Source organism: Melanostigma gelatinosum (assembly GCF_949748355.1).
Source record: "Melanostigma gelatinosum genome assembly, chromosome: 12".
NCBI classification, from domain to species: domain Eukaryota; kingdom Metazoa; phylum Chordata; class Actinopteri; order Perciformes; family Zoarcidae; genus Melanostigma; species Melanostigma gelatinosum.
Window position 1 is genome coordinate 14840097 of NC_136645.1, and position 72089 is coordinate 14912185.

Sequence of the window (72089 nt, forward strand, 5' to 3'; positions counted from 1 at the left end):
TTAGTCGGACCTCTTCGTCATTCACGCTAAAACAAAGAGCGGGCAGTGAGGGACGGTACACACTGTTGGCAACATCTGAAAGAGGAAAGTAAACCTCGGAGAAGTTGCTTACATGATCTGCCTTTCCAGGAAGTCCACTCCGATGGTCTTCTTGTAGTCCTTGGTGAAGACGCCCTTGCAGTACCGTTGGATCATACTGGACTTGCAAACAGCCCCGTTGCCGACCACGACCACCTTGATGGCCACTTCCATGTCCTCCTCCAACATGGTGGTGACGTGTGGCTGCTGTACTCACTTCCACTGCCTGGGTAGTTTCAGTGATGTGACACAAACACATAAACCAACTGAAAGTGTAAAATAAACCAAACATTAATGTACGGCACATGTTTAGATGCTGGAAGTCAAACACACTCTTGTCTGGTTTACATTTGAAGCTTTGTGTCAGTGACAGGAAGCAGATGTGCTCATCTTTGAGTGTAACGGTTAGTCATGTAGCTGATTTACTGAAACTGATGGTTAAATTTGGTTTATAATCAGAAACGTCCCGCACTCTGTTTGTAAAAAAATACTTACTGAAAAGCTTTAATTTTCAATCAGACCCTATAATTAAACAAAAACAAAAAACAAAGAGTTCAGACACAGAAAACACTCAAAGATGTGACTTTGGCCACAATGAATGTTGAGCTTGTATTACAGTGTGAGCTCTCTTTTCTCCATGAACTAACATGACTTCTACAAGTTATAAGAGAAACAGTTACAATCACACTCCGTCCTTTCATCTCGACGCTTCAGCTTTAACTAGACACCAAACTGAACCAAGTCAACAGCAAACTGATTCAGATTAAATTGGTTAGATAAAGGTGGTAATTAAGTAATCAACTTTTATTAGGAAACATATTAGCAGACAAATCAGTCGGATGAGTCAATAACATGAAACCTAAGCTATTTCTTGCCCAAAATGTAGAAGATACATTTACATTACAAGTTAACTGTTTTTTAAAAATGTATCGATGTTTTTCAATTATTCTTTTTGTATACATTATGACAAAATCTCAAATAACCAGAGCTCAGCAAATGCTTCTTATGTTTGGTCAACAGTCAAAACTCTGAAAGCATAAACACAACGATATGATTGGAGAGGTAGTTCCCTCTAGTGAAGGGCTTTACATACACGATGACTGGACTCATCCTTTAAACTCTTAACTGTTGTAAATGTGACTAGTTATGCGTCTGCAGCGACTGTGCGACGTGTTTACCCTTCCATTAGCGCCGAGAGCAGCAGACTCCACATAGCAACTGGGTCTTCCACAGTTATGTGTGTGTGTGTGTGTGTGTGTGTGTGTGTCTGTAGCTGCTGAGTGCGATGCTAAACAGTATTGTGGGAAAGCTGTTCCCGGTGGATACTGGCAGCCTACTGTGTGACAGCCTGTCTGGATTTGAGTCACAATATGTATTGCAGTCAAGAGCCAACCACATTGTTCATCAACTTTGAGCTGTATGACGCAGCAGTTGTTTTAATATGCAGGGCTGGAAATAAAAACGGCCTGCTCTTCACAAAAGGTTTGATGTCTACTTGTTAATGAGTTAACAGCTAAATTTCACCTGGAAGTCTCTTCAATTGATCTGATTTATGTTTAGTGAGGACTCAAGACCATTTCTATAAAGGTTGAAAAAAATCAGATTTCTCACACAATAAATTGTAAAATACCTGAGAGTGCCAGCTGTCCATTACCATCAACTCCAGTATAATAAACATCAATCAAACATTTAAACAAGTAGTTTTCCATACCTGCACAGAGAACTATTCTCTTTAGTGCGTGTCTTCTGGTTATCATATTCATACCTGAGACTATTACCCCTTTCATACTACATGTCTTGAAGACATGACAGAGTATCTGAAACACACTTAGCATGGCAGCAGAGTATCCTATGCATTAAACTACACGTATAAATGACCTCTGTTAAGTATGTGGAAGGTAATACACCTCCCCTCTGGAACAGTGAGTCATCTTCACAGACACTAAACTCGGGCCTAAAGGCGGGGGCACCGTTAAAGCCATAGAGAGGATACAATTACTGTAGTGCCATTAAGATGTAACTGCTCCTTTCTGTTGAGGGTTACTGCTACTGCAGGTGGTGTTTACAAAGTCTGTGAGGAGAGTTAAGTCTGCAGTCTGCTTTTAATTCTGCTTCATTCCCTCAAATCAGAATCCCTTGGTCGTGATATGACTTGTTGAATAGCTGACAGGAGAGTCTCCAGGTACCAAGCAGCTGCTCGTTAAAGCCTTAAAGCTGAGTGCTGGTGAGTAAGGATGTGAAGCAGAGTAGACAATCGCTTACCTTTAGAACCACTTTCCAACTCATCCGGTGTCCGCCAACATTAGATGAGCTAACCAGACACTTAACCCGCAATCACATATCTCCAGCCTTCCTCCGCTCTTCTCTGTGGTATGTGCTAAGGTTACCTAGCTTAGGTTAGCCACTAAAAGAGAAAATAACCGTCTGCTTATCTATCTTATATCTATCTTATGACTACAGAGACGTGACGTTTAATCAACGTGTACAACTAAATACAATCCGTGACATTTACGGGAAGACAACGCATTGCTATCTATCTATTCGCGAGCCTTCGTTCCAGCTAACTGCGTGCGCAATGAGAGCAGCTAACCAGGCTAGCTGGCTAATATTTGTTGCTAAGCAGCAGTGTCAAGAGTTTCTTCTTCTACTACTTCTTGATGCTTTTTACCGCATGAAAAACAACGAAATATAGCATTACCGCCACCAACTGGTACAAAGTGTGGTTACACCTCTAAACACTGAACGTAAACATGTATAAATAGTATCAATACTGATGCATTAATGCGTAAAACATTGCATTTTGATATCCTAGATGAAGCTAATGTAGTTTTAAGTAATTTATATACTGTTAAGTATCTAAATCAAGCTCATCATGGTTTTTAATCAAACATCTTCATATGAAATATTGATTTCTAATATTTATTGTCGAGTAGAAATTACAGTAATTCCCTCTGAAATGCATGAAGTAGTATAGCAATTACAAAGTATAGTATTAAGTATAAAAATAAAGTACTTGCACTTGAGTAAACGTACATAACGTTATACTGAATATGTGCTCGTAGCTTCACACTCAACTGCAGGACAACCGAGATAATAGTTTTCCAAAGTTTCCATTAACTATTATAATTGATTGCAGAGAGCGTCTGGATAAATAAAGACAGGGTACTAAACCTTCCAATTCACTGAAGTAATATAATAATGTATGCTGGAAAAACAATCTGTCTATGTATGTGTTGTGGGTGCGTTTGTTATGTTGTACAAATGCTCCCGAAAGCTGTTGCACCCAGGTCGAGTCATGAAAATAATGTGATGTACAAACCATGCTTTGTTTCAAACATTTTGACTACACGACTAGTTCACGATGATAGAACATTGTGAAGTTTTTGTCTTTTCTTAACTTTTTATAGAAGTCCTCATTGACCGGGGTGAAATAGCGGGTCACGTGGTACAACTAAACGAGCGCACACACGTGACAGGCCTCTCTTCCTGTGTCGTCATCATTTACCCGCGTATGAACAGTCGACTTTGTTTGGCGGGATTGAGCAGAGAAGAAGAAGCAAACCCCCGTCGTGTGTTCGGTAATAACGACAATAAATACGTTAAATGTTGTTCCAGTACGTGGTGTGTATCGTGTGATAAGTTGCTGAGCTCGTGTTAGACGTTTACCGTCTTCAACCCTTTGAACAAGGTAGTTTGCTGTCTGCTAGCCACAAAGACGTTGCTATTCTTTATTCTGTCGTATGGAAGCAGCTCCTAAGTACCTTACTGAGTTTAGTAAAGCCGTTTCTACACAGGTTTTTGCAGATAAAAGTTAAAGCTAGTTAAATTATGTGTGGTGCTACTTCTGCACGTAGAATGGCACAACGTTAGTAACAGGTTAGGTCATTTATCGATTTTGTTTTTGTAAATAGGATCCTTTGATTTGTCAAAACCAATTAGGGTCAATGGATTGCTAATTGTTGACACCTCAAGTATCCAATATATCATTTTCATTTATTTTCCAAACCGACACCCAGGTGAAGACATTAAAGCTGAAACAGAAATAAAGCACAAGTCGTGCAACTTATTTAATTTCCATGACCATTTGTTGAAGCTCACACTGGAAGTTACTGCAAACATGTCAGCATGCTGACTACTAGTGGCCGACTGTCTTTATTCAAAACACTCTTGTTTTCTCTCTCCATCAGGAACCATGCAGTTTTCCAGCAGAAGAAGGAAGTTCATCACCAACTCTCAGACGGAGCTCTATGGACATCCTCTGCAGTTCTACGGGCAGCCACCTCTGGAAAACATCTGTCTCACTGAATTTGAGGCATTTTCTGTGGATCGGCTGAAACGTAAGACCTGGGTCTCGTGCTCGTCTGATGATATTTTGAACTGTTGGCATTTTCTGTATGTGGTGTTTTCTCTGCTTTTGTGAAATGCATAATGTGTTCAAAATGTGTTCAAATGCCTGATATTTAAAATGTGTTAATTTAATGCCACTGCAGTGTTGAAGACCATTGAGAATTTGGGCGTGAGCTACGTGAAGCGGTCCGATATGTACAAAAAGAAACTGGATTCTGAGTCTAAAGCCCTGAACTTTCCTTACAGACCAGATGCTGTGAGTATGTTTAGCAGTGCTACATCTACTACCTGTCATGAGTCCTAAAGCTTCATCATGAAGAGATTTCGTCATGACAGTTTACCAAATCTTTACTTTCATGCAGGCAGGGCTCAAAGTTAGCACCAGCCAAGTGCCTGGTGCTTCACTCACCAGCCAAATAACACCAAAGCTGCCAACATTGAACATGCACTAACCATTTGGCAGGTGGGCAAAACGTTTGAACCCTGCATGCAGTGTATGTCGGTAGTTATTGCTGGACACTGTACTCCATTGGGTTGGTGGTCGGCTGAAACTGCAATCAGATGCCACTTTATTTGGGTACACTAAGCCAAAACCCATGCAGACTAATACGACTGATCTGTACTGTTAAACAGGCATGTAGTTCAGTTATTTTGACCATCTTGTTCATATCAATGGTGGTAGGCTGAATAACAGAAACACCTGTGACTGTTAGTAAAACACGCCTGTGGCTGGTGCTATGTATTTAGCTTGATCTGCAGCATTGACTTCTACGGCTCCGGTCGATTCTGTAGTACAGCGTCAAACAAGGTAAAATTGACTTGTTAGCACTTTTTCATAACCTCAAATTATTTCATAATCGTTCACCTGGCTGACAGTGAAGATGATAATCCATGAAAATGACGACATCTTCTGTAAAGCGAGTGAATGGCAGTATCAAAACACAAAAGAGCTTATCTCAGAGGCATACAGGTAGCTGCTTACTTTGCAAACTACAAATTAATTACTAGAGCCAAAGTCACTGTAGATAGAGTACAGATAGTGTAAACATGACTGCAGTACCTGTTATGTATACAGAGCCACAAAACTCTATTTAATAAATCTGTTATTTGGATTTGACCTCACAGCTAAGATTATAGTAGTGAATAATGAAAACAACTATCTTTAAACATTGTGTACCTGCTTTCACCCGTTAAGGATGACAGGAAACCTCAGGCTGGACCGAGTGAATATGAGAAACGAAGAAAGGACCACATCTCCCACTTCATCCTCAGACTGGCCTACTGCCAAACGTAAGTTTAGTAGTAAGTGAGTTCGTTGTCAAATCAAATGTAATTAAAAAAAAATAATGCAACTGAATGTTTATTTCCAATTGAATTGTAAAGGGAGGATCTGAGGCGGTGGTTTATACAACAGGAAGTGGATCTTTTCCGCTACCGCTTCAATGAACTGTATCCGCCACAGAAGCTTGAATTTCTTCACAGAAATAATCTGCAGTACGACACTGTGAGTATGTCTGCGGTTACATATTTCAAAAGCCTGTTTTCTAATTGAATTTACTTAACTCAAAAGGTTAATTTTTGCAAAAAAATAAAAATAATACAATATTATTTTCACCTCCGGTGCTTTTATTGGTTCACATCTGGCCACATCTGTGAATGTAAAGGCTTGTGGACTGATCTGAAAGCCTAAAATATGTAATTCTAAAGAAACCGTCAAAATGTATACCGGAAATAGAAACTAACCAAGAAAAGGAAAAGTAACATTTGTGTTGAATTGTATTTCCACTAGATGGAGCTGTTTGATCGATTTAACACACGTGAATCTTAAGGGTTTCCTTCATTGGTGATTTAAAAGTTTAAATGTTGAAAGAGGTTTTTTTTTTGTGCTCTAATTTTGTGGCGAAATAATGTATTTGTGATCAAATGAGATTTCAGAAGTGATAAATGTCGATCAATGCTATTTTTAACAGTCACAGTACTCTTCATCAAATGTGAATAATAAGTGTGTTTAGTTTCTCTTTTCATTTTAAGTGAGTCTTCAGACCCAATTAAGGAAAGAACCGAGCCAGGTTTTCGAAAACGGAGATGCATATTTGAAGGAGGAAAATGAAAAAGCAACTCTTTTAACAATCCATCAACACATTGTGTGTGAAGCAAGGAGGAGAACCACACCTGTATCTGACAAATGATGTTTGGCTCCCACGAGCCTCAGCCGTCACTGTATTAACATGGACGCAGCGAAGCCTCTGCTGCTCTTCACTGACCTTTGTCATCAATAACTCTTCAGATTAGTGTCGAGGAGAAGAAGCCTCTGCGGGATAAACTCGTCAACTCCAGTTACACCGTCAGTGGAATCACTGTGGAGGAGCAGGACTTCTACAAAGTGAGTTTCTCTCTCTCTCTCTCTCTCTCTCTCTCTCTCTTTCTCTTTCTCTTTCTCTTTCATATCATTTCACAGTTGAATGGATTTAAGTCGTCTGTTGTCTATTAAATGAAAGAAGGAGAGGTGAAAATACGATGGCCTTGACTTTGAATTTACTTTGCAGTATTTGTTAAGAGCATGTAAATCATCACACTGCCTTTTATATAACATCAGTAGAATACACACAGCTAAGGGTGGGCCTCAGCATCCTGACATTCACTACGCATTCAGAGTATTAACAGCTATATCTTTTAAATGCATTCGTTATTTCAAATATTTTTTTGTTTTTCTTTAAAGGTCCCATTTCAGGATGCCCTGGATCTCGTGCGAACAAGGAAAGTGTACCTGAAAGCGGGCTACGTGTACATCCCTCACCAGGACATCGTCACCATTGTTCTCAACGATTTCCGCACCCGGCTGTCTAAAGCTCTAGCAGTAAGTGTTTGAAGCTCTTCACTGTTTCAGTTGAAACTGGAGTTTAAATGATGCTCAATTGGTCCTAAGAGGCCCACAGTGTGCCAAGGAAATCTCCCCCTCACCATCACACCTCCTGTCCTATATCTGAAGTTAGAACCGTGGTTGTTGCCTTCAGGGCCTTAGAGGAAAACTGGAGAAATGCGAGGTTCAAATAAGTTTGCACACAAGTCTGCACTGGTCATGCATGTGTCACAGAAAAGATAATTCACTCCTTTTTAACCAACACATAACACAAACAGTCTTGACCCAGATCCCATAGATGCATTTGTTTTAATTATGACTTGTACGTGTCTCTCAAGTGGGAAACGATGTCACGGCGATGATGTTTCGTGTGTGCGTCATGCTTCATCTGGTCCAAAGAGACGCCGGTTTCAATGGCTTTCCAAAGCAGCGCTTTGCGTCTACCGTAGAGCCGGCAGCTCATTGCTTTGTTCTTCGAAAATGATTCGGCAGTTTGAACAAAGGAGCATTTTTTCTTGTTTTGGTTTTGTTGTTTGACCCTTTTTGTATTTAACCGTGTCGTCACTTTCAATCAGTGTGTTGCCCGTGTTCATGACAAAGAGCGGCTTCTGTTTAGCCAGAGATCTAAACAGCCTATCGGAGCTCTCGTTTAAAACTCACTACCTGAATGTGCTCGATTTAATACAATTACACAATCGTGATTTAGTGAGTAGTTCTTAATGTAGCTCACTCATCTTACAATGCATGCAGAGCATCTTGGCCCGCTGCTCTGATGTGTGTTTACCTTCACAGAGAGAAGGTAAACTGTTTATTGTGGGCGAGTTCTGTGAAGAGTGAAGACTCCTCTCAGGACTCCACTGGCTGCAGAACCCGGTCTGGAGTCCAAAGCCTGATTGGATACCAGGTTGTGTGTCCTTGGTGTAGTAGAGAAAGTCGTTGCCGCTGCACTAATGTTTTCATAGTGGGCAACATGCACTTGATTTGCTTCAACACATGTCCTCCATCATGGGACCGACAGCAGGACCATCTTCTCCAAATTGCAACAGGAAAAGCAACTAAAAAAGAGCAACTTGGACCAGTTCTGCCATTCTCCCATTTCCTGCTAATTATCCGGACCACTAACTGTTGGAATGGAATAATGCTCTAAAACAATTTTCCTTGTAACTGTGACTGTTTGTGTTGCTATAATGGTTATTTACGCCCACTGGGGACAGCGCAGAGACTGTGTCATTAAAAAGGCATGAAATTGAAAGCTGCTTCTCCATATCACTCTTGTTATTTGTTGGCTCTTCATTTTAGCAGAAAACAACAGAAATATAGTGGCTGTCTGAAGCGTGTGTGTGTAAGGCAGTCGTAGAAGTGATAGACTGTGGACTTGTGTTTGTTTGCTGATTGGAGTCCATGTTCATAAAGCAATTAAACAAAGTAAAGCTATCTGTTTGGGAGGGATGAACATCCAGTCACACTCTCACACTCTCAGCTGAAAAGTTCACTTCTAACTGAGATAGGAAAACCAAACATCAGGATCAGGGGGGTGTATACAGATGTTCCAGGATGGGGTCATATAATGACATTAAAGAAACAGTAAATTACGTTAATGTAGCTTTATTTACATTTTATCCTGTGAAGTACTTCATCTTTGTACTCACCCTGCAATGTTGGGCTGTCCTTTTGAAAAGCGCTCTCTAGCATTACTCATGTGATGTCCATCTCACCTGCAGCTGACAGCGCGCTCGCTACCAGCAGTGCATTCTGATGAACGGCTCCAACCGCTCCTTAACCACCTCAGGTAAGCAGCGGCAGGATTAATAACTATGCTGGCACTTTGCCAGGACTCCGTTTGGAGAAAAGAAGAAGAAGAGATTTAGCAGGATTGATCTTTGGCACCAAAGAACGGCAGCTTGTGGCTGGCCTGAGTAAACCCAATCTGTCCTTGTGGTGAAGTCCAGATGTTGTGGGTATTTGTGTTGCCTGGCTCCGTGTGCAGCGTCGTCTATTCCTATTGTTACAGTCACTGTTTTTCAATATTTAGGACTAATGCTTCTCATGCACTGTACTGTATTTCTGTGTTGGTTGCGTCTGATTGCGTCTAGTCTTCAATGGCGGCTCTTACTTTGATTACATTGAGTGAACTAATATCTAATCAGATTCCATGGCCCTGATTGCTTCTAAACTGGTTTTATTTGTCACAGTCCTGATCTTTTGTAACAATGCGTTTTTGTTTTAGTCATGCCTATGTGGGACAGGATTACAGCATCCAGAAGAATGTTGGGAAAATCTCCTTGGATCAAATTGATTCAGTAAGTGTCATTGGCCGTCTCCTCCTTAAATGTCAAGTTTAAGTTGCCGTTTAGCCCGAGGAATGTGTGGTGTAAAGCGTATAATACGGTTTGTATTTATTCTCGTGGCACAGAGCTAGGAATGAAAATAAAGTGCATTTAGTGCCACTTTAGAGTCAAAAAGAAGATATGAAATCAAATATAAGAATAGATAGTCACGTGTACAGATGGATTACAGTGGTATTGTTGTCCGCCTCCAGCTTTCGGGAAAGTCCTTCCCGCTCTGTATGAGGCAGCTCCACCAGTCCATCCGAGAGAACCACCATCTCCGCCACGGCGGCCGCATGCAGTACGGCCTCTTCCTCAAAGGGATCGGCCTCTCCCTGGAGCAGGCGCTGCAGTTCTGGAGGTCGGAGTTCATACGAGGCAAAGTGGATGCTGACAAGGTAATGCTGACAACATGAATGCCGTGATGTGTTTTACGGTATTACTTTTGACTGCTGAATGTCCTGTTAAATGTGAAGTCTCTGCCATCAATTACAGAGACTGCGGCGGCTTGACAAAGACTATTTTACCCTGCCATAGTGCCATTCAACGCCTAAATGGCCGGTGCTGGTTCATTCGCGATGACGTGACCCCATCAAAGCTGTATTGAGAAGAATGCATCTCCCTGGTAGCATTATTTGCATGCACTCAGTGCTAATGAAGACTTAAGTGCTTGTGGTCGCAGATGTCGTGTCTCTCAATAGAAGAGCGAGATGCAGTAAAGACATTACGGTTTGTTTTGCATGAAGATAATCACTTCTCTTTATGTGAATAGGAGACGAAAGTGACAGGATACTCCACCTGATGGAACAGTTCACATAGAACAGATAGAATTTCATCCTGTGCATTGTTATCATGCTTTAAATATTCATATTTATCTATTTCTATTATATATATTATTTCTATTCTAAACGAGCCTGGACTGCACCAGCATTTATTTAACAGTTGTGAACTATGGTATCAAGCCACGCTGTCAAGAGAATAACTGTTCTATCGATAATTAGGCTTGTATCAGTTTGCCTTCACAGACGTGACTTTACCGTGAACACTACAGAGCAGGGGTGTCAAACTCATTTCCACTCTGGGCCACATCAGCATCACGGTCGCCCTCAAAGGGCCGGTTGTAACTGTAAGACTGTATAACTAACTTCTCCCGAACATATTGTTAAATAACTCTCTGCATTTGATTGTTGTTTATTTAAGTGTAAAAATATTGTACATGTAGTTTTATGAATGAAAAATTATATTTAAACACATTTCTGTTATTATAACATAAATCATTTTAATTGAGGGTTAAGAAACCCACATGACTCTATCAAAGATCAAACTATTAAAGAAAATAACAAAGACAAATATCAAACACAAGTTATTACATTAACTTTGTTCAAAGCTGTTTGTGTCACCTCTCTGCATCACTAATGTTCCTCCCTGTCGTCGTCCTGTGCATGGCAGCTACATCCAAGAGCTGCTCACTGAGAGTCAGGTCTGATGAACATGGATAGATGCTCTGTATCCGTGTTGTCTGTGCTTTCATCAACAGTTCATTAAAAACACAAGTACCTGCTCGTCTCTTAGCTGCTGTGTTGTTAGATTGCTGCTAGTTCATGAACTCGGTCTGCGATGGTGTTTCTTCACAAACTGACATTTGTAAAAGTCTGTATCTGGTCGGAGCTCTGCTCACATACCTTTAGCATGCACTGGGCTGTAGCTGTGTAAATATATTCTGCTGTGATTGCAGTCTGCCTTTTAATTCTTGGACAGTTTGATGTTTTTCTTGGAGGCTAAATTTAGCTCCGTGTTTGGTGTCAAAATGCCGTCGTGAATTGTATCCTTCATCACCGACACGCCTCATAACACAGAAGACAGACCCGTTTCTCTCCTTGAAGCACAAACATGTATTCGCTTTCCCATCTTTCATTACATTTTCTTCCCTCTGCATCAATTTTTCAAGATCAATGAATTCAAATGAAAATGATCCTTAGTTTCAGCAGTCAAACCATTCAGGACGTCTATTTGGCTAACATACACGTACATCATGACGGCTATCAAGCTAGAGGCTGTAAAATGTGCCATCATTCACCAACCCTGCAGCTCCCCGTCTGTTTCTATTACGCTTTATATCCAAATGAATGTTGGACGTTTCAACACAGATGTGTCTGGCTATCGTTAGCTAAACAAAGTGTAAATGCTGACTCGGTTCATTGACGAACAAACAACTACCGGTACAAAGGTCCTGATTTAGAGAGGCATAACGGCTGACAATAACAGAGAAAGCTGTCTAACGTTAGCCCTCCTGACTATTATTAAATATCAATAACTCTTGAATGCATGCAGAATACCACCGGCTTGGCACCAACGTGAGTTCAGTGATGTAACGACCCTTCCTCCTTCTATATTCAGTATTTCTTGCACTGCAACAGGAAATAAACTGACACATTTGGGCTGTTTAACGTTCCACAACTGTGAAATGTTCGATATATTTGTTACAGAACCTTTTGTGTGTGTGTGTGTGTGCCTTGATCCCCGAGCCGTGTTGTCTTTTAGATTATTATTGGGAGTAGTAGTAGAGCTCATGGCTGCCATGTAGCTCCGGGCGGTCTGCACTCTTTCCAGTCCGGCGACATGTGTTGCAGCAGCCAGACAAAGTGGTGGGAGATCTTGAGCCCCCTGTTTACTGCTGGGGCCCCAGTTTCTGTTGTAATCAGAAGATGCATCAAATGGTTCTGACCAGACAAAGACACACAGAGAGTCCTTCATGTATTTAGCTGTTCATCAGATATGTTGTCTCTTTTGTAATGCTTTTCACATCTCTTAGCCTGTGCAAAAGAACACGTTTGTAGACAGAAGGAGGAAAGATACAATAATATGCAGTTGGTAAAAGGCAGAGTTGTCTATACAGAAATGTATCATAACTAATGTGAGTGACGAAGAGGCTAAAGCATTCCCAAAATCCTCAGTGAACATGCTGTGAATAGAAACTAATTTCAAAAATGTATCTCACTGGAAAAACCTTCAAAAGCAAAACATCAAAGTCGAGGAGTAAACAAGTGAAGTGTGTTCATAATATTTAACCTCAATATGGTCTGTCCAGGTTGTCCCAAACCAAAACTCCCTTCATACTTTGAGTATGAAGCATTAAAAGTGACGTGGACTCTCCCTCTAAAAATACACTTTCCTTGTATAATTGTAGAAATGAGTTTCCTGCTGGTGTACCCATTGACTGCAATGACCACCTGTATTCAAGCATTCAACGATAATGAGAACGAACAAGGTTGCTGCGTTACTCATCCGGGATGAAAGTAAACGAAAATACCCCCAGTCATTTGTGGAGCTCTTTGAAAGGGTTTCGCACTGCAGCAGCAGAACATGTTTGACGTCAGGGCAGTTATTTCTGAGTTCTAAAGACTAAATTCAGAAAGAGGGGTTTTTTGTTTGTGTGCAGACATTTAGTCAAACCATCTAAAGATTTCCCGGCACCCCTTTTTGTGCATCTTTGTTACCGACGCCTGTTAAAGATGAAATCAACTTGATCTATCCATTTTTATTTATTTTTTTGCCACATGAAGTTCGCGAGAGTGTCTGTTTGAACCACATTCAACGAGTTAGCGGGTTGCGTTTCCCTCGGGGTAGGACTGCTTGTTTTACAGATGTTAACTTCGGGTTAATTAATTTCCACTCACTGACGCCATTGTTCTTGTTCTGGCTTTGCTTTGCTCTGGGGTCCCTTTTAGCAACGGAGGGTTTTTATTAGATGACACTTTCTATTAACTGCTCTCAAGTGTGGTTACAAATATACACCATGTTGTGTTTTTATGACTGGTATTGTCAGTACATTTGAAAGTAGCCCCCGGCTGCATAAACACAATATCACTTTTCACTTCACTTTTGTTCTTGAAGGCAGACAAGAGAGGCAACGTTAACATTCTTGAATTAGGATTTAGGAATTCATTGGGACGTCTTCACTATTTCAGCGACTTGACATTCATTCAGTAAACCGAATATCGACCAATACGTCACCTTATCTCGTATACAGGTCGGCTAGAGGCGAGGCGACCCATCCGCCAGGACCTCCCCCTCAACCTTTGGTCCCGGCTCTCATTGGCTGTAGTTCCCCGACGTATCCAGATGTGTAGGCTGCCAGATATCTGGAATGCGTCTGAGAGGCAGCCGTGAGCCTCGTGGCTCACATCGTTGAACATCTGAGGCTTTTTGTCCGGAAGCTCCATAACCGCGAGAGAGAGGGGAGAATCAGGGCTAAAGTCATGTCGTGTGAACTATGCCTGAACCGGCATAGTGAGCCAGCATGCACAGGACCAGGACACGAACCTGCAGCTGTCTTGGACTTATTTTAATGGTATTACATGTAAGAGGAATCTGAGCTGCAGGCACATCAGTCACTGTGGACTGACGGCGCCTAAGAAGCCATGCCAAGTTTACACACACATTCGCGTACGTCATCCCCTTGAGTGTGTCCTAGTTCGCCGTCTCCATCGCCTCAGGTTTCTGTGAATGTGTCCTGCAGTGTGGGGGGATGTGTTTCAGTGACGAAGCCCCGTGAGCCAAGATGTGCACCAGAGGAGCGGCGGCTCTGCTGTTCTTTTAATGCCGCTTTGTGCTTGTGTGCAGACTCTAACACGGCTGACCTCCAAACCGAGGGAATTCAGAAACCCACAGTAGATCCAGGATTATCTGAAGTGTGGGCTGGGGTGTAGGAACACGGTGGGAATATTTTTCAGAGGGGTTGCGTTCAATGCGAGTAAAAATAGGACAAGTTGTCAACAAACTGCAGGCTGCATTGTAGCCTGCATTGTCTGTTTTTTAAGGACAAATCGAACGTCTTTTAGAAAACGGCGTAGTTCTTGTGACTTTAATTTCCATTGTTAGCAAAGTAAGAATAAAGTCAGGCCACCTCAGTGAGAGTTCATCATTTCTTAGTGTGTCTTCTTTTTAGACCACATAGGATCTTTTTATGTCCTAATTATTTCACATAATGCATATTAAACACACTTTAGTGCCAGTGGAGTTTTAATAGAGTAGGGGGATCTTAAATCGGGAAACAGCCTCTTGAATCCTCCCGCGCTTCACATAATTAATATTTGATTTAGTGTACTTCATGAAGACTTTATGGATCTGTGGATTGCCGCTGCAGCTTGTCACATTAGCAAGTTCAAGGGTTTTATTGCAACATTTACGTGTTATGATGGGAGCAGTGCTGGTGATCCTGTTCTGCTACTGGCGCAGCACACTGTTGGTGTTTTACTGTTTGATTTTTAGAGGCAGGGTTCCTGTAAATCACGTTTAACTGTTGCACACGAGCTCTGTACGTAGAGAAGAAGCTCACTGTGAAGAGTGTGTCGCATGAGTCCCGATAGGAAGTCTGAAGGGAGTTCTGGTTTGGAACAACCTGGACAGACGATGGTGTGACGGTTTGCAGAGGTCTGGCACTTTAAAGTTTATGAATACACTTTACTCGTGTTTGCTTTTTGAGAGATCATGTAACTTTTTTTTCCCAGCTATTAAATCAGTGACTCGCATAGGTTGACTGTAACCTAGTTAGTTGTCTCTCAACTAAAAGGTCAGGCCCCCTCCAATAATGCTGAGATGGGCAAAGAAGTGAGAACACAAACACCTGGAATGTGTTTCCATTTCTGTCTTTCTTTAGCCACATTGGATAATGTTGTCTTTGGGCCTGGGACAGTTAGTTAAATGAAATGGGAAATATCTTATAACGAGTAACTATAGCTGTCAAATAGATCCAGAGGAGGAACATGTTCAACACTTCCTTCTGGGATGCGTTTTAGTCGTATACGGTAGTTTAAAATGAAGATACTCTAATAAAATTCCTTTTTTAAGTGAGGTAGGAGTAGATACTGCTACGGTGTATTTGGGAGCTCCTTTTCTATTGAAAACACACTGTTCATGTTGTATCAAAGTGCTCTGCAGGATAAGGGTCAAAAGCAATTAAAATGGAAAGAATATCCATAATTCAGCTATCTGGAGTGTGACGACACCTGTACAGCAGGTTCTCTCTAATCGTTCTATATTTCATTGAGGAAAACAGTCAGAAGTGACGTGATGTACGACCGTGTCTCTTTTCACCCCAACCTTGTGCCTCTCGCGCTCTCATCCCCACTAATGCCTCCTGTCTCCTTTCCTGGCTCTCTTCCTCTCTAGTTTGACAAAGCATATGCCTACAGCGTGCGCCACATGTTTGGCAAAGAAGGCAAGCGAACAGACTACACCCCCTACAGTTGCATGAAGGTGATTTTATCAAACCCACCCAGCCAAGGCGACCATCATGGTGAGTTGATGACTGTCGGAAGACGCCATTACCCGTGTGATGAGCCACTCAGCCGCCATTATCAGGCTTTTTACTTCAAGTGCTTTGCCTGGAAACTGACACAACTGATAGTGGAGATTGCATGTGAGGCTCTAAATGCTGGTATTTTTAATGACGGACTATTTCAGCCACCCCCCCCCCCCCATCAGTGAAACAAGTAATGTGCCATGTTAACTGTGAATCTATGTGTTGATGCATTGTAATACATTTGAACTTTGTGTTTCTAGGCTGTCCTTTCCGTCACACTGACCCAGAACTGCTGAAGCAGAAGCTTCAGGCCTACAAAGTGTCTCCCAGTGGGATCAGTCAGGTGGGTGCCGTCCTGTCTAGGCTGGGCCTCAGACTAGCCTCCGCTATCTGCTTCTAACGGGGGACATTTCTCCTCTTATCGCATGGATGTTCATAAAATAATGTTTATCTTAAAGCATTTATTAGTTTCTGATAGATCTCCATACAGTAGAGGTTTATTTCTGCATGAGCTGCAATGTAAAGGCTGTTCTAGAATGATCTAGTGTGGATGTTCGGCATGCTGTTTCTCTAATCCCCTAAGAACCTTCCAGTCCAGGATAAACCCCGCTAATTGGACAGGAAGTGCTAAGTGAAGGGAGGTACCACACCAGTGAGTAAAAATATCACACTGGTGTGGTACTTTTCTCCTTTTGCATGAGAGGAAAAATAACTCCAATCACAACACAGCTGGTGTTTACTCGTTTTAACGTGTGTTTTGTGTGCATCTTTTGCTAAATGTTCCTGGAATTCCAGTGAACAAAATAATAAAAAACTGCATCATTTTGGCATAAAGTAAGAAGTGCTCATCACTGATCTAAAACCAGCCCCGGTGATGAGCGTGCTTGTAGCAGTATCACGCTGAAGGCAGCCTTCAGGGATATAGGGAATAATGAAAGAATGAAACAGCCAAAACCAGGCAGGTTCCACAGAGTCTCTCTCGCGTTCGCGCTCTTTTTTCTTTTTTTTTAACTGTGTGCTGGAGACCTTTGGATTGATATTTTAGCAGGTGAGTTACCCTGAATATGCCGTCGCCAACACTCCAGTGCTTTTAGTGTAGTACCAGATTGTGAGAGGTCTTATGTGAAGCAGCCACGGCCCGGGCTTCAACATATCTGCGCACATCATCTCTTTTCAGCTTTGCAGAGCTTAAGAAAACCAGAAAGTAAAAAAAATAGGAATCAGGGCATTAATATTTAAAGTAGCCCAAATAAGCCTGTGATCTGTTTTCTCTGCGTTTGCAAAGATCTCGTGACATCATCGTGTGTAAATGTACTGTGTCGGTATCTACGGTTTAACAGTTTAGGGAAAGAACATAGTCCCATATAAGCCAGTTTCTTCATTCTTTCTACCGTCTACCTTTTTTTTGTCTCAGATCCTGGAGCTGGTTAAAGGGATGCACTTTCAGCTGGCGTGCCAGAAGTACTTTGAGCTGACTCACAACGTAAGTGCAGATTTAATTAGAAGCCGGGTGTAACTGGGGCTACCTTTTGTCAGAGACGGGGGTTTGGTCCTCAGGAGAGACCCAGAACTGTCATCACCTCCATCATCAGCTGGCTGTCATAGCCACTTAATTTTCACAGGTTTATTATAGCGTTCAGATCTTTTTAGGCCCCCATGGACACTTGTTTAATTTAATCTGTTTTAGTTTGGATGCTTGAGTCATCATCCCTTTCAGTCACACTCAAGCGCCTCATTTTTAGAGAAGCAGCGATTGAAAGAAGGAACCACGGTCTGAAACTCAAAGCATTCTTACTTGTGACTTTAAATGCAAGACATGTTTCAGATGTTTGGTCGTTTCCTATAAATTCACATTCAAACACACCCATTCACCTGGAACGCCATTGTGTAAACTACTGCGACTCTGCTGAACATTTTACAAGATCAACTTCAAAAACTACAAACTGTCTAATACACTATGATGGATGGATGTATGTATGATATTTAAGTACAAGTTTATATGTGTATTGATCAACAACCCTTTAGGCCCAATGCAGATACATTATAATATTTTTCGAGGAAGTAGTAAAACTCCTCCATAATTGCCATTAAAACACATCACAACTATTTTTAGAAAATGATTTTCTTCACTCTAATTGTTCAACAATTAATTTAAAACATTGACTCTCAGTTCATGGTTTTTAAAACATCAATCACAATTGGCCAGTTGTTTTACAAATGGTGTAAAATGTCCCAGGAAGAGCATTTGAGAGAGCTTGAGCGTGTTGATGGATTCATAGGTTTTTACTCCTCATGAGTGATTTTGACATTCTACATCCTGAAAGGGCTTTTCATCTTTTCACTCAATTAGAACGCTAATTTGGCCATGAAAGCCTGCTGTCCTCATCATTGTTAATAAATTCCACATCGTCTCCAATGAAGCAGATGTTACACGACCATCTCATAGCAGATGAGATAACATTGATTCAACCAATCAATCAACCAATCAATATGCCACCAACCTGCCTCTTGTGACGTCTATTCTCCTTCCTCCCCTGTGTTTTCTTTACTTCCTTGAGCAGATTGAGGAAGCCAATTTCTCGCTCAATCACCCCAACCAGTACTTTATAGAGAGTCAGAAAGCTTTGGGAGGAGGCAAGGACGATGACGAGAACAATGTCATTGTATTTGCTGCCAGGAGGATGGATGAATTGTGGCAGGAGGATGGATGCAAATAAACTATTTCCACATTTGTATTATGCCGCCTTGGAATGTTGCCTCATAGTGCACAATGCAGTTTATTCAAAGCATACATGGTCCGCAGATATTTCCTCCTCGAACTTCTGTTTGCAATCATTTGTGAACATTTTTGCACCAGTGTGGCAACATGGGCTGCTCTTTAGGAGGTCTCCACTCTTACTATCTGTTATCTTTAGATCCAATTAGATGCACTGAACATGCAGCCCTGAATTACATGAATACAAATGTGTGAATGAAAACCTTTCTGTAATTTAATGATTGTGCATTTTAAATCAAATTTTTATGTCTGAGGGTTTTGGAGGTAAAAAAAAAGAAAAATTGCAGCACTTACGCACATTTGTTCTGCAGGCGTTTGTTAGACTTCATCACGCTTGTAACGGCGGAGCACTAGAGCTGCACACATAAAATGCAGGCATGGAGCTCGACACAGAGGATGTATCCAGTATAATAAGGCAACTCGATAACTGCGCAGTCAGGCTGCTGTCAGCAAGACGTCCATGTTTAATATTCGGTTGTGCATGACTACGTTTGACAAAGCTGGGCGCGTTCTTAGATTGTGGGCAGGCAGTTGACTGGGACAGTGTTTATCTCTGAATGGATTTACAATCATCAGTCATCAACTTGCTCTCTCTTGTAGTGCGATTTGTTTTCTTCCAGGGCTCATTACATGGGCGAGAGGTGTGCTGGGGGGTGGTGCATTAACAGAAAGGGCAAGGTGCGACATTTGTTCCATCAGCCTGGTATGGAAGCTGACATGCAGGGAGCATCTGTATGCAGAGGCGGGCCCTGTAGCTGGAGTGAAGCTTCGTGAATGTGTTGCAATCTGAAGCTGGTAAATCCTGCAAAACATACCACGCTCAAGTAAAATCTATTCAAATATAAAAGAGAAAGCAGAACTTCAGGTCTAATATAGGAACATAACAGGAATTTGTGATGGCTGCGAACATTCACACACACACACAATGTCACAAACATTTGATCTCTTTAGTAAAATGAAGAATATACTTTGCTTGGACCCACAGCAAACGGGAATAAAAGTGGTGGGGCTAACGGACATTTCATGACATGACCATAGCACCACTGCTGTCTTTTTGACAGCACAGGCCTCGGGCCAATGCCTTCAGGATGGGTTCAGTCCGGTTCATCCTCAAGATGGAGACACGGCCTGTCTGCACCTGGAAGGTTGAGTTTAGGCTGTTGGATGCTGGAGGAAGGCAGACAATTACTCCTCCATGCAAATGAATACAGACAGCTGGAATCAACTCAAACTACATCCAGACATTGGAGTAGCCATTAGAACTCTAGCACACTGAGTTTGTGTTGTGGAGACTTTGTTTAACTAGCGTTAGTTGCTTGGTGTTTGAATTGTGTTTGTTTGCACCGCTCCTGTTTAAATGAGTAAACTATGGCTCTAATTACTTGATTAGAAACCATTTCAAATGAGCGAGGCTTCACTCTGACCGGTTTGTTTGGGAGGTGTCCTGCATGTGATGGTTTAGCTATCCTCCACTCGGCCCTCTTTAATTGCTGCAAAACCTTTCTGACTTCTGTTTCCTTCTTTAGGCAATGTTAATCTTTTGAATCAAATATTCAGGTCTCACTTTTTATTGTCACATCCCACGGCACAGCATATAAAAGGAAGGTTTATGTTTGACGTTGGTCTTGGGCTCAATCATACTAATCTTTATTCGAAAGTTTGGCACGCTTCTCCTCACACAGCGTTGCCAACAGCAGCGTGAAAAATACATCAAAACGTGCGGCCCGATCGGGAATAGTGTGCTGTCTATCGCAGTAGAAGTTTAGATTATTAGAACATCTGTTAACTTCTACTATCACAGTAGAAGTTAACAGATGTCCTAATAATAATAACATTAACAGATGTTCAAATAATAATAAAACTTCTACTGTGATAGAAGTTTTATTATTATTAGGACATCTGTTGAGCAAAACAACTTAGTTACATTGCAAAAGTTTGGAAAATGTGGATGAAACATTTAAACCATGAACAAATTTAAAGTTAGTGAAATCAATAGGAGAATGCTTTAGTCACCTGGGAATGTTAAAAAGAAAAGCAAACAACCACAGTAAACCAGTGGGACACATACTCCATGTTGAGGTACTTGTACATTGCTTGTTTTCACATTTGATCTACTTTATACCTCTGCACCGCTGCAGTACACATGCAGTTATTCACCTAATAGGCCGACACATTTACAGCATACGTGGGTCTCTGCAGCAATGAGCAAATGTGTTTCTATCTTTTTTACTTTACTCATATCAACCTTATAACTGAGCATTGAATGAGTATGTTATAGATAGTTTTATTTACTTCATTGTAATCTCAGCAATACCTTACAGCAGGGGTCACCAACCTTTTTGAAGCCGAGAGCTACTTTAAGGGTACTGAGCAGTACGAATGGCTACTTGTTTGATACAAACTTCCTGAATAACAAAATTGCACAGATCACCTTTTAATAATAATAATATATGTGAAGCGACTGTCTGATCACGTTTATGTTAATTATTCCTCACAATAATTAACAATTATTTCCACAACAATGATGGTAGGAAACAGATATATTTAAACATGCAACATTTATTTGTTAATCTCTTTCAACATTTGAAAGTCAGAGGACTAACATTTTTTAACAAATTGTGAACTCTGTCCCATGTTTATACAAATGATCAGTTATGTAAGATAAAAAAAATCAACTCTCACTTTTTTAAATGAATCCTATCACATTAGTACTACGGTAAATGGTCAAAATGACCTGCAGCCAATAGTAAGGTCAGGGTCAAACGGCCGCTGTTATTGGAACACCACTAGAATAAAAGTGAGGTTACATTTTTGTTTGAGCTAAGGGCACAGGAAAGTATGATATGGTCAACCACGAGAGTTGATGAAGCTCAACCTAATCCAGGTCTTTTATTGCCGACATGACACATACAGGTCCAACACAACCGAGAAGAGAAGTTGACAGAGATTCAGGCCATCAGACTCTTTGCCTGTTGGCGAGCAACATATAGCACACATGCCTGCCGCTGTCCTGATACATCTCTGTGTGGAGGCCAGGTAGCAACGTCACCGCGCCTGAAGAAAGACGCACCTGGATACATGGGTCCACGACGCGAGGAGAACCGAAGGAAACGCAGCCATATGTTAGCGGCTGTCTGTTAGCAGCACTTTACCATTGCGTAGCGTGAGCTGCCTCTACCGTTACACCCAAAGCATGGCCATTTGTAGAAGGTGTATCTTCTTCTTCCCACACTTTATGGAAATGTTCATTACCAAACACAGGAGCCATGCTGTTTCTCTCAGGAAAGGCCCAGTTAGCTCAGCTGCCCTTAAAAGAAGCTCTACAGAAGGTCCAACACAGACATTATTCAATGGTGAGTGAAGCTTCAGCATCTTTTTATTTGACAAGCACTTGCTTTTTTGTGTGCTTGTACAATAATGTATACACTGTCCTGCTTTCCTATGTTTTCTCACTTGAAGTCTCTGTCCATGGTATTTCAGTTGTGGAATGTGAATTGTCACCTTTCCTTATTATCAGGAACTATCGGATTAGTAGTTTGTCTCCATGTTTAATTATAAGGGAGAACCGTATCATGACATTTCTGAGTGAGTGTACTTCCCCTGCATTTGCAATTAGTTTGGACAACATGTCGTGTGTTTTCACATCTCTTTTAAAGAAAGATAAATATTTCAGCTAAAGAGCTGAGAAAAATGATCAGTATTTCGTGCTGTTATTCTGAGATTCAGTACGCTGCTTCCAGTTGTCAATCAATGCCTCCCTCCCTCCCTCCTTTCTGTAGCTCAGCATGGAGTACTTTCAAATATTTAACGCTTGTGAAACGGGGAAGTAGGTTTTTGTGTCACAGAGACTATACACTCACAGCCTTATGCTAAATATATCTGATGTAAAATATGCCGAGTGGGTTTTTCATTCATGTTTGTCGGACAGGGTGAATGGGTAATGTAGATAATACACCTGTTTTTGGAAGAACGTGGCCTGCACAAACCACTGAGTTAGTATATTGCTTAAGTGTTTAAATACTGCAGTGTCTGAATAAATACTTGGTTAGTAATCTGGTCTATTTAGACACTGTAGAATCATGATTTGCCTGTCTTCAATGCCTTTATTTAAATACAATTGTTCACAAGTTAGTGATTGTCCTCTGTTGATAATGCGGTGAAATGAGCCATGTTTGGCTGTCCTGTAGGAACGCGTGTCTCGCTTGTGGCTGTTATTGGTCGGTGAGAACGGCGTCGCGGCCACTTGGAAACAGCCTGTGGCCTCATTCTGGAAAACAATGCAGCGATATGGTGCACTGGAAAAAAAAAGAAGTAAAAACATCCCCCAATCTGGCAGTAAATTCTAAAACTTTTTTTAGATTGGAAAATTCTTTCAAATCCCAGTGAGGCAGCAACGAGATTCAAAGAAGACATTTTAAGCCAGCATGCAACTGGAAAGTCATTATATCTGACCATGGATCTTGGAGGCAGTGCAGAGGACAGGGAAAGGACAGTCCTTTCTTTTTATAAGAGGGCTAATGTTGAGTGGGCTTGCCCCTTGACATGCACACTCAAGGGTAAATTGGTTACACACACAAAACTAAAGATTCTTAGGACTGTTGCTGCTCGATTGTTGGTGGCGGCACTCAAGTACACGATTAAACGACTAAAGCCGTCAATACCACCATGCACAACAATACGCCATCTGAAAAAGTATGAGCACAGATGAATATCAGTACCACTGAAAGTCACTGCTTAACTGTAAACAAATCCAATAGAGAAAGTGTCACTTTCAAAATATAACTGACCTGTGCAGAGCTAGTCTATGCCGCTGGCGATCGGCATGCCCAGGCCTCCCGCCCGACCCACCGCCCGGTCTGCATAGCACCCGACCCCGATGCATGTCCCTGCGGGTGGTGGGTCCACAGGGTGGCTGCTCCATGGTGTTTATTCGGGCTGAGCCTGACCGGGCCCCATGGGCAAAGGCCCGGCCACCAGACGCTCGCCTACGAGCTCCCCTCCTGGGTCTGGCTCCAGGAGGGTGCCCCGGTTTCCCTGGTCCGGGCGATGTGGCTAAAGTCCGTGGGCTAACTATCATAGGGGTCGTTTTGAACCGCTCTTAGTCTGGGCTCTCCCCTGAAACCTGTTTGCTACCAGGGGCTAATGCCCCGGACAACATAGCTCCCAGGATCACTGAGCCACTCAAACTCCTCCACCACGATAAGGTGGCGATTCGCGGAGGAGATTTTTTTTATTTTTTATTTTCTTTTCTTTTATTTCTTTTTTTAATTTTTTTAAAATTTGCCTCAGAGGGTTTTACAATCTGTACACATACGACATCCTCTGTCCCAGAACCCTCGCATCGAAACAGGAAAAACTTCCCCAAAAGCCCCTTTAACGGGGAGAAAAGGGGAAGAAACCTGTGGCTTACTTGGCAAACAGTTAATATTTAGAACAGTTCATGTTTAGAATGAGCTGAAGAATAGACATCTACAAGGAAGTTGGACCTCTGTGAGGGGGAGTGATGCCCATATTAATTACAGGCTCGTCACTTGGTCCAGTTCAGATTTTTTTTTTTTTTAGTAGATTATTAGAACATCTGATAACTTCTACTATCACAGTAGTTATCAGATGTCCCAATAATAATAAAACTTCTACTATCACAGTAGAAGTTTTTAGATTATTAGAACATCTGTTAACTTCTACTATCACAGTAGAAGTTATCAGATGTCCTAATAATAATGCTACTATCACAGTAGACGTTTTTAGATTATTAGAACATCTGATAACTTCTACTATCACAGTAGAAGTTATCAGATGTCCTAATAATAATGCTACTATCACAGTAGACGTTTTTAGATTATTAGAACATCTGTTAACTTCTACTATCACAGTAGAAGTTATCAGATGTCCTAATAATAATGCTACTATCACAGTAGACGTTTTTAGATTATTAGAACATCTGTTAACTTCTACTATCACAGTAGAAGTTATCAGATGTCCTAATAATAATGCTACTATCACAGTAGACGTTTTTAGATTATTAGAACATCTGTTAACTTCTACTATCACAGTAGAAGTTAACAGATGTCCTAATAATAATAATATTAACTGTTTGCCAAGTAAGTCCTTACTTACAAAAGTAGAAGTACCCGTGCAGTAAAATGTATGCTGCATGTTTTTCAACCCCGGCATGAGAAGAGTTTGAACCATTTTTTCTTCTTCTTCTGCATGTTGCTGATCTGGCTCTGAAGATCTTCGGTGGCCTGAAGGAGGTACTTCTCCTGCTGCCAAAGAAGACGCTCATTTTGGAACATATCTTCTGACTTTTTCCGGGCTACTTTGAGCCCGTTTGTCTCCGCTCTCTGCTCCTCCAGCTGGGCTTGGGACGCCCGGTTTCTTTTGGACATCTGTGTAGTTTCCTCTTCCAATGTTTGAAGAGTAGCTAGGTTCTTCAGCTGGGCATGATCGAGGTCCCTGCAGGTTTTTTCCAGGTGTGCATTGCGGGATGCCAGTTCCAGACAATTGAGATGCTCAGCTTCTAACTGATCTGCAGTCTTTTTCAGAACTGCCAAGATCTTGCTGGTCTCTGCTCTCTTTTCGTCCATCTGGGCTTTCTGGGCTTCCTGCAATCTCTGCAGTGTCTGCTTAGCCTCCCTCTCCATTCTTCCAGAATCAGCTGTGATCTTCACCTGTGTCTGATAAAGTTCAGAGGCTTTTTTATTCTGGTTTACGAAGGAAGACTTCTCCTTTTGCCACAGATTCTTCAGCTCATTCTCAGCCTTGATTAAAGCGGCCTTGAGCTTACTGTTCTCATCTAACTGTTGATTAATTGTCATCTGATAGCGGGTCTGAAATACCTTCATCTCCTCCTCAGTGGTAGTTTTAGGCTGAACGTGACGCGCAGTCTCCAGCAGGTCCTGTGTTTCTTTCAGAGCTGCTGCGATCCTGTTTGTCTCCGCTCTCTGTTCGTCCATCTGGGCTTGATAGGAAGACTGGGCTTTTTCCAGATTCTGCTTTGCCGCTTCCTGCTCATGTGCTCGATAGGAAGCCATGATATGCATCTGGGAGTGAGCGTATTGACTGCCTTTTATCTGGTGTGCTATGATGTTAACACGTTCATGTTGCCACAGGAGAAGAACGGTCTCCAGCTCCTTCTTGGCCTTGTCAAGATCCTCCTTGAGCTTACTGCTGACATCTAGCTGTTCATCAACTGTAGCCTGACAGACGTTCTTGAATACCTCCATCTCCTCCTCAGTGATAGTTTTAGGCTGAACGTGACGAGCAGTCTCCAGCAGGTCCTGTGTTTCTTTCAGAGCTGCTGCGATCCTGTTCGTCTCTGCTCTCTGTTCGTCCATCTGGGCTTCATTGAGAGCCTGGGCTTTTTCCAGTGTCTGTTTTACTGCTTCCTTCTCTTGTGCTCGAATGGAAGCGATGACCTGCACCTGGGAGTAAAAGTGGTCACAGTTGTTTTGCTGGCGTGCTTTGAGGAAAGACTTCTCCTGTTGCCATTGTAAACGACCATTTTCCAGCTCCTGCTTGGCGTTATCAAGAGCCTCCTTGAGCTTACTGCTGACATTTAACTGTTCATCAACTGTAGCCTGACAGAGGTTCTTGAATACCTCCATCTCCTCCTCAGTGATAGTTTTAGGCTGAACGTGACGAGCAGTCTCCAGCAGGTCCTGTGTTTCTTTCAGAGCTGCTGCGATCCTGTTCGTCTCTGCTCTCTGTTCGTCCATCTGGGCTTCATTGAGAGCCTGGGCTTTTTCCAGTGTCTGTTTTACTGCTTCCTTCTCTTGTGCTCGAATGGAAGCGATGACCTGCACCTGGGAGTAAAAGTGGTCACAGTTGTTTTGCTGGCGTGCTTTGAGGAAAGACTTCTCCTGTTGCCATTGTAAACGACCATTTTCCAGCTCCTGCTTGGCGTTATCAAGAGCCTCCTTGAGCTTACTGCTGACATTTAACTGTTCATCAACTGTAGCCTGACAGAGGTTCTTGAATACCTCCATCTCCTCCTCGGTGGTTGTTTTATGCTGAACGTGGCGCGCAGTCTGCAGCAGGTCCTGTGTTTCTTTCAGAGCTGCTGCGATCCTGTTTGTCGCCGCGCTCTGTTCGTCCATCTGGGCTTGATAGGAAGACTTCTCCGCTTGCCATTGTCGATGACTATTTTTCAGCTTCATCGTGGAGTTAGCCTGAAAGAATATCTCAGATATCTTCATCTCCTCTTCTGTCTTTTCGTGGACAACATCGAGAAAATGTTGAAGACGGTCTTCATTAATTTCCAGGAGGATTCTGTTCTTAATTTTGGTTTTGGTGATCCTCGCCTCGCTGTCCAACAGTTCACATCTTACTTGTTCCTCCAGGGAACTGATGTAATAATTAGTTGGATGTTCAACCTCTTCAGAAATGACTTCCATTGTTGATTTGGTGTATCTCTGATATACGTTACTCTGTGAGTTCGCCATTGCAATTGTCAAGTGTTTATCAATCTTAATCAATTTGATGTCTGCTCTCAGATGTGAAATGTAGGAAATGTACAGGGACACAAAGCCAAGGGGTACATATAAATCCACGGAATCCATGAGGTCATCAGGACAACATTCTGGAATCCGTGACATCATCATGACAACATTCTGGAATCCGTGACATCATCAGGACACCATTCTGGAGTCCTTGATGGCATCGTTACTATGGATACCAGATTGAATGTTTATCTTTGAATGTATGAATGTAATGATTTCTGATGATACTTAAAATATGGCAAATAAATTAAACGATATGTAACTATATACATATATGTATGTGTATATGTATATGTATATATGTGTATATATATATATATATGTGTATATGTGTATATATATATATGTGTGTATATATATATATATGTGTGTATATATATATATATATATATATGTGTATATATATATATATGTGTATATATATATGTGTATATATATAATAATAATAATAATAACTTTAATTTATATAGCGCCTTTCAGGGAACCCAAGGCCGCTTTACAAGAGTAACAGTTAGACAAAAACAGTTTAGACAAACAGTCAGAAAAACAGAACAAGTGAACTAGGGGCCGAAAGCCTTGGCGAACAGATGGGACTTGAGGGCCCTTTTGAAGGCGTCCAGAGTGGAGATGTTGCGGATCACCGCAGGGAGAGAGTTCCAGAGGGTGGGGGCTGCCACACTGAAAGCTCTGTCCCCGAAGGTTCGCAGTTTGGTGCGGGTGGTGGCAAGCAGGCCAGAGTCTGAAGACTGCAGGTTCCGGGGAGGGGCATGTGGGCAGAGGAGGTCCGATAGGTACTGGGGGGCATGGGCATGGAGGGACTTGTAGGTGAGGAGGAGGATCTTGTATGAGATGCGGGACTTGACCGGGAGCCAGTGGAGGTTGATGAGGGTGGGGGTGATGTGCTGCCAGGGCTTTGTGTGCGTGAGAACCCTGGCGGCAGAGTTTTGTACATACTGGAGCCTGTCCAGGGTTTTGTTGGGTACCCCGAACAGGACACCATTGCAGTAGTCCAAGCGGGAGGTGATAAACGCATGAACCAGGGTTTCAGCAACAGACTCCGAGAGTGACGGTCGGAGTCTGGCAATGTTCCGGAGATGGAAAAAGGCAGTTTTGGTGACGGACTTGATGTGGGACTTGAAGGAAAGGGTGGAGTCCAGGATGACACCCAGGTTGCGGACTTCAGGAGATGGGGAGATGGAGCAGCCGTCATATATGTGTATATATATATATATATATGTATATATATATGTGTATATGTGTATATATATATATAGATCTATATAGATCTATATATATATATATATATATATATATATATATATGTATATATATATGTGTATATGTGTATATATATATATAGATCTATATAGATCTATATATATATATATATATATATAGTTCTATATATATATATATATACACAGCAAAATTGGTAGTGTTAATTGGTGTTCATTTTCCAGTGTCAAATATTTTGACAACCTGGGTTTTGTGTATCGGCCAATACCGAGTACCGATCTGATACCAGTGTTATTAATTAACTGTATGCTTCACTGTGTGGAAGTTCCTATGATCATTATTTTATGTCGAAGGCAAAATCAGGCTTGACTTAAACATTGCTTTCCTAACTTTAAAAAACAAAATTTGACGAATAAATACCTGGATAAAAATGTACTGAATTGTTATTTTTCAGTGTGGGTTTAGCACAAAGGCAGTAAAACTGCCTGTGCCAAAGCACACTGTATATAATCCAAAGTGTCTCCCTCTCACTCGTGCACAGTTGTGAGAGTGTGCTTCGGTGCGATAGCTCGATGTTTGGATTGCGTCCTCATATTTTCTTGTATGGATATTGTGTAACCCCACCAAAAGTTTCATCCCAAAATCGCCGCTGTTTGCCAGTATAGTATTGAGCACTCACCATTGACTCCATTGTACATTTCTTTTCACAGCATGATGTTTGTCTTTGTGCTCTTCCTAATATCATTTCACCCGGGGGACCACGGTTTGATTTGTTGTTCAAAGTGCCTCACCAGAAGCAGCTCTGGTTAATTTGGGGATTTGTGCGCAGTTTGTTTTCCTGCTTACATTTAGGGATCAGATAACATCCCACAACGCACACTTGTACATCTCGCCCCCCAGCTTTATACAAACGAGAGCAATTTATTTGATAAATGTCTCGTTCTTCATTTCAGATCTCATAAAACGTTGTGCAGTCATGGTGGAGTATTAACTTTTCAGCGGGAGGAAGAGCAGATTATTTCGGGTCTTTCGTGGATTCTTGTCAAATTAGCGCAGACAGACTTTATCCTCACTGCGGCGGAGTCCCTGGGACGGGGACACATTTTCTTTTCAATGTGCTAAAATTGTTGAGTAGATCTGCAGCACAGCCTCCTGATGGAGGTTAAACTAGTAACAATAGAAGTAACAACGGCTTGATGTTGTACTTGTTGCCTAGATTTTTGTGTGAAAGAAGTACATATAATTGGGTCTAAAGTGTCATCACTTGAAACAAAAGCTAATTTCAGGTGTAAATATGAAGGTGACCAAAGGCATCAAAGTGAAGATGTGAATGTTAGGCGTTTCATATTTAGAAAGTTAATCATCGTCATATATTTAAGTTTCCTCCTGGCGTTTTGAGGAATAAGCGTAAAAGTGCAAACAACCGAAACACTGACCAAACTTTAAACAACTATCCAGAATGAAAATGTTAACTACACTCCCAAGATTCAAGTCATTCTGTTTTATTTCTGTCAAAAGCGAGTGTATTTAAAGATAATGGCAGAGGGGCTGGCATTCAGCTCCTTTCTTCTCCAGATTCACACAAATGTCACCCACGAGTCCCATTGGGGTGCATTAAACACACTTGGATGTTTACTTTGCTGCCAAAGGAAGCAGGGCAGAAACTATTTACCGAGAAAAACAACAACAGCCTGGGGATTGTGTTTGGAATAGTTGTGTGAAAATTAACAATTTGGCTCCGTCTGATGCAGTACATGACCAATCAGATAAGTCTTTTTCACTTTTACTATTTCACTTTGCTGAGCACTCGTATGACTCACTAGAAATTGTGACATTTGTAAACCAAATTGGCAGATTACTGTGCAAAGGTGGAGCTGAGAGTGGAACAACGATATTGTTGCAAGACCAAAGTATAGTTTCTCTTTATTTCTCTTTCTTTCCACGATTAAGAACCGTGATTACCGTTTATATGTAATTTCCTCTTTATAATTACATGAAACCAAAGCAACATGATGGCATTTCATTTCGTCACGAACACCTGAAGTCCATCACTTCAAAGCTTCTAGATGCATTAAGAAAGTGAACACGGTGGTTGGTGCTGCACTTACTTTCCTTCATTAATTATCTGACTAACACACCATAATTGTCCTCTAAATGCATGGCCTGTTGGTGTGTAAAATGAACCAAATGAAAAGTCATGCATTCAGAAAGTGATCATGCAAGCTCTCCATGTGGCTGGGAAGTGATTTGTTGTTCTTGCTGGGAGGAGGCAACATTGATGCTGCTTTTAGCATGAAATATAAATGTTACAGTCATTACAAGTACGTGTTTTCATAGCAACCGTCTGAGCCCGTGCCCCTTCCTAAAAGGGGTTTAATACAGTATGTGGAGGATGCACCTGTTGGCTTCATTCCATTGGTCTAAATCTGGAGATCCACGAGTGTCCATTACTGTCTCCTGATGACGTTTGGTATTGATTGTAACAGCAGATGGAAGCATCGGTTGCACTCCCATCCGCGTTTTGTCTGATTTATGTGAAAGCTGGCAGTTTTTACGAGTGTGATGTCGGTCTCTTCGTGAGGAAAATAAACACTTTCCATGTTGTCCGACATTCATCACAAAGTCCTCTCTCCAAACACAAAGTTAGCCAGTAGATGTGACAACCCTGTTGGTTGTAAAAAACAAATTGGAGGCGAACTTCCTGCAGCTGGATGTCAAGTCATCATTATTCTCCCGGGCGTTGTCTCATTAACCTGACAGATGTGTGAGCCGCTGCTCATGTGATTAACTTCGCTCACACACTGTATACTCTTTCTGAGCTTCACCTGCAGCCGGGCGGTTGCTCCGTACGTGGTACACTGTGTTGGACAAAAGCTGTGGAAGAGGAGAATTATAGTTGCTAAAAACAACCCTGCCTTGCTTCGGTAAACATGTTTTAATCACTGCGTTGTTTTTTTTACCCTTCTTCACATTGTTGTGGATCAATCTGCTTACTGAACACTGCTTTTCATCTTACTCTCTGCAGTTATTTTTACCCCCGAGTTATTTTAGCTTTGATGACAGAATTGAATGAGCGCACACCGTTTTATATCCACGTTTGACTTGAAAAAGAACTCATCTGGCTGTATTTATCCTCGTCTGTGCTTATATTACTGTAAACTGGTATTGTTTTAAGCGTGTGTGTGTGTGTGTAGGGGTGTGTGTGTGTGTGAGTGTGAGTGAGAGAGATCAAAATGAAGGTTGTGTACGAAGATGGGTGTGGACCAGGCCTAGTTGGTCATCCCTGTTTGCAGTCTTTGTGCTAAATTAAGCTAACCGGCTACTGGCTGCAGTGTATATGAATGTATGTATATATATATACACTACACAGTATATATATACACAGTATATAACAGAGTAACAGACTAGAATTTGGATGCAACGTTGGCGTTGAACGGCTGCTCTAAAAGACAAAGTCTTCTCCCGTCCTCTCACTAGCAGTTGAGTGGATTCAGTCACACATATTAAAAACAAATGTGCGTCGGAGTGTGACACATCAAAGGGGAAGTGGGAAGCAAACCCCCTTGTTAATGGAGGGGATTGTGGAAGCAGGGACTGTGGGATGTTGGGGGGGGGGGCATAATGGCCCTGACAATCAGCCTAATTACTTGATTAGAAACCATTTCAAATGAGCGAGGCTTCACTCTGACCGGTTTGTTTGGGAGGTGTCCTGCATGTGATGGTTTAGCTATCCTCCACTCGGCCCTCTTTAATTGCTGCAAAACCTTTCTGACTTCTGTTTCCTTCTTTAGGCAATGTTAATCTTTTGAATCAAATATTCAGGTCTCACTTTTTATTGTCACATCCCACGGCACAGCATATAAAAGGCAGGTTTATGTTTGACGTTGGTCTTGGGCTCAATCATACTAATCTTTATCCGAAAGTTTGGCACGCTTCTCCTCACACAGCGTTGCCAACAGCAGCGTGAAAAATACATCAAAACGTGCGGCCCGATCGGGAATAGTGTGCTGTCTATCGCAGTAGAAGTTTAGATTATTAGAACATCTGTTAACTTCTACTATCACAGTAGAAGTTAACAGATGTCCTAATAATAATAACATTAACAGATGTTCAAATAATAATAAAACTTCTACTGTGATAGAAGTTTTATTATTATTAGGACATCTATTGAGCAAAACAACTTAGTTACATTGCAAAAGTTTGGAAAATGTGGATGAAACATTTAAACCATGAACAAATTTAAAGTTAGTGAAATCAATAGGAGAATGCTTTGGTCACCTGGGAATGTTAAAAAGAAAAGCAAACAACCACAGTAAACCAGTGGGACACATACTCGATGTTGAGGTACTTGTGCATTGCTTGTTTTCACATTTGATCTACTTTATACCTCTGCACCGCTGCAGTACACATGCAGTTATTCACCTAATAGGCCGACACATTTACAAGCATACGTGGGTCTCTGCAGCAATGAGCAAATGTGTTTCTATCTTTTTTACTTTACTCATATCAACCTTATAACTGAGCATTGAATGAGTATGTTATAGATAGTTTTATTTACTTCATTGTAATCTCAGCAATACCTTACAGCAGGGGTCACCAACCTTTTTGAAGCCGAGAGCTACTTTAAGGGCACTGAGCAGTACGAATGGCTACTTGTTTGATACAAACTTCCTGAATAACAAAATTGCACAGATCACCTTTTAATAATAATAATATATGTGAAGCGACTGTCTGATCACGTTTATGTTAATTATTCCTCACAATAATTAACAATTATTTCCACAACAATGATGGTAGGAAACAGATATATTTAAACATGCAACATTTATTTGTTAATCTCTTTCAATATTTGAAAGTCAGAGGACTAACATTTTTTAACAAATTGTGAACTCTGTCCCATGTTTATACAAATGATCAGTTATGTAAGATAAAAAAAATCAACTCTCACTTTTTTAAATGAATCCTATCACATTAGTACTACGGTAAATGGTCAAAATGACCTGCAGCCAATAGTAAGGTCAGGGTCAAACGGCCGCTGTTATTGGAACACCACTAGAATAAAAGTGAGGTTACATTTTTGTTTGAGCTAAGGGCACAGGAAAGTATGATATGGTCAACCACGAGAGTTGATGAAGCTCAACCTAATCCAGGTCTTTTATTGCCGACATGACACATACAGGTCCAACACAACCGAGAAGAGAAGTTGACAGAGATTCAGGCCATCAGACTCTTTGCCTGTTGGCGAGCAACATATAGCACACATGCCTGCCGCTGTCCTGATACATCTCTGTGTGGAGGCCAGGTAGCAACGTCACCGCGCCTGAAGAAAGACGCACCTGGATACATGGGTCCACGACGCGAGGAGAACCGAAGGAAACGCAGCCATATGTTAGCGGCTGTCTGTTAGCAGCACTTTACCATTGCGTAGCGTGAGCTGCCTCTACCGTTACACCCAAAGCATGGCCATTTGTAGAAGGTGTATCTTCTTCTTCCCACACTTTATGGAAATGTTCATTACCAAACACAGGAGCCATGCTGTTTCTCTCAGGAAAGGCCCAGTTAGCTCAGCTGCCCTTAAAAGAAGCTCTACAGAAGGTCCAACACAGACATTATTCAATGGTGAGTGAAGCTTCAGCATCTTTTTATTTGACAAGCACTTGCTTTTTTGTGTGCTTGTACAATAATGTATACACTGTCCTGCTTTCCTATGTTTTCTCACTTGAAGTCTCTGTCCATGGTATTTCAGTTGTGGAATGTGAATTGTCACCTTTCCTTATTATCAGGAACTATCGGATTAGTAGTTTGTCTCCATGTTTAATTATAAGGGAGAACCGTATCATGACATTTCTGAGTGTACTTTCCCTGCATTTGCAATTAGTTTGGACAACATGTCGTGTGTTTTCACATCTCTTTTAAAGAAAGATAAATATTTCGGCTAAAGAGCTGAGAAAAATGATCAGTATTTCGTGCTGTTATTCTGAGATTCAGTACGCTGCTTCCAGTTCTCAATCAATGCCTCCCTCCCTCCTTTCTGTAGCTCAGCATGGAGTACTTTCAAATATTTAACGCTTGTGAAACGGGGAAGTAGGTTTTTGTGTCACAGAGACTATACACTCACAGCCTTATGCTAAATATATCTGATGTAAAATATGCCGAGTGGGTTTTTCATTCATGTTTGTCGGACAGGGTGAATGGGTAATGTAGATAATACACCTGTTTTTGGAAGAACGTGGCCTGCACAAACCACTGAGTTAGTATATTGCTTAAGTGTTTAAATACTGCAGTGTCTGAATAAATACTTGGTTAGTAATCTGGTCTATTTAGACACTGTAGAATCATGATTTGCCTGTCTTCAATGCCTTTATTTAAATACAATTGTTCACAAGTTAGTGATTGTCCTCTGTTGATAATGCGGTGAAATGAGCCATGTTTGGCTGTCCTGTAGGAACGCGTGTCTCGCTTGTGGCTGTTATTGGTCGGTGAGAACGGCGTCGCGGCCACTTGGAAACAGCCTGTGGCCTCATTCTGGAAAACAATGCAGCGATATGGTGCACTGGAAAAAAAAAGAAGTAAAAACATCCCCCAATCTGGCAGTAAATTCTAAAACTTTTTTTAGATTGGAAAATTCTTTCAAATCCCAGTGAGGCAGCAACGAGATTCAAAGAAGACATTTTAAGCCAGCATGCAACTGGAAAGTCATTATATCTGACCATGGATCTTGGAGGCAGTGCAGAGGACAGGGAAAGGACAGTCCTTTCTTTTTATAAGAGGGCTAATGTTGAGTGGGCTTGCCCCTTGACATGCACACTCAAGGGTAAATTGGTTACACACACAAAACTAAAGATTCTTAGGACTGTTGCTGCTCGATTGTTGGTGGCGGCACTCAAGTACACGATTAAACGACTAAAGCCGTCAATACCACCATGCACAACAATACGCCATCTGAAAAAGTATGAGCACAGATGAATATCAGTACCACTGAAAGTCACTGCTTAACTGTAAACAAATCCAATAGAGAAAGTGTCACTTTCAAAATATAACTGACCTGTGCAGGGCTAGTCTATGCCGCTGGCGATCGGCATGCCCAGGCCTCCCGCCCGACCCACCGCCCGGTCTGCATAGCACCCGACCCCGATGCATGTCCCTGCGGGTGGTGGGTCCACAGGGTGGCTGCTCCATGGTGTTTATTCGGGCTGAGCCTGACCGGGCCCCATGGGCAAAGGCCCGGCCACCAGACGCTCGCCTACGAGCTCCCCTCCTGGGTCTGGCTCCAGGAGGGTGCCCCGGTTTCCCTGGTCCGGGCGATGTGGCTAAAGTCCGTGGGCTAACTATCATAGGGGTCGTTTTGAACCGCTCTTAGTCTGGGCTCTCCCCTGAAACCTGTTTGCTACCAGGGGCTAATGCCCCGGACAACATAGCTCCCAGGATCACTGAGCCACTCAAACTCCTCCACCACGATAAGGTGGCGATTCGCGGAGGAGATTTTTTTTATTTTTTATTTTCTTTTCTTTTATTTCTTTTTTTTATTTTTTAAAATTTGCCTCAGAGGGTTTTACAATCTGTACACATACGACATCCTCTGTCCCAGAACCCTCGCATCGAAACAGGAAAAACTTCCCCAAAAGCCCCTTTAACGGGGAGAAAAGGGGAAGAAACCTGTGGCTTACTTGGCAAACAGTTAATATTTAGAACAGTTCATGTTTAGAATGAGCTGAAGAATAGACATCTACAAGGAAGTTGGACCTCTGTGAGGGGGAGTGATGCCCATATTAATTACAGGCTCGTCACTTGGTCCAGTTCAGATTTGTTTGTTTTTTTAGTAGATTATTAGAACATCTGATAACTTCTACTATCACAGTAGTTATCAGATGTCCCAATAATAATAAAACTTCTACTATCACAGTAGAAGTTTTTAGATTATTAGAACATCTGTTAACTTCTACTATCACAGTAGAAGTTAACAGATGTCCTAATAATAATACTAATACAGATGTCCTAATAATAATGCTACTATCACAGTAGACGTTTTTAGATTATTAGAACATCTGTTAACTTCTACTATCACAGTAGAAGTTATCAGATGTCCTAATAATAATGCTACTATCACAGTAGACGTTTTTAGATTATTAGAACATCTGTTAACTTCTACTATCACAGTAGAAGTTAACAGATGTCCTAATAATAATAATATTAACTGTTTGCCAAGTAAGTCCTTACTTACAAAAGTAGAAGTACCCGTGCAGTAAAATGTATGCTGCATGTTTTTCAACCCCGGCATGAGAAGAGTTTGAACCATTTTTTCTTCTTCTTCTGCATGTTGCTGATCTGGCTCTGAAGATCTTTGGTGGCCTGAAGGAGGTACTTCTCCTGCTGCCAAAGAAGACGCTCATTTTGGAACATATCTTCTGACTTTTTCCGGGCTACTTTGAGCCCGTTTGTCTCCGCTCTCTGCTCCTCCAGCTGGGCTTGGGACGCCCGGTTTCTTTTGGACATCTGTGTAGTTTCCTCTTCCAATGTTTGAAGAGTAGCTAGGTTCTTCAGCTGGGCATGATCGAGGTCCCTGCAGGTTTTTTGCAGGTGTGCATTGCGGGATGCCAGTTCCAAACAATTGAGATGCTCAGCTTCTAACTGATCTGCAGTCTTTTTCAGAACTGCCAAGATCTTGCTGGTCTTTGCTCTCTGTTCGTCCATCTGGGCTTTCTGGGCTTCCTGCAATCTCTGCAGTGTCTGCTTAGCCTCCCTCTCCATTCTTCCAGAATCAGCTGTGATCTTCACCTGTGTCTGATAAAGTTCAGAGGCTTTTTTATTCTGGTTTACGAAGGAAGACTTCTCCTTTTGCCACAGATTCTTCAGCTCATTCTCAGCCTTGATTAAAGCGGCCTTGAGCTTACTGTTCTCATCTAACTGTTGATTAATTGTCATCTGATAGCGGGTCTGAAATACCTTCATCTCCTCCTCAGTGGTAGTTTTAGGCTGAACGTGACGCGCAGTCTCCAGCAGGTCCTGTGTTTCTTTCAGAGCTGCTGCGATCCTGTTTGTCTCCGCTCTCTGTTCGTCCATCTGGGCTTGATAGGAAGACTGGGCTTTTTCCAGATTCTGCTTTGCCGCTTCCTGCTCATGTGCTCGATAGGAAGCTATGATATGCATCTGGGAGTGAGCGTATTGACTGCCTTTTATCTGGTGTGCTATGATGTTAACACGTTCATGTTGCCACAGGAGAAGAACGGTCTCCAGCTCCTTCTTGGCCTTGTCAAGATCCTCCTTGAGCTTACTGCTGACATCTAGCTGTTCATCAACTGTAGCCTGACAGAGGTTCTTGAATACCTCCATCTCCTCCTCAGTGATAGTTTTAGGCTGAACGTGACGAGCAGTCTCCAGCAGGTCCTGTGTTTCTTTCAGAGCTGCTGCGATCCTGTTCGTCTCTGCTCTCTGTTCGTCCATCTGGGCTTCATTGAGAGCCTTGGCTTTTTCCAGTGTCTGTTTTACTGCTTCCTGCTCTTGTGCTCGAATGGAAGCGATGACCTGCACCTGGGAGTAAAAGTGGTCACAGTTGTTTTGCTGGCGTGCTTTGAGGAAAGACTTCTCCTGTTGCCATTGTAAACGACCATTTTCCAGCTCCTGCTTGGCGTTATCAAGAGCCTCCTTGAGCTTACTGCTGACATTTAACTGTTCATCAACTGTAGCCTGACAGAGGTTCTTGAATACCTCCATCTCCTCCTCAGTGATAGTTTTAGGCTGAACGTGACGAGCAGTCTCCAGCAGGTCCTGTGTTTCTTTCAGAGCTGCTGCGATCCTGTTCGTCTCTGCTCTCTGTTCGTCCATCTGGGCTTCATTGAGAGCCTGGGCTTTTTCCAGTGTCTGTTTTACTGCTTCCTTCTCTTGTGCTCGAATGGAAGCGATGACCTGCACCTGGGAGTAAAAGTGGTCACAGTTGTTTTGCTGGCGTGCTTTGAGGAAAGACTTCTCCTGTTGCCATTGTAAACGACCATTTTCCAGCTCCTGCTTGGCGTTATCAAGAGCCTCCTTGAGCTTACTGCTGACATTTAACTGTTCATCAACTGTAGCCTGACAGAGGTTCTTGAATACCTCCATCTCCTCCTCGGTGGTTGTTTTATGCTGAACGTGGCGCGCAGTCTGCAGCAGGTCCTGTGTTTCTTTCAGAGCTGCTGCGATCCTGTTTGTCGCCGCGCTCTGTTCGTCCATCTGGGCTTGATAGGAAGACTTCTCCGCTTGCCATTGTCGATGACTATTTTTCAGCTTCATCGTGGAGTTAGCCTGAAAGAATATCTCAGATATCTTCATCTCCTCTTCTGTCTTTTCGTGGACAACATCGAGAAAATGTTGAAGACGGTCTTCATTAATTTCCAGGAGGATTCTGTTCTTAATTTTGGTTTTGGTGATCCTCGCCTCGCTGTCCAACAGTTCACATCTTACTTGTTCCTCCAGGGAACTGATGTAATAATTAGTTGGATGTTCAACCTCTTCAGAAATGACTTCCATTGTTGATTTGGTGTATCTCTGATATACGTTACTCTGTGAGTTCGCCATTGCAATTGTCAAGTGTTTATCAATCTTAATCAATTTGATGTCTGCTCTCAGATGTGAAATGTAGGAAATGTACAGGGACACAAAGCCAAGGGGTACATATAAATCCACGGAATCCATGAGGTCATCAGGACAACATTCTGGAATCCGTGACATCATCATGACAACATTCTGGAATCCGTGACATCATCAGGACACCATTCTGGAGTCCTTGATGGCATCGTTACTATGGATACCAGATTGAATGTTTATCTTTGAATGTATGAATGTAATGATTTCTGATGATACTTAAAATATGGCAAATAAATTAAACGATATGTAACTATATACATATATGTATGTGTATATGTATATGTATATATGTGTATATATATATATATATGTGTATATGTGTATATATATATGTGTGTATATATATATATGTGTGTATATATATATATATATATATATGTGTATATATATATATGTGTATATATATATGTGTATATATATAATAATAATAATAATAACTTTAATTTATATAGCGCCTTTCAGGGAACCCAAGGCCGCTTTACAAGAGTAACAGTTAGACAAAAACAGTTTAGACAAACAGTCAGAAAAACAGAACAAGTGAACTAGGGGCCGAAAGCCTTGGCGAACAGATGGGACTTGAGGGCCCTTTTGAAGGCGTCCAGAGTGGAGATGTTGCGGATCACCGCAGGGAGAGAGTTCCAGAGGGTGGGGGCTGCCACACTGAAAGCTCTGTCCCCGAAGGTTCGCAGTTTGGTGCGGGTGGTGGCAAGCAGGCCAGAGTCTGAAGACTGCAGGTTCCGGGGAGGGGCATGTGGGCAGAGGAGGTCCGATAGGTACTGGGGGGCATGGGCATGGAGGGACTTGTAGGTGAGGAGGAGGATCTTGTATGAGATGCGGGACTTGACCGGGAGCCAGTGGAGGTTGATGAGGGTGGGGGTGATGTGCTGCCAGGGCTTTGTGTGCGTGAGAACCCTGGCGGCAGAGTTTTGTACATACTGGAGCCTGTCCAGGGTTTTGTTGGGTACCCCGAACAGGACACCATTGCAGTAGTCCAAGCGGGAGGTGATAAACGCATGAACCAGGGTTTCAGCAACAGACTCCGAGAGTGACGGTCGGAGTCTGGCAATGTTCCGGAGATGGAAAAAGGCAGTTTTGGTGACGGACTTGATGTGGGACTTGAAGGAAAGGGTGGAGTCCAGGATGACACCCAGGTTGCGGACTTCAGGAGATGGGGAGATGGAGCAGCCGTCATATATGTGTATATATATATATATATGTATATATATATGTGTATATGTGTATATATATATATAGATCTATATAGATCTATATATATATATATATATATATAGTTCTATATATATATATATATACACAGCAAAATTGGTAGTGTTAATTGGTGTTCATTTTCCAGTGTCAAATATTTTGACAACCTGGGTTTTGTGTATCGGCCAATACCGAGTACCGATCTGATACCAGTGTTATTAATTAACTGTATGCTTCACTGTGTGGAAGTTCCTATGATCATTATTTTATGTCGAAGGCAAAATCAGGCTTGACTTAAACATTGCTTTCCTAACTTTAAAAAACAAAATTTGACGAATAAATACCTGGATAAAAATGTACTGAATTGTTATTTTTCAGTGTGGGTTTAGCACAAAGGCAGTAAAACTGCCTGTGCCAAAGCACACTGTATATAATCCAGGGCTTGAAGCCTGGAACCCAATGTGGCTGCGGCATCTTTCTGTGCTTTTACACTTCCACCCTTGACCTGTATGTGGAAGAAAGAGTGAGCGATAGAGATGCTGGTCGCACCTAAAAGGATCACCTGCTTTGTGAAGTGAAAATGCACCAAAACAAATCAAAAGTTTATTTGCCGGCATCTGCGTTTTTGCATTGGGGTAAAGCTAAGGAGACTAGGCTGAGGAACCATTACCATGCTCAACCCTATTTGAAGCGCGCTTCGGCCATCATTCAAAACAAACTTCTGGATTGCATTTACAATGTTGACCAGGATGAGGTTCCTCACCTGATGCACAAATGCACCTTTCGTTGCTGGTCATGAGGAACATCATTTGATGTTGAGAGTTCTTCAACATTGTCCTCTGGTGGTGTGTTGGCGTGGTTCGGTATGTCGTCGTCGTGTGGTTATAGATGGCATTATTTGGCTGGAATTTTGTCATCTCTGCTGTTGGTGGTCAAAGTGTCTCCCTCTCACTCGTGCACAGTTGTGAGAGTGTGCTTCGGTGCGATAGCTCGATGTTTGGATTGCGTCCTCATATTTTCTTGTGTGGATATTGTGTGACCCCACCAAAAGTTTCATCCCAAAATCGCCGCTGTTTGCCAGTATAGTATTGAGCACTCACCATTGACTCCATTGTACATTTCTTTTCACAGCATGATGTCTGTCTTTGTGCTCTTCCTAATATCATTTCACCCGGGGGACCACGGTTTGATTTGTTGTTCAAAGTGCCTCACCAGAAGCAGCTCTGGTTAATTTGGGGATTTGTGCGCAGTTTGTTTTCCTGCTTACATTTAGGGATCAGATAACATCCCACAACGCACACTTGTACATCTCGCCCCCCCAGCTTTATACAAACGAGAGCAATTTATTTGATAAATGTCTCGTTCTTCATTTCAGATCTCATAAAACGTTGTGCAGTCATGGTGGAGTATTAACTTTTCAGCGGGAGGAAGAGCAGATTATTTCGGGTCTTTCGTGGATTCTTGTCAAATTAGCGCAGACAGACTTTATCCTCACTGCGGCGGAGTCCCTGGGACGGGGACACATTTTCTTTTCAATGTGCTAAAATTGTTGAGTAGATCTGCAGCACAGCCTCCTGATGGAGGTTAAACTAGTAACAATAGAAGTAACAACGGCTTGATGTTGTACTTGTTGCCTAGATTTTTGTGTGAAAGAAGTACATATAATTGGGTCTAAAGTGTCATCACTTGAAACAAAAGCTAATTTCAGGTGTAAATATGAAGGTGACCAAAGGCATCAAAGTGAAGATGTGAATGTTAGGCGTTTCATATTTAGAAAGTTAATCATCGTCATATATTTAAGTTTCCTCCTGGCGTTTTGAGGAATAAGCGTAAAAGTGCAAACAACCGAAACACTGACCAAACTTTAAACAACTATCCAGAATGAAAATGTTAACTACACTCCCAAGATTCAAGTCATTCTGTTTTATTTCTGTCAAAAGCGAGTGTATTTAAAGATAATGGCAGAGGGGCTGGCATTCAGCTCCTTTCTTCTCCAGATTCACACAAATGTCACCCACGAGTCCCATTGGGGTGCATTAAACACACTTGGATGTTTACTTTGCTGCCAAAGGAAGCAGGGCAGAAACTATTTACCGAGAAAAACAACAACAGCCTGGGGATTGTGTTTGGAATAGTTGTGTGAAAATGAACAATTTGGCTCCGTCTGATGCAGTACATGACCAATCAGATAAGTCTTTTTCACTTTTACTATTTCACTTTGCTGAGCACTCGTATGACTCACTAGAAATTGTGACATTTGTAAACCAAATTGGCAGATTACTGTGCAAAGGTGGAGCTGAGAGTGGAACAACGATATTGTTGCAAGACCAAAGTATAGTTTCTCTTTATTTCTCTTTCTTTCCACGATTAAGAACCGTGATTACCGTTTATATGTAATTTCCTCTTTATAATTACATGAAACCAAAGCAACATGATGGCATTTCATTTCGTCACGAACTCCTGAAGTCCATCACTTCAAAGCTTCTAGATGCATTAAGAAAGTGAACACGGTGGTTGGTGCTGCACTTACTTTCTTTCATTAATTATCTGACTAACACACCATAATTGTCCTCTAAATGCATGGCCTGTTGGTGTGTAAAATGTTAACTGTTGCACACGAGCTCTGTACGTAGAGAAGAAGTTCACTGTGAAGAGTGTGTCGCATGAGTCCCGATAGGAAGTCTGAAGGGAGTTCTGGTTTGGAACAACCTGGACAGACGATGGTGTGACGGTTTGCAGAGGTCTGGCACTTTAAAGTTTATGAATACACTTTACTCGTGTTTGCTTTTTGAGAGATCATGTAACTTTTTTTCCCAGCTATTAAATCAGTGACTCGCATAGTTTGACTGTAACCTAGTTAGTTGTCTCTCAACTAAAAGGTCAGGCCCCCTCCAATAATGCTGAGATGGGCAAAGAAGTGAGAACACAAACACCTGGAATGTGTTTCCATTTCTGTCTTTCTTTAGCCACATTGGATAATGTTGTCTTTGGGCCTGGGACAGTTAGTTTCATGAAATGGGAAATATTTTATAACGAGTAACTATAGCTGTCAAATAGATCCAGAGGAAGAACATGTTCAACACTTCCTTCTGGGATGCGTTTTAGTCGTATACGGTAGTTTCAAATGAAGATACTCTAATAAAATACCTTTTTTAAGTGAGGTAGGAGTAGATACTGCTACGGTGTATTTGGGAGCTCCTTTTCTATTGAAAACACACTGTTCATGTTGTATCAAAGTGCTCTGCAGGATAAGGGTCAAAAGCAATTAAAATGGAAAGAATATCCATAATTCAGCTATCTGGAGTGTGACGACACCTGTACAGCAGGTTCTCTCTAATCGTTCTATATTTCATTGAGGAAAACAGTCAGAAGTGACGTGATGTACGACGTGTCTCTTTTCACCCCAACCTTGTGCCTCTCGCGCTCTCATCCCCACTAATGCCTCCTGTCTCCTTTCCTCGCTCTCTTCCTCTCTAGTTTGACAAAGCATATGCCTACAGCGTGCGCCACATGTTTGGCAAAGAAGGCAAGCGAACAGACTACACCCCCTACAGTTGCATGAAGGTGATTTTATCAAACCCACCCAGCCAAGGCGACCATCATGGTGAGTTGATGACTGTCGGAAGACGCCATTACCCGTGTGATGAGCCACTCAGCCGCCATTATCAGGCTTTTTACTTCAAGTGCTTTGCCTGGAAACTGACACAACTGATAGTGGAGATTGCATGTGAGGCTCTAAATGCTGGTATTTTTAATGACAGACTATTTCAGCCCCCCCCCCCCCCCCCATCAGTGAAACAAGTAATGTGCCATGTTAACTGTGAATCTATGTGTTGATGCATTGTAATACATTTTAACTTTGTGTTTCTAGGCTGTCCTTTCCGTCACACTGACCCAGAACTGCTGAAGCAGAAGCTTCAGGCCTACAAAGTGTCTCCCAGTGGGATCAGTCAGGTGGGTGCCGTCCTGTCTAGGCTGGGCCTCAGACTAGCCTCCGCTATCTGCTTCTAACGGGGGACATTTCTCCTCTTATCGCATGGATGTTTATAAAATAATGTTTATCTTAAAGCGTTTATTAGTTTCTGATAGATCTTCATACAGTCGAGGTTTATTTCTGCATGAGCTGCAATGTAAAGGCTGTTCTAGAATGATCTAGTGTGGATGTTCGGCATGCTGTTTCTCTAATCCCCTAAGAACCTTCCAGTCCAGGATAAACCCCGCTAATTGGAGAGGAAGTGCTAAGTGAAGGGAGGTACCACACCAGTGAGTAAAAATATCACACTGGTGTGGTACTTTTCTCCTTTTGCATGAGAGGAAAAATAACTCCAATCACAACACAGCTGGTGTTTACTCGTTTTAACGTGAGTTATGTGTGCATCTTTTGCTAAATGTTCCTGGTATTCCAGTAAACAAAATAATAAAAAACTGCATCATTTTGGCATAAAGTAAGAAGTGCTCATCACTGATCTAAAACCAGCCCCGGTGATGAGCGTGCTTGTAGCAGTATCACGCTGCAGGCAGCCTTCAGGGATATAGGGAATAATGAAAGAATGAAAGAGCCAAAACCAGGCAGGTTCCACAGAGTCTCTCTCGCGCTCGCTCTCTCTTTTTTTTTTTTTTTTAACTGTGTGCTGGAGACCTTTGGATTGATATTTTAGCAGGTGAGTTACCCTGAATATGCCGTCGCCAACACTCCAGTGCTTTTAGTGTAGTACCAGATTGTGAGAGGTCTTATGTGAAGCAGCCACGGCCCGGGCTTCAACATATCTGCGCACATCATCTCTTTTCAGCTTTGCAGAGCTTAAGAAAACCAGAAAGTAAAAAAAATATGAATCAGGGCATTAATATTTAAAGTAGCCCAAATAAGCCTGTGATCTGTTTTCTCTGCGTTTGCAAAGATCTCGTGACATCATCGTGTGTAAATGTACTGTGTCGGTATCTACGGTTTAACAGTTTAGGGAAAGAACATAGTCCCATATAAGCCAGTTTCTTCATTCTTTCTACCGTCTACCTTTTTTTTGTCTCAGATCCTGGAGCTGGTTAAAGGGATGCACTTTCAGCTGGCGTGCCAGAAGTACTTTGAGCTGACTCACAACGTAAGTGCAGATTTAATTAGAAGCCGGGTGTAACTGGGGCTACCTTTTGTCAGAGACGGGGGTTTGGTCCTCAGGAGAGACCCAGAACTGTCATCACCTCCATCATCAGCTGGCTGTCATAGCCACTTAATTTTCACAGGTTTATTATAGCGTTTAGATCTTTTTAGGCCCCCATGGACACTTGTTTAATTTAATCTGTTTTAGTTTGGATGCTTGAGTCATCATCCCTTTCAGTCACACTCAAGCGCCTCATTTTTAGAGAAGCAGCGATTGAAAGAAGGAACCACGGTCTGAAACTCAAAGCATTCTTACTTGTGACTTTAAATGCAAGACATGTTTCAGATGTTGGGTCGTTTCCTATAAATTCACATTCAAACACACCCATTCACCTGGAACGCCATTGTGTAAACTACTGCGACTCTGCTGAACATTTTACAAGATCAACTTCAAAAACTACAAACTGTCTAATACACTATGATGGATGGATGGATGTATGTATGATATTTAAGTACAAGTTTATATGTGTATTGATCAACAACCCTTTAGGCCCAATGCAGATACATTATAATATTTTTCGAGGGAGTAGTAAAACTCCTCCATAATTGCCATTAAAACACATCACAACTATTTTTAGAAAATGATTTTCTTCACTCTAATTGTTCAACAATTAATTTAAAACATTGACTCTCAGTTCATGGTTTTTAAAACATCAATCACAATTGGCCAGTTGTTTTCCAAATGGTGTAAAATGGCCCAGGAAGAGCATTTGAGAGAGCTTGAGCGTGTTGATGGATTCATAGGTTTTTACTCCTCATGAGTGATTTTGACATTCTACATCCTGAAAGAGCATTTCGTCTTTTCACTCAATTAGAACGCTAATTTGGCCATGAAAGCCTGCTGTCCTCATCATTGTTAATAAATTCCACATCGTCTCCAATGAAGCAGATGTTACACGACCATCTCATAGCAGATGAGATAACATTGATTCAATCAATCAATCAATCAATCAATCAACCAATCAATATGCCACCAACCTGCCTCTTGTGACGTCTATTCTCCTTCCTCCCCTGTGTTTTCTTTACTTCCTTGAGCAGATTGAGGAAGCCAATTTCTCGCTCAATCACCCCAACCAGTACTTTATAGAGAGTCAGAAAGCTTTGGGAGGAGGCAAGGACGTCAAGCGAGAGACGGACACTCCTCATAAGTCGCAGGAAAATCCTTCCGCCAAAGGATCCGGTGCCACCGGAGAGTCGGCAGCAAACACCTCGCAGGGTTTGGCTGAGATGACGGAGGAACTGGACTCCTACTTCCAAGATGCCTGATTTTCTTTTTGACGAGAACAATGTCATTGTATTTGCTGGCAGGAGGATGGATGAATTGTGGCAGGAGGATGGATGCAAATAAACTATTTCCACATTTGTATTATGCCGCCTTGGAATGTTGCCTCATAGTGCACAATGCAGTTTATTCAAAGCATACATGGTCCGCAGATATTTCCTCCTCGAACTTCTGTTTGCAATCATTTGTGAACATTTTTGCACCAGTGTGGCAACATGGGCTGCTCTTTAGGAGGTCTCCACTCTTACTATCTGTTATCTTTAGATCCAATTAGATGCACTGAACATGCAGCCCTGAATTACATGAATACAAATGTGTGAATGAAAACCTTTCTGTAATTTAATGATTGTGCATTTTAAATCAAATTTTTATGTCTGAGGGTTTTGGAGGTAAAAAAAAAAGAGAGAAAAATTGCAGCACTTACGCACATTTGTTCTTCAGGCGTTTGTTAGACTTCATCACGCTTGTAACGGCGGAGCACTAGAGCTGCACACATAAAATGCAGGCATGGAGCTCGACACAGAGGATGTATCCAGTATAATAAGGCAACTCGATAACGGTGCGCAGTCAGGCTGCTGTCAGCAAGACGTCCATGTTTAATATTCGGTTGTGCATGACTACGTTTGACAAAGCTGGGCGCGTTCTTAGATTGTGGGCAGGCAGTTGACTGTGACAGTGTTTATCTCCTCTGAATGGATTTACAATCATCAGTCATCAACTTGCTCTCTCTTGTAGTGCGATTTGTTTTCTTCCAGGGCTCATTACATGGGCGAGAGGTGTGCTGGGGGGTGGTGCATTAACAGAAAGGGCAAGGTGCGACATTTGTTCCATCAGCCTGGTATGGAAGCTGACATGCAGGGAGCATCTGTATGCAGAGGCGGGCCCTGTAGCTGGAGTGAAGCTTCGTGAATGTGTTGCAATCTGAAGCTGGTAAATCCTGCAAAACATACCACGCTCAAGTAAAATCTATTCAAATATAAACGAGAAAGCAGAACTTCAGGTCTAATATACGAACGTACCAACAGGAAGTGTGCATTTGTGATTGCTGCGAACATTCACACACACACACACACACACACACACACACACACACACACACACACACACACACACACACAATGTCACAAACATTTGATCTCTTTAGTAAAATGAAGAATATACTTTGCTTGGACCCACAGCAAACGGGAATAAAAGTGGTGGGGCTAACGGACATTTCATGACATGACCATAGCACCACTGCTGTCTTTTTGACAGCACAGGCCTCGGGCCAATGCCTTCAGGATGGGTTCAGTCCGGTTCATCCTCAAGATGGAGACACGGCCTGTCTGCACCTGGAAGGTTGAGTTTAGGCTGTTGGATGCTGGAGGAAGGCAGACAATTACTCCTCCATGCAAATGAATACAGACAGCTGGAATCAACTCAAACTACATCCAGACATTGGAGTAGCCATTAGAACTCTAGCACACTGAGTTTGTGTTGTGGAGACTTTGTTTAACTAGCGTTAGTTGCTTGGTGTTTGAATTGTGTTTGTTTGCACCGCTCCTGTTTAAATGAGTAAACTATGGCTCTAATTACTTGATTAGAAACCATTTCAAATGAGCGAGGCTTCACTCTGACCGGTTTGTTTGGGAGGTGTCCTGCATGTGATGGTTTAGCTATCCTCCACTCGGCCCTCTTTAATTGCTGCAAAACCTTTCTGACTTCTGTTTCCTTCTTTAGGCAATGTTAATCTTTTGAATCAAATATTCAGGTCTTTTTATTGTCACATCCCACGGCACAGCATATAAAAGGCAGGTTTATGTTTGACGTTGGTCTGACCATCGGGCTCAATCATACTAATCTTTATCCGAAAGTTTGGCACGCTTCTCCTCACACAGCGTTGCCAACAGCAGCGTGAAAAATACATCAAAACGTGCGGCCCGATCGGGAATAGTGTGCTGTCTATCGCAGTAGAAGTTTAGATTATTAGAACATCTGTTAACTTCTACTATCACAGTAGAAGTTAACAGATGTCCTAATAATAATAACATTAACAGATGTTCAAATAATAATAAAACTTCTACTGTGATAGAAGTTTTATTATTATTAGGACATCTGTTGAGCAAAACAACTTAGTTACATTGCAAAAGTTTGGAAAATGTGGATGAAACATTTAAACCATGAACAAATTTAAAGTTAGTGAAATCAATAGGAGAATGCTTTGGTCACCTGGGAATGTTAAAAAGAAAAGCAAACAACCACAGTAAACCAGTGGGACACATACTCCATGTTGAGGTACTTGTACATTGCTTGTTTTCACATTTGATCTACTTTATACCTCTGCACCGCTGCAGTACACATGCAGTTATTCACCTAATAGGCCGACACATTTACAAGCATACGTGGGTCTCTGCAGCAATGAGCAAATGTGTTTCTATCTTTTTTACTTTACTCATATCAACCTTATAACTGAGCATTGAATGAGTATGTTATAGATAGTTTTATTTACTTCATTGTAATCTCAGCAATACCTTACAGCAGGGGTCACCAACCTTTTTGAAGCCGAGAGCTACTTTAAGGGTACTGAGCAGTACGAATGGCTACTTGTTTGATACAAACTTCCTGAATAACAAAATTGCACAGATCACCTTTTAATAATAATAATATATGTGAAGCGACTGTCTGATCACGTTTATGTTAATTATTCCTCACAATAATTAACAATTATTTCCACAACAATGATGGTAGGAAACAGATATATTTAAACATGCAACATTTATTTGTTAATCTCTTTCAACATTTGAAAGTCAGAGGACTAACATTTTTTAACAAATTGTGAACTCTGTCCCATGTTTATACAAATGATCAGTTATGTAAGATAAAAAAAATCAACTCTCACTTTTTTAAATGAATCCTATCACATTAGTACTACGGTAAATGGTCAAAATGACCTGCAGCCAATAGTAAGGTCAGGGTCAAACGGCCGCTGTTATTGGAACACCACTAGAATAAAAGTGAGGTTACATTTTTGTTTGAGCTAAGGGCACAGGAAAGTATGATATGGTCAACCACGAGAGTTGATGAAGCTCAACCTAATCCAGGTATTTTATTGCCGACATGACACATACAGGTCCAACACAACCGAGAAGAGAAGTTGACAGAGATTCAGGCCATCAGACTCTTTGCCTGTTGGCGAGCAACATATAGCACACATGCCTGCCGCTGTCCTGATACATCTCTGTGTGGAGGCCAGGTAGCAACGTCACCGCGCCTGAAGAAAGACGCACCTGGATACATGGGTCCACGACGCGAGGAGAACCGAAGGAAACGCAGCCATATGTTAGCGGCTGTCTGTTAGCAGCACTTTACCATTGCGTAGCGTGAGCTGCCTCTACCGTTACACCCAAAGCATGGCCATTTGTAGAAGGTGTATCTTCTTCTTCCCACACTTTATGGAAATGTTCATTACCAAACACAGGAGCCATGCTGTTTCTCTCAGGAAAGGCCCAGTTAGCTCAGCTGCCCTTAAAAGAAGCTCTACAGAAGGTCCAACACAGACATTATTCAATGGTGAGTGAAGCTTCAGCATCTTTTTATTTGACAAGCACTTGCTTTTTTGTGTGCTTGTACAATAATGTATACACTGTCCTGCTTTCCTATGTTTTCTCACTTGAAGTCTCTGTCCATGGTATTTCAGTTGTGGAATGTGAATTGTCACCTTTCCTTATTACCAGGAACTATCGGATTAGTAGTTTGTCTCCATGTTTAATTATAAGGGAGAACCGTATCATGACATTTCTGAGTGTACTTTCCCTGCATTTGCAATTAGTTTGGACAACATGTCGTGTGTTTTCACATCTCTTTTAAAGAAAGATAAATATTTCGGCTAAAGAGCTGAGAAAAATGATCAGTATTTCGTGCTGTTATTCTGAGATTCAGTACGCTGCTTCCAGTTCTCAATCAATGCCTCCCTCCCTCCCTCCTTTCTGTAGCTCAGCATGGAGTACTTTCAAATATTTAACGCTTGTGAAACGGGGAAGTAGGTTTTTGTGTCACAGAGACTATACACTCACAGCCTTATGCTAAATATATCTGATGTAAAATATGCCGAGTGGGTTTTTCATTCATGTTTGTCGGACAGGGTGAATGGGTAATGTAGATAATACACCTGTTTTTGGAAGAACGTGGCCTGCACAAACCACTGAGTTAGTATATTGCTTAAGTGTTTAAATACTGCAGTGTCTGAATAAATACTTGGTTAGTAATCTGGTCTATTTAAACACTGTAGAATCATGATTTGCCTGTCTTCAATGCCTTTATTTAAATACAATTGTTCACAAGTTAGTGATTGTCCTCTGTTGATAATGCGGTGAAATGAGCCATGTTTGGCTGTCCTGTAGGAACGCGTGTCTCGCTTGTGGCTGTTATTGGTCGGTGAGAACGGCGTCGCGGCCACTTGGAAACAGCCTGTGGCCTCATTCTGGAAAACAATGCAGCGATATGGTGCACTGGAAAAAAAAAGAAGTAAAAACATCCCCCAATCTGGCAGTAAATTCTAAAACTTTTTTTAGATTGGAAAATTCTTTCAAATCCCAGTGAGGCAGCAACGAGATTCAAAGAAGACATTTTAAGCCAGCATGCAACTGGAAAGTCATTATATCTGACCATGGATCTTGGAGGCAGTGCAGAGGACAGGGAAAGGACAGTCCTTTCTTTTTATAAGAGGGCTAATGTTGAGTGGGCTTGCCCCTTGACATGCACACTCAAGGGTAAATTGGTTACACACACAAAACTAAAGATTCTTAGGACTGTTGCTGCTCGATTGTTGGTGGCGGCACTCAAGTACACGATTAAACGACTAAAGCCGTCAATACCACCATGCACAACAATACGCCATCTGAAAAAGTATGAGCACAGATGAATATCAGTACCACTGAAAGTCACTGCTTAACTGTAAACAAATCCAATAGAGAAAGTGTCACTTTCAAAATATAACTGACCTGTGCAGAGCTAGTCTATGCCGCTGGCGATCGGCATGCCCAGGCCTCCCGCCCGACCCACCGCCCGGTCTGCATAGCACCCGACCCCGATGCATGTCCCTGCGGGTGGTGGGTCCACAGGGTGGCTGCTCCATGGTGTTTATTCGGGCTGAGCCTGACCGGGCCCCATGGGCAAAGGCCCGGCCACCAGACGCTCGCCTACGAGCTCCCCTCCTGGGTCTGGCTCCAGGAGGGTGCCCCGGTTTCCCTGGTCCGGGCGATGTGGCTAAAGTCCGTGGGCTAACTATCATAGGGGTCGTTTTGAACCGCTCTTAGTCTGGGCTCTCCCCTGAAACCTGTTTGCTACCAGGGGCTAATGCCCCGGACAACATAGCTCCCAGGATCACTGAGCCACTCAAACTCCTCCACCACGATAAGGTGGCGATTCGCGGAGGAGATTTTTTTTATTTTTTATTTTCTTTTCTTTTATTTCTTTTTTTTATTTTTTAAAATTTGCCTCAGAGGGTTTTACAATCTGTACACATACGACATCCTCTGTCCCAGAACCCTCGCATCGAAACAGGAAAAACTTCCCCAAAAGCCCCTTTAACGGGGAGAAAAGGGGAAGAAACCTGTGGCTTACTTGGCAAACAGTTAATATTTAGAACAGTTCATGTTTAGAATGAGCTGAAGAATAGACATCTACAAGGAAGTTGGACCTCTGTGAGGGGGAGTGATGCCCATATTAATTACAGGCTCGTCACTTGGTCCAGTTCAGATTTGTTTGTTTTTTTAGTAGATTATTAGAACATCTGATAACTTCTACTATCACAGTAGTTATCAGATGTCCCAATAATAATAAAACTTCTACTATCACAGTAGAAGTTTTTAGATTATTAGAACATCTGTTAACTTCTACTATCACAGTAGAAGTTATCAGATGTCCTAATAATAATGCTACTATCACAGTAGACGTTTTTAGATTATTAGAACATCTGATAACTTCTACTATCACAGTAGAAGTTATCAGATGTCCTAATAATAATGCTACTATCACAGTAGACGTTTTTAGATTATTAGAACATCTGTTAACTTCTACTATCACAGTAGAAGTTAACAGATGTCCTAATAATAATAATATTAACTGTTTGCCAAGTAAGTCCTTACTTACAAAAGTAGAAGTACCCGTGCAGTAAAATGTATGCTGCATGTTTTTCAACCCCGGCATGAGAAGAGTTTGAACCATTTTTTCTTCTTCTTCTGCATGTTGCTGATCTGGCTCTGAAGATCTTCGGTGGCCTGAAGGAGGTACTTCTCCTGCTGCCAAAGAAGACGCTCATTTTGGAACATATCTTCTGACTTTTTCCGGGCTACTTTGAGCCCGTTTGTCTCCGCTCTCTGCTCCTCCAGCTGGGCTTGGGACGCCCGGTTTCTTTTGGACATCTGTGTAGTTTCCTCTTCCAATGTTTGAAGAGTAGCTAGGTTCTTCAGCTGGGCATGATCGAGGTCCCTGCAGGTTTTTTGCAGGTGTGCATTGCGGGATGCCAGTTCCAGACAATTGAGATGCTCAGCTTCTAACTGATCTGCAGTCTTTTTCAGAACTGCCAAGATCTTGCTGGTCTTTGCTCTCTGTTCGTCCATCTGGGCTTTCTGGGCTTCCTGCAATCTCTGCAGTGTCTGCTTAGCCTCCCTCTCCATTCTTCCAGAATCAGCTGTGATCTTCACCTGTGTCTGATAAAGTTCAGAGGCTTTTTTATCCTGGTTTACGAAGGAAGACTTCTCCTTTTGCCACAGATTCTTCAGCTCATTCTCAGCCTTGATTAAAGCGGCCTTGAGCTTACTGTTCTCATCTAACTGTTGATTAATTGTCATCTGATAGCGGGTCTGAAATACCTTCATCTCCTCCTCAGTGGTAGTTTTAGGCTGAACGTGACGCGCAGTCTCCAGCAGGTCCTGTGTTTCTTTCAGAGCTGCTGCGATCCTGTTTGTCTCCGCTCTCTGTTCGTCCATCTGGGCTTGATAGGAAGACTGGGCTTTTTCCAGATTCTGCTTTGCCGCTTCCTGCTCATGTGCTCGATAGGAAGCTATGATATGCATCTGGGAGTGAGCGTATTGACTGCCTTTTATCTGGTGTGCTATGATGTTAACACGTTCATGTTGCCACAGGAGAAGAACGGTCTCCAGCTCCTTCTTGGCCTTGTCAAGATCCTCCTTGAGCTTACTGCTGACATCTAGCTGTTCATCAACTGTAGCCTGACAGACGTTCTTGAATACCTCCATCTCCTCCTCAGTGATAGTTTTAGGCTGAACGTGACGAGCAGTCTCCAGCAGGTCCTGTGTTTCTTTCAGAGCTGCTGCGATCCTGTTCGTCTCTGCTCTCTGTTCGTCCATCTGGGCTTCATTGAGAGCCTTGGCTTTTTCCAGTGTCTGTTTTACTGCTTCCTGCTCTTGTGCTCGAATGGAAGCGATGACCTGCACCTGGGAGTAAAAGTGGTCACAGTTGTTTTGCTGGCGTGCTTTGAGGAAAGACTTCTCCTGTTGCCATTGTAAACGACCATTTTCCAGCTCCTGCTTGGCGTTATCAAGAGCCTCCTTGAGCTTACTGCTGACATTTAACTGTTCATCAACTGTAGCCTGACAGAGGTTCTTGAATACCTCCATCTCCTCCTCAGTGATAGTTTTAGGCTGAACGTGACGAGCAGTCTCCAGCAGGTCCTGTGTTTCTTTCAGAGCTGCTGCGATCCTGTTCGTCTCTGCTCTCTGTTCGTCCATCTGGGCTTCATTGAGAGCCTGGGCTTTTTCCAGTGTCTGTTTTACTGCTTCCTTCTCTTGTGCTCGAATGGAAGCGATGACCTGCACCTGGGAGTAAAAGTGGTCACAGTTGTTTTGCTGGCGTGCTTTGAGGAAAGACTTCTCCTGTTGCCATTGTAAACGACCATTTTCCAGCTCCTGCTTGGCGTTATCAAGAGCCTCCTTGAGCTTACTGCTGACATTTAACTGTTCATCAACTGTAGCCTGACAGAGGTTCTTGAATACCTCCATCTCCTCCTCGGTGGTTGTTGTATGCTGAACGTGGCGCGCAGTCTGCAGCAGGTCCTGTGTTTCTTTCAGAGCTGCTGCGATCCTGTTTGTCGCCGCGCTCTGTTCGTCCATCTGGGCTTGATAGGAAGACTTCTCCGCTTGCCATTGTCGATGACTATTTTTCAGCTTCATCGTGGAGTTAGCCTGAAAGAATATCTCAGATATCTTCATCTCCTCTTCTGTCTTTTCGTGGACAACATCGAGAAAATGTTGAAGACGGTCTTCATTAATTTCCAGGAGGATTCTGTTCTTAATTTTGGTTTTGGTGATCCTCGCCTCGCTGTCCAACAGTTCACATCTTACTTGTTCCTCCAGGGAACTGATGTAATAATTAGTTGGATGTTCAACCTCTTCAGAAATGACTTCCATTGTTGATTTGGTGTATCTCTGATATACGTTACTCTGTGAGTTCGCCATTGCAATTGTCAAGTGTTTATCAATCTTAATCAATTTGATGTCTGCTCTCAGATGTGAAATGTAGGAAATGTACAGGGACACAAAGCCAAGGGGTACATATAAATCCACGGAATCCATGAGGTCATCAGGACAACATTCTGGAATCCGTGACATCATCATGACAACATTCTGGAATCCGTGACATCATCAGGACACCATTCTGGAGTCCTTGATGGCATCGTTACTATGGATACCAGATTGAATGTTTATCTTTGAATGTATGAATGTAATGATTTCTGATGATACTTAAAATATGGCAAATAAATTAAACGATATGTAACTATATACATATATGTATGTGTATATGTATATGTATATGTATATATGTGTATATATATATATATGTGTATATGTGTATATATATATATGTGTGTATATATATATATATGTGTGTATATATATATATATATATATATGTGTATATATATATATATGTGTATATATATATGTGTATATATATAATAATAATAATAATAACTTTAATTTATATAGCGCCTTTCAGGGAACCCAAGGCCGCTTTACAAGAGTAACAGTTAGACAAAAACAGTTTAGACAAACAGTCAGAAAAACAGAACAAGTGAACTAGGGGCCGAAAGCCTTGGCGAACAGATGGGACTTGAGGGCCCTTTTGAAGGCGTCCAGAGTGGAGATGTTGCGGATCACCGCAGGGAGAGAGTTCCAGAGGGTGGGGGCTGCCACACTGAAAGCTCTGTCCCCGAAGGTTCGCAGTTTGGTGCGGGTGGTGGCAAGCAGGCCAGAGTCTGAAGACTGCAGGTTCCGGGGAGGGGCATGTGGGCAGAGGAGGTCCGATAGGTACTGGGGGGCATGGGCATGGAGGGACTTGTAGGTGAGGAGGAGGATCTTGTATGAGATGCGGGACTTGACCGGGAGCCAGTGGAGGTTGATGAGGGTGGGGGTGATGTGCTGCCAGGGCTTTGTGTGCGTGAGAACCCTGGCGGCAGAGTTTTGTACATACTGGAGCCTGTCCAGGGTTTTGTTGGGTACCCCGAACAGGACACCATTGCAGTAGTCCAAGCGGGAGGTGATAAACGCATGAACCAGGGTTTCAGCAACAGACTCCGAGAGTGACGGTCGGAGTCTGGCAATGTTCCGGAGATGGAAAAAGGCAGTTTTGGTGACGGACTTGATGTGGGACTTGAAGGAAAGGGTGGAGTCCAGGATGACACCCAGGTTGCGGACTTCAGGAGATGGGGAGATGGAGCAGCCGTCATATATGTGTATATATATATATAGATCTATATAGATCTATATATATATATATATATATATAGTTCTATATATATATATATATACACAGCAAAATTGGTAGTGTTAATTGGTGTTCATTTTCCAGTGTCAAATATTTTGACAACCTGGGTTTTGTGTATCGGCCAATACCGAGTACCGATCTGATACCAGTGTTATTAATTAACTGTATGCTTCACTGTGTGGAAGTTCCTATGATCATTATTTTATGTCGAAGGCAAAATCAGGCTTGACTTAAACATTGCTTTCCTAACTTTAAAAAACAAAATTTGACGAATAAATACCTGGATAAAAATGTACTGAATTGTTATTTTTCAGTGTGGGTTTAGCACAAAGGCAGTAAAACTGCCTGTGCCAAAGCACACTGTATATAATCCAGGGCTTGAAGCCTGGAACCCAATGTGGCTGCGGCATCTTTCTGTGCTTTTACACTTCCACCCTTGACCTGTATGTGGAAGAAAGAGTGAGCGATAGAGATGCTGGTCGCACCTAAAAGGATCACCTGCTTTGTGAAGTGAAAATGCACCAAAACAAATCAAAAGTTTATTTGCCGGCATCTGCGTTTTTGCATTGGGGTAAAGCTAAGGAGACTAGGCTGAGGAACCATTACCATGCTCAACCCTATTTGAAGCGCGCTTCGGCCATCATTCAAAACAAACTTCTGGATTGCATTTACAATGTTGACCAGGATGAGGTTCCTCACCTGATGCACAAATGCACCTTTCGTTGCTGGTCATGAGGAACATCATTTGATGTTGAGAGTTCTTCAACATTGTCCTCTGGTGGTGTGTTGGCGTGGTTCGGTATGTCGTCGTCGTGTGGTTATAGATGGCATTATTTGGCTGGAATTTTGTCATCTCTGCTGTTGGTGGTCAAAGTGTCTCCCTCTCACTCGTGCACAGTTGTGAGAGTGTGCTTCGGTGCGATAGCTCGATGTTTGGATTGCGTCCTCATATTTTCTTGTGTGGATATTGTGTGACCCCACCAAAAGTTTCATCCCAAAATCGCCGCTGTTTGCCAGTATAGTATTGAGCACTCACCATTGACTCCATTGTACATTTCTTTTCACAGCATGATGTTTGTCTTTGTGCTCTTCCTAATATCATTTCACCCGGGGGACCACGGTTTGATTTGTTGTTCAAAGTGCCTCACCAGAAGCAGCTCTGGTTAATTTGGGGATTTGTGCGCAGTTTGTTTTCCTGCTTACATTTAGGGATCAGATAACATCCCACAACGCACACTTGTACATCTCGCCCCCCCAGCTTTATACAAACGAGAGCAATTTATTTGATAAATGTCTCGTTCTTCATTTCAGATCTCATAAAACGTTGTGCAGTCATGGTGGAGTATTAACTTTTCAGCGGGAGGAAGGGCAGATTATTTCGGGTCTTTCGTGGATTCTTGTCAAATTAGCGCAGACAGACTTTATCCTCACTGCGGCGGAGTCCCTGGGACGGGGACACATTTTCTTTTCAATGTGCTAAAATTGTTGAGTAGATCTGCAGCACAGCCTCCTGATGGAGGTTAAACTAGTAACAATAGAAGTAACAACGGCTTGATGTTGTACTTGTTGCCTAGATTTTTGTGTGAAAGAAGTACATATAATTGGGTCTAAAGTGTCATCACTTGAAACAAAAGCTAATTTCAGGTGTAAATATGAAGGTGACCAAAGGCATCAAAGTGAAGATTTGAATGTTAGGCGTTTCATATTTAGAAAGTTAATCATCGTCATATATTTAAGTTTCTTCCTGGCGTTTTGAGGAATAAGCGTAAAAGTGCAAACAACCGAAACACTGACCAAACTTTAAACAACTATCCAGAATGAAAATGTTAACTACACTCCCAAGATTCAAGTCATTCTGTTTTATTTCTGTCAAAAGCGAGTGTATTTAAAGATAATGGCAGAGGGGCTGGCATTCAGCTCCTTTCTTCTCCAGATTCACACAAATGTCACCCACGAGTCCCATTGGGGTGCATTAAACACACTTGGATGTTTACTTTGCTGCCAAAGGAAGCAGGGCAGAAACTATTTACCGAGAAAAACAACAACAGCCTGGGGATTGTGTTTGGAATAGTTGTGTGAAAATGAACAATTTGGCTCCGTCTGATGCAGTACATGACCAATCAGATAAGTCTTTTTCACTTTTACTATTTCACTTTGCTGAGCACTCGTATGACTCACTAGAAATTGTGACATTTGTAAACCAAATTGGCAGATTACTGTGCAAAGGTGGAGCTGAGAGTGGAACAACGATATTGTTGCAAGACCAAAGTATAGTTTCTCTTTATTTCTCTTTCTTTCCACGATTAAGAACTGTGATTACCGTTTATATGTAATTTCCTCTTTATAATTACATGAAACCAAAGCAACATGATGGCATTTCATTTCGTCACGAACTCCTGAAGTCCATCACTTCAAAGCTTCTAGATGCATTAAGAAAGTGAACACGGTGGTTGGTGCTGCACTTACTTTCTTTCATTAATTATCTGACTAACACACCATAATTGTCCTCTAAATGCATGGCCTGTTGGTGTGTAAAATGTTAACTGTTGCACACGATCTCTGTACGTAGAGAAGAAGTTCACTGTGAAGAGTGTGTCGCATGAGTCCCGATAGGAAGTCTGAAGGGAGTTCTGGTTTGGAACAACCTGGACAGAAGATGGTGTGACGGTTTGCAGAGGTCTGGCACTTTAAAGTTTATGAATACACTTTACTCGTGTTTGCTTTTTGAGAGATCATGTAACTTTTTTTCCCAGCTATTAAATCAGTGACTCGCATAGTTTGACTGTAACCTAGTTAGTTGTCTCTCAACTAAAAGGTCAGGCCCCCTCCAATAATGCTGAGATGGGCAAAGAAGTGAGAACACAAACACCTGGAATGTGTTTCCATTTCTGTCTTTCTTTAGCCACATTGGATAATGTTGTCTTTGGGCCTGGGACAGTTAGTTTCATGAAATGGGAAATATTTTATAACGAGTAACTATAGCTGTCAAATAGATCCAGAGGAAGAACATGTTCAACACTTCCTTCTGGGATGCGTTTTAGTCGTATACGGTAGTTTCAAATGAAGATACTCTAATAAAATACCTTTTTTAAGTGAGGTAGGAGTAGATACTGCTACGGTGTATTTGGGAGCTCCTTTTCTATTGAAAACACACTGTTCATGTTGTATCAAAGTGCTCTGCAGGATAAGGGTCAAAAGCAATTAAAATGGAAAGAATATCCATAATTCAGCTATCTGGAGTGTGACGACACCTGTACAGCAGGTTCTCTCTAATCGTTCTATATTTCATTGAGGAAAACAGTCAGAAGTGACGTGATGTACGACCGTGTCTCTTTTCACCCCAACCTTGTGCCTCTCGCGCTCTGTAAGAAATTTGAGTAAAAAACTGTAGTTAGTAGATATAATAAAAGTGTTTAATAATTCATAATTAATAATTCATAGTTAGTCATAATCATAAGGGTTTCGAGAATGCATAATTAAGATAAACATAAGCATAAACATAAACATGCAGAAGCATGAAACTTCTGCCAAGTGCAGAAGTATAACTTTTATTTTGAAGGATTGTTATAGAAGGGTTTAAAACGTAACTGACAGTCATTGAATGTGATGATGAACTCAGAGCCAGACAGTAGAATACACTCCTGGAAGTTAGCCAATAGGAATCGGGATAAACGGAGGAGGAGGTGTTTCGAACAAATGTGGGAGGTTTATTTTGAAGACTTTTTCCTCGCTCTCGCTCTCACCTGGAGGCTCCCGGACGACAGATGTGTTTTCACCGGAGGAGCCGAGCGAGGTTTTTTGCAAATGGGGTTTTATTGTTTTAATATGTCATAGGAGTGTACACTCCAATGTATAACTGTAATCGTGCTTACATCAGTGGAATTAAATTCCTTATAATTGTAAATCAGTTTCGGTAATGTTTTTAGCGCCGTGTGACTGAAAAGCTATCATTCCACGTGTGCTAGCCTGCTCCATTTTCATTGTGAGGAGATTTTAGCCTCAACAAATTTGGCACCCCAGATGGGACAGTCTTGCCGGCCTCGCTGTGTGTGCTGACGGCGGCATTAGTCAAGCAGACAATCCTGGGCCCACAATATCGGTGGGCAGAGCCGTTTCATGAAATCTGTGAGTTAGTTTCTAGGAATCTTAGAGGTATTTCTGCTTGGCTAAGCGCTGCTAACGGCTAACGCTACGTTGCCGGTGGGTACGTTCCAACGAGGGAGGCCATGTTCCACTGAGGTAAGTACGATTTGCTGTCTGAAGTATGATGAACTTAAGGGATTAGTCAAGAGTATAAGGATCCTAAGAATTAATTAAAGACGGACAGCGCTGTGTAAGTAATTAAATCATCACATTGGTACCAAGCAGTTGATTAGCTAGAGCGGGCTAGCTTTGCATCGCTCTGAGATCCTCCGGCTCTGGGGTGCATGGCTGGGTTTGTGCTGACAACTGTTCAAAAGCAGGTATGTAACTTGGCGGACTGAGATTTCGTGGCATTCCGGCTTTGGCTTGCAACCCTTTGCGGGTCTCGTGCATGAATTTTCGGGTCTTGAAAGCGTACGCTGTGTAGAGAGCTAGGCTAGCGGGAGTTAGCTTCTGAGGCTGTGACTTCAGGAAAGACACACTCGCTTGTTTTGGCTGTGAATGTATAATTAGAGGGCCGTGTGGATGATTCGGAAGACGTAGAATAAAGACTTTTGGCGGTACTAGGCGGACTGGGTGAGTGGTTTTGGCGTTGGCAGTGAATAACTCGCGTTTCATATACGTAACAGTGAACCCGGGTCTGGAGAAGCTAAAAGCCTGTTAACGGAGGTTTAAGGGAAAAAAACCGGACGATAAGTCCGATAATACGTGTGACTAGTCTGTGTTTTAGCAGCGTGGAAATACGTTTGAAATAATGACTAAATAAGTCCAATAATACGTGTGACTAGTCTGTGTTTTAGCAGCGTGGAAATACGTTTAAAATGATTGATATTGCATGACCGCGCTGTGGGGAGCTAACGCTAGCTACGTGTAGCTCCGGCGTTGCGGCACTCTGTATGTAAAATAAGTGCTTATAAAATAAAATAACGGCTGGATTGAGAGAGGAGACAGAAGGCGTATGAGTGGAATTAAAGTGTGGGATTTTGGTGATACTTGTGTGTGCGTACGCTGTATTAGAAGCTCCGTTTTTTTCGTTAGCATTGCGGTTAGCATATCTGTACAAAAAAGCCGGTTTCATGACAACTTCCGGTTTGGCGCAGAACAACTTCCGGTTCGGCGCAGACGGCAAGGCAAGTTTATTTATATAGCACATTTCAAAGTGCTTCACATAAAACCATTAAAAGCATCAGAACATAAGGCAAAAGAAAAGGAGATTTAAAAACAATTAAACAGAAGAAGGACTAACTGCAGGTAACCGTAAAGAAGTGTTTAGAATCTGAATTTTCAGAGATTCATTGTCTAAGAGCTGTGAGCTCATATCCTGACCTTAGTTTTAATTAAGCATTATAACTTTAGTCGTTGACTTTGGTTTTAGTTCAGCATTTTAACAAAGATTAATGGTTTCAGTTGTGTTTCTTCAATTCTTGAACTTAATTGTGACTCAGTATTGTGCAGACCAGAGTGTAAGTGCAGTTCAACAGTTTGACTTACATTGGTATTTCTGATTGAATATCTTTGAACACAGTTATTGATTTTTAAAGTTGAATTTAATATTTAATTGATTAATTATTCATTGTTTTTTAATTTCATTTTACTTCCAATTTTAAACCTTTCGAATTCTGATTTGGAACTGGATTGTGATTGTGATTCTGATTTAGATGTTGAGTTTGATTTCGGAATTCCAGCTTCAATTTTGGATTCGAGATTCCTTCACATATCCAGTATTGACTAATTTTGGTACATTTACTATTTTACATAGTTCCTAAGAATCAATTTTGACACGGACGGCGCAACATATTTGAGAGATCGTTGACCTCTCTTACACTACAGACGTATGCTAACATTTACTGCTGAACTTTTGGCAGTTCTGTGTTTGTTTCAGTCAAGGTGCGTGGCTGAGTGGGTCCAGATCTGGGAAGTGGAGCAGCGGATCCCAGTTTTGGAGTCAGCGGCCACACGCCATACAGCACAGAGGGTGAGTTGACTTTGATTCATGTGATGACAAGCGTGCACATTTAATACACACATTTGAATACTCCTAGGCTGCATAATGTTTACATTAAAGAAGCAGAGTAAGGAAGTAGGAGCACTGGTGGGAGGACTGAAATGTGAAGTAAGAGAAGTAGAATGCATCAGAAAAGATTTGCAACAGCAGATAGAGGAAAGACGAGCAGAAAGTAAAGAAGACGAGGATATAAAGAGCATGCAGCGGCGGCTGCTGAAACTTCAAATAGCGGCGGCTGACAGAGAAATAAGTAGAAAACATCTGGCCAAGAAACAGATGGCCGTAGCCAAGGCTCAGGCCTCACAACAGCCCCAATATCCAGCTGCACCCCCGACCTCATACCAACCTCCACCACATTATAGAGGCAGAGGACGTGCACGAGCATCTAACAGAGGGAGAGGTAACTACAGAGGAGGTTATGAAAGACCTGTAGGTAGAGGGAAGTGCTACGTATGTGGGAGAGAGGGTCATTGGGTAAGAGATTGCCCACATAAAAGGAGAGGAAGACAGATCAGTGCAGCACCACAACATGCTCCGTTCCCACCACAACATCAGCAGCACCTACGACCAGGTCCAGCTGGACCTCCTCCCATGAGACATCAACAGATGCCCATGCTGTCACCAGGACCATGGGGAGGTTCAGGGTATAGCCAAGATACATAGATGGTTGCCATGTGATCCCTTACAGCAGAGATATCGAGGTGAAGGGGAGATATGGTAAGGTGTCAAACATTTTTTGTAGATCCACATTTAGAATAGTTTTCAGTAAAGGTGCGACTCACAATTTTTGAGATTTAATGACGTCATGATAAACCACAACTAGACTTGCTAACTCTAGAAATTGAGAAATATACGGGAGCTCTAACTAACATGAGCCGAGTGTTGTTTTCTCAGGTGACAAACGCAGAAGCAGCAGCTGACGAAAGGAAGCAGGCTGATGTGTCACCAGGCAGTCTGGTGTGGATAAAAGTCCACAAACGCAGGTGGAGTGAACCAAGGTGAAAGGTGAACTGGAGCTACTTGACACCACCTCACTCACTGTGCAGCAGCGAAGGTAACAAGTGTGACACTCGCAGAGACAGGAGTGAACATCAGACAGGAAAATTTGAAGCCAAAGACACCTCAAAAGAGGGGTTAGACAGTACTGAAGATGACGTTTTCCCCACAGTTTAAGCGAGGGCGTCCTGTAGGAGACTCTAGGGTCAGTGGGTTATGGAAGTCTGAAATTATTTTATTCCTGAGTTCAGTAGCTTCCCTCTTAGTATGTGGAATTAACCACAGACAGGAACCAGAACACATGCATGACTACATCAGGATTCGACATTTAGCCTCAGTAGCTAATCAAACCGATCTTAGACCACGTAGAGAGGCTTATCTGACGACACTCACCTATGAAAATGTAACTCTCACTCTTACGTTCAAAGAAGGTACAACATCAACGGTCCAGTTCGACTTCTGTGAAGTCGTTTCCGGTCCCAGGTATGAACACATCTACGGGTGGATGTCCAAAACCTTGTGCATCATAACTGACGAGTGTGGGCCTGCCACACATAAGTATGGGAAGCTGTTATCATATTATGCCTGTGATGTGTACAAAGGGGGTGGGTAGATGTAATCCTTTAAGACTTACCTAAATTGACTGACTGAGGACTTTACGTAATACAGGGAAAGGCTACTGATAGTCCTGCCCCACAAGGGCTCATTAGGATTATTGTTAAGCCTGTAAAAAGACCAGGTTCGACATACGACTGACGCAGAGAATGAGGTAAGGGGTGGAAACCGGAATGGCAGATGGGAATTTATGGTGGGTACAATAGACGGCTTCAAGTCAGTAGTACAGATTGTATTGGGTGTTCAGGACCTAGCAACACCAGTTCCTTCAAGATTCAGACTCCTAAGTCCTGAATTAGTTGTATTTTAACTCTGTTTACTGATGACACTTTGCCCCTCCAACACACTTGTCAGAGGCTGCACTGGCATTACCCACCTGTAGAATATAATACCCCACCTCTGTTCAAGGTTTCAGAGGGTCCATTTGATTGTATAGCCTCAGATACAGCTATGGGGCCCAATGTAGGTAGTATTATTGAAGCAAATTGTAGCAACAGTCACAACGCTAGCAACTATCTATATAACAGTGTGTTAAGACAGACAGCACCCAGAGCTGATTTATGGTGATGGTGTGGAGGAAGAACCATACATCCAATCCTGCCTAAAGATTGGACAGGTGCGTTGGTGCAACTTATATTGTCATTCTATATCTTGCCTGTCACTGATGCAACTTATGGAGAACTCATCTCTCCACGCCCACATGCTAACAGAAGATCCAAAAGAGATGCCGGCGGCCCGAAGGGAGCTTTTGATGACCAAGTGTACATAAGATGTCATAAGACTGCCAAGGGGGGTGTCTAATGACTTTCAAGCCAGAAATCAAATAGCAGCAGATTTAGAATCTGTTTTCTCTCAGAGGGTGATGATTAATAAAAATGTCGATTGGATCAACTACATTTACTATAACCAACAGCGTTTAGTAAACTTCACCAGTGACGCCATATCAGGACTGCATGCACAGCTGGCGAAGACTAGTTTTATGACCTTGCAGAACAGAATGGCATTAGATATGATTTAGCAGAGAAAGGTGGCGTGTGCCAGATGTTTGGGTCTGCGTGCTGTACTTTCATTCCAAATAACACAGCTCCTGATGGATCGGTGACCAGGGCTCTGGAGGGACTGACAGCACTCAGCCAAGAGCTAGCAGACAACTCTGGTGTCACGAATCCATTCACCGACTGGTTGGGAAGTATGCTTAGCCAGTGAAAACATACATTTTTGGCAATCGTAATTATTCTGTGTGCTGTCATCATAAGCCTCCGAGTTGTCTGTGGATGGGGGTTCCCGTGCATCCGTGGACCTCTACAGGGGTTTATTGTTTCACCGATGAGCCAGACACCAGTCCAGGCAACCAGTTATGTGACGAGGATGAGGACGAATTGGAGCTTCTGATGGCCACAGTCTAGATGAGGCCACCAGAGGGACTTCACGAGCGGTTCCTGACCATCCTCTCGGAGATCCTGAAGGACCTGATAGAGGCCCAGATGGACTTCTAACACATCCGGTGAGATATTGGAAATTTGGGAAATAGACTGATTGTTCTGGATGAGTAATTTGAGATTTTATCTTTGTTTAATGGGTTATAATGGGATTTTAGGGTGTAAAGATTAAGAAATGTAATTTTGACAGGTGTAAAAGAACAGTCAAGGCTTCTCAGTATGTGTTCTCTAGCCTACAGGCTGTATCCTGATCCTGCCAGCCCCAAGACATGGAAGGCAGTGATTTTCAACGCAGTCGATCTTTTCCTTTGTTACGGATTCTATCTTTCCCTTTTTAAATTTTCCTTTTTGTCTTCCTTTTACGGACTCAATTTTTCCCTTTTTTACGGATTAAATTTTCCTTTTTCATCTTCCTTCTACGGACTCAATTTTGAAACGAACTGAACAGAAATACTTGAAATGATATCTGTGTGCATGAATTGTTTGCCTCTGTTTAGATAGATAGGAAGCCTCTCCCTGGATTGAGTAGGGGGGAGGTCTCCAGGGACATTCGAAAAACTAACTACATTCGAGTAGCTAACTCACAGTGAACTGTGAGTGAGGGGGGAATTGTAAGAAATTTGAGTAAAAAACTGTAGTTAGTAGATATAATAAAAGTGTTTAATAATTCATAATTAATAATTCATAGTTAGTCATAATCATAAGGGTTTCGAGAATGCATAATTAAGATAAACATAAGCATAAACATAAACATGCAGAAGCATGAAACTTCTGCCAAGTGCAGAAGTATAACTTTTATTTTGAAGGATTGTTATAGAAGGGTTTAAAACGTAACTGACAGTCATTGAATGTGATGATGAACTCAGAGCCAGACAGTAGAATACACTCCTGGAAGTTAGCCAATAGGAATCGGGATAAACGGAGGAGGAGGTGTTTCGAACAAATGTGGGAGGTTTATTTTGAAGACTTTTTCCTCGCTCTCGCTCTCACCTGGAGGCTCCCGGACGACAGATGTGTTTTCACCGGAGGAGCCGAGCGAGGTTTTTTGCAAATGGGGTTTTATTGTTTTAATATGTCATAGGAGTGTACACTCCAATGTATAACTGTAATCGTGCTTACATCAGTGGAATTAAATTCCTTATAATTGTAAATCAGTTTCGGTAATGTTTTTAGCGCCGTGTGACTGAAAAGCTATCATTCCACGTGTGCTAGCCTGCTCCATTTTCATTGTGAGGAGATTTTAGCCTCAACACTCTCATCCCCACTAATGCCTCCTGTCTCCTTTCCTCGCTCTCTTCCTCTCTAGTTTGACAAAGCATATGCCTACAGCGTGCGCCACATGTTTGGCAAAGAAGGCAAGCGAACAGACTACACCCCCTACAGTTGCATGAAGGTGATTTTATCAAACCCACCCAGCCAAGGCGACCATCATGGTGAGTTGATGACTGTCGGAAGACGCCATTACCCGTGTGATGAGCCACTCAGCCGCCATTATCAGGCTTTTTACTTCAAGTGCTTTGCCTGGAAACTGACACAACTGATAGTGGAGATTGCATGTGAGGCTCTAAATGCTGGTATTTTTAATGACGGACTATTTCAGCCCCCCCCCCCCCCCCCCCCATCAGTGAAACAAGTAATGTGCCATGTTAACTGTGAATCTATGTGTTGATGCATTGTAATACATTTGAACTTTGTGTTTCTAGGCTGTCCTTTCCGTCACACTGACCCAGAACTGCTGAAGCAGAAGCTTCAGGCCTACAAAGTGTCTCCCAGTGGGATCAGTCAGGTGGGTGCCGTCCTGTCTAGGCTGGGCCTCAGACGACCCTCTAGCCTCCGCTATCTGCTTCTAACGGGGGACATTTCTCCTCTTATCGCATGGATGTTCATAAAATAATGTTTATCTTAAAGCATTTATTAGTTTCTGATAGATCTCCATACATTAGAGGTTTATTTCTGCATGAGCTGCCATGTAAAGGCTGTTCTAGAATGATCTAGTGTGGATGTTCGGCATGCTGTTTCTCTAATCCCCTAAGAACCTTCCAGTCCAGGATAAACCCCGCTAATTGGAGAGGAAGTGCTAAGTGAAGGGAGGTACCACACCAGTGAGTAAAAATATCACACTGGTGTGGTACTTTTGTCCTTTTGCATGAGAGGAAAAATAACTCCAATCACAACACTGCTGGTGTTTACTCGTTTTAACGTGTGTTTTGTGTGCATCTTTTGCTAAATGTTCCTGGAATTCCAGTGAACAAAATAATAAAAAACTGCATCATTTTGGCACAAAGTAAGAAGTGCTCATCACTGATCTAAAACCAGCCCCGGTGATGAGCGTGCTTGTAGCAGTATCACGCTGCAGGCAGCCTTCAGGGATATAGGGAATAATGAAAGAATGAAACAGCCAAAACCAGGCAGGTTCCACAGAGTCTCTCTCGCGTTCGCGCTCTTTTTTTCTTTTTTTTTAACTGTGTGCTGGAGACCTTTGGATTGATATTTTAGCAGGTGAGTTACCCTGAATATGCCGTCGCCAACACTCCAGTGCTTTTAGTGTAGTACCAGATTGTGAGAGGTCTTATGTGAAGCAGCCACGGCCCGGGCTTCAACATATCTGCGCACATCATCTCTTTTCAGCTTTGCAGAGCTTAAGAAAACCAGAAAGTAAAAAAAATATGAATCAGGGCATTAATATTTAAAGTAGCCCAAATAAGCCTGTGATCTGTTTTCTCTGCGTTTGCAAAGATCTCGTGACATCATCGTGTGTAAATGTACTGTGTCTGTATCTACGGTTTAACAGTTTAGGGAAAGAACATAGTCCCATATAAGCCAGTTTCTTCATTCTTTCTACCGTCTACCTTTTTTTTGTCTCAGATCCTGGAGCTGGTTAAAGGGATGCACTTTCAGCTGGCGTGCCAGAAGTACTTTGAGCTGACTCACAACGTAAGTGCAGATTTAATTAGAAGCCGGGTGTAACTGGGGCTACCTTTTGTCAGAGACGGGGGTTTGGTCCTCAGGAGAGACCCAGAACTGTCATCACCTCCATCATCAGCTGGCTGTCATAGCCACTTAATTTTCACAGGTTTATTATAGCGTTTAGATCTTTTTAGGCCCCCATGGACACTTGTTTAATTTAATCTGTTTTAGTTTGGATGCTTGAGTCATCATCCCTTTCAGTCACACTCAAGCGCCTCATTTTTAGAGAAGCAGCGATTGAAAGAAGGAACCACGGTCTGAAACTCAAAGCATTCTTACTTGTGACTTTAAATGCAAGACATGTTTCAGATGTTGGGTTGTTTCCTATAAATTCACATTCAAACACACCCATTCACCTGGAACGCCATTGTGTAAACTACTGCGACTCTGCTGAACATTTTACAAGATCAACTTCAAAAACTACAAACTGTCTAATACACTATGATGGATGGATGTATGTATGTATGATATTTAAGTACAAGTTTATATGTGTATTGATCAACAACCCTTTAGGCCCAATGCAGATACATTATAATATTTTTCTAGGGAGTAGTAAAACTCCTCCATAATTGCCATTAAAACACATCACAACTATTTTTAGAAAATGATTTTCTTCACTCTAATTGTTCAACAATTAATTTAAAACATTGACTCTCAGTTCATGGTTTTTAAAACATCAATCACAATTGGCCAGTTGTTTTACAAATGGTGTAAAATGTCCCAGGAAGAGCATTTGAGAGAGCTTGAGCGTGTTGATGGATTCATAGGTTTTTACTCCTCATGAGTGATTTTGACATTCTACATCCTGAAAGAGCTTTTCGTCTTTTCACTCAATTAGAACGCTAATTTGGCCATGAAAGCCTGCTGTCCTCATCATTGTTAATAAATTCCACATCGTCTCCAATGAAGCAGATGTTACACGACCATCTCATAGCAGATGAGATAACATTGATTCAATCAATCAACCAATCAATATGCCACCAACCTGCCTCTTGTGACGTCTATTCTCCTTCCTCTCCTGTGTTTTCTTTACTTCCTTGAGCAGATTGAGGAAGCCAATTTCTCGCTCAATCACCCCAACCAGTACTTTATAGAGAGTCAGAAAGCTTTGGGAGGAGGCAAGGACGTCAAGCGAGAGACGGACACTCCTCATAAGTCGCAGGAAAATCCTTCCGCCAAAGGATCCGGTGCCACCGGAGAGTCGGCAGCAAACACCTCGCAGGGTTTGGCTGAGATGACGGAGGAACTGGACTCCTACTTCCAAGATGCCTGATTTTCTTTTTATCTGTTTTTTTTCCTATAAGGACTGGAGGTTAGGTGTGGTACATAATCTAACTTTAGCTGTACATGACATGTTAAGAATTCAAGTTGCATATCGCTCATTTCTCCATATTCTCCACATAGCAGACTTTAAGTTGACCTCGACTGGACCTAATAAAACTTCAACATCAGACCAAAGCAGAGCTTTCTTTCTTCCGTTTATTCCGTTATGTCGGTGACATGGCGTCATTAATGTTTCTGTTGAAGCTCACTGTTAAAAGTTATCTCTGTATTGCCTTCTTTTTTCCCACACTGGGCTGAACTCGGATGGCTTCTATCCAGTCTCAGTGCGCAGTGTTTTGGCAGGAATGTGGTTGTCGGGGGGGGTTGATGACGAGAACAATGTCATTGTATTTGCTGGCAGGAGGATGGATGAATTGTGGCAGGAGGATGGATGCAAATAAACTATTTCCACATTTGTATTATGTCGCCTTGGAATGTTGCCTCATAGTGCACAATGCAGTTTATTCAAAGCATACATGGTCCGCAGATATTTCCTCCTCGAACTTCTGTTTGCAATCATTTGTGAACATTTTTGCACCAGTGTGGCAACATGGGCTGCTCTTTAGGAGGTCTCCACTCTTACTATCTGTTATCTTTAGATCCAATTAGATGCACTGAACATGCAGCCCTGAATTACATGAATACAAATGTGTGAATGAAAACCTTTCTGTAATTTAATGATTGTGCATTTTAAATCAAATTTTTATGTCTGAGGGTTTTGGAGGTAAAAAAAAAAGAGAGAGAAATTGCAGCACTTACGCACATTTGTTCTGCAGGCTTTTGTTAGACTTCATCACGCTTGTAACGGCGGAGCACTAGAGCTGCACACATAAAATGCAGGCATGGAGCTCGACACAGAGGATGTATCCAGTATAATAAGGCAACTCGATAACTGCGCAGTCAGGCTGCTGTCAGCAAGACGTCCATGTTTAATATTCGGTTGTGCATGACTACGTTTGACAAAGCTGGGCGCGTTCTTAGATTGTGGGCAGGCAGTTGACTGGGACAGTGTTTATCTCTGAATGGATTTACAATCATCAGTCATCAACTTGCTCTCTTGTAGTGCGATTTGTTTTCTTCCAGGGCTCATTACATGGGCGAGAGGTGTGCTGGGGGGTGGTGCATTAACAGAAAGGGCAAGGTGCGACATTTGTTCCATCAGCCTGGTATGGAAGCTGACATGCAGGGAGCATCTGTATGCAGAGGCGGGCCCTGTAGCTGGAGTGAAGCTTCGTGAATGTGTTGCAATCTGAAGCTGGTAAATCCTGCAAAACATACCACGCTCAAGTAAAATCTATTCAAATATAAACGAGAAAGCAGAACTTCAGGTCTAATATAGGAACGTACCAACAGGAAGTGTGCATTTGTGATTGCTGCGAACATTAACACACACACACACACACAATGTCACAAACATTTGATCTCTTTAGTAAAATGAAGAATATACTTTGCTTGGACCCACAGCAAACGGGAATACAAGTGGTGGGGCTAACGGACATTTCATGACATGACCATAGCACCACTGCTGTCTTTTTGACAGCACAGGCCTCGGGCCAATGCCTTCAGGATGGGTTCAGTCCGGTTCATCCTCAAGATGGAGACACGGCCTGTCTGCACCTGGAAGGTTGAGTTTAGGCTGTTGGATGCTGGAGGAAGGCAGACAATTACTCCTCCATGCAAATGAATACAGACAGCTGGAATCAACTCAAACTACATCCAGACATTGGAGTAGCCATTAGAACTCTAGCACACTGAGTTTGTGTTGTGGAGACTTTGTTTAACTAGCGTTAGTTGCTTGGTGTTTGAATTGTGTTTGTTTGCACCGCTCCTGTTTAAATGAGTAAACTATGGCTCTAATTACTTGATTAGAAACCGTTTCAAATGAGCGAGGCTTCACTCTGACCGGTTTGTTTGGGAGGTGTCCTGCATGTGATGGTTTAGCTATCCTCCACTCGGCCCTCTTTAATTGCTGCAAAACCTTTCTGACTTCTGTTTCCTTCTTTAGGCAATGTTAATCTTTTGAATCAAATATTCAGGTCTCACTTTTTATTGTCACATCCCACGGCACAGCATATAAAAGGCAGGTTTATGTTTGACGTTGGTCTTATCGGGCTCAATCATACTAATCTTTATCCGAAAGTTTGGCACGC

At 42.2% G+C, this 72089-nt stretch overlaps 3 protein-coding genes across 3 annotated transcripts in view; 2 read left to right on the plus strand and 1 right to left on the minus strand.

Annotated features, from left to right (window-relative positions):
• The window catches only part of LOC306785742 (ras-related protein Rab-23-like), a gene marked incomplete at its 3' end in the record, with an annotated part of 7444 nt that extends 4803 nt beyond the window's left edge, over nucleotides 1-2641 (minus strand). The window contains exons 1-4 of the mRNA XM_079280197.1: nucleotides 2341-2641; nucleotides 574-600; nucleotides 113-304; nucleotides 1-26 (exon numbers count right to left, since the gene is read on the minus strand). The exon at nucleotides 1-26 is cut by the window's left edge and continues 60 nt beyond it. Coding sequence (XP_079136323.1) covers nucleotides 1-26; nucleotides 113-267 — 181 coding nt within the window. The 5' untranslated portion in view covers nucleotides 268-304; nucleotides 574-600; nucleotides 2341-2641. The remainder of the gene's footprint in view (nucleotides 27-112; nucleotides 305-573; nucleotides 601-2340) is intronic.
• Nucleotides 2642-3616: 975 nt separating this feature from the next.
• Nucleotides 3617-44263, plus strand: LOC306785743 (DNA primase large subunit-like; the record flags this gene model as incomplete). The annotated part of the gene is made up of 16 exons (XM_079280198.1): nucleotides 3617-3656; nucleotides 4266-4415; nucleotides 4569-4681; nucleotides 5621-5715; nucleotides 5809-5929; nucleotides 6713-6808; nucleotides 7145-7282; nucleotides 9007-9074; nucleotides 9513-9585; nucleotides 9825-10010; nucleotides 15784-15910; nucleotides 16177-16259; nucleotides 17331-17399; nucleotides 18478-18579; nucleotides 43730-43856; nucleotides 44124-44263. The coding sequence occupies exons 2-16, from the start codon at nucleotides 4271-4273 to the stop codon at nucleotides 44261-44263; spliced, it is 1683 nt and encodes a 560-aa protein (XP_079136324.1). The 5' UTR covers nucleotides 3617-3656; nucleotides 4266-4270.
• Nucleotides 44264-68513: 24250 nt separating this feature from the next.
• Nucleotides 68514-70074, plus strand: LOC306785627 (DNA primase large subunit-like). The gene is made up of 2 exons (XM_079280071.1): nucleotides 68514-68583; nucleotides 69662-70074. The coding sequence occupies exons 1-2, from the start codon at nucleotides 68536-68538 to the stop codon at nucleotides 69887-69889; spliced, it is 276 nt and encodes a 91-aa protein (XP_079136197.1). The 5' UTR covers nucleotides 68514-68535; the 3' UTR covers nucleotides 69890-70074.
• Nucleotides 70075-72089: the final 2015 nt, after the last annotated feature.

Excerpts from the sequence above, each read along its gene's own strand:
- LOC306785627 (XM_079280071.1), top strand. The coding sequence starts at position 68,536 with ATGCACTTTCAGCTGGCGTGCCAGAAGTACTTTGAGCTGACTCACAAC. Across the intron at positions 68,584-69,661 it reads ACTTTGAGCTGACTCACAAC|ATTGAGGAAGCCAATTTCTC; the intron begins GTAAGTGCAGAT and ends TTCCTTGAGCAG.